The sequence below is a fragment of the Simochromis diagramma genome, unplaced genomic scaffold (assembly GCF_900408965.1).
Source record: "Simochromis diagramma unplaced genomic scaffold, fSimDia1.1 OVJJ01000344.1, whole genome shotgun sequence".
Taxonomy (NCBI): domain Eukaryota; kingdom Metazoa; phylum Chordata; class Actinopteri; order Cichliformes; family Cichlidae; genus Simochromis; species Simochromis diagramma.
This window is the reverse complement of record NW_024387375.1, coordinates 14,039,910-14,111,998: the sequence shown is the minus strand read 5'-3', so window position 1 is coordinate 14,111,998 and position 72,089 is coordinate 14,039,910. Positions and strand designations below refer to the sequence as shown.

The 72,089-nt window shown below is 40.4% G+C and overlaps 3 protein-coding genes across 3 annotated transcripts; 1 reads left to right on the top strand and 2 right to left on the bottom strand.

Moving 5' to 3' along the window:
- Nucleotides 1-34,080: 34,080 nt before the first annotated feature.
- On the bottom strand, nucleotides 34,081-35,510 carry LOC120719995 (apoptosis regulator BAX-like). Its single transcript, XM_040009566.1, has 3 exons — nucleotides 35,154-35,510; nucleotides 34,483-34,641; nucleotides 34,081-34,353 (listed from the first exon to the last, which is right to left on the bottom strand). The coding sequence occupies exons 1-3, from the start codon at nucleotides 35,276-35,278 to the stop codon at nucleotides 34,167-34,169; spliced, it is 471 nt and encodes a 156-aa protein (XP_039865500.1). The 5' UTR covers nucleotides 35,279-35,510; the 3' UTR covers nucleotides 34,081-34,166.
- A 1,804-nt stretch (nucleotides 35,511-37,314) lies between these two features.
- On the top strand, nucleotides 37,315-39,894 carry LOC120719994. Its single transcript, XM_040009565.1, has 3 exons — nucleotides 37,315-37,613; nucleotides 37,802-37,864; nucleotides 38,216-39,894. The coding sequence occupies exons 1-3, from the start codon at nucleotides 37,512-37,514 to the stop codon at nucleotides 39,326-39,328; spliced, it is 1,278 nt and encodes a 425-aa protein (XP_039865499.1). The 5' UTR covers nucleotides 37,315-37,511; the 3' UTR covers nucleotides 39,329-39,894.
- A 136-nt stretch (nucleotides 39,895-40,030) lies between these two features.
- Nucleotides 40,031-46,480, bottom strand: LOC120719976. The gene is made up of 11 exons (XM_040009534.1): nucleotides 46,235-46,480; nucleotides 45,984-46,046; nucleotides 43,713-44,138; nucleotides 43,446-43,506; nucleotides 42,731-42,866; nucleotides 42,409-42,504; nucleotides 41,889-42,181; nucleotides 41,385-41,608; nucleotides 40,895-41,095; nucleotides 40,591-40,780; nucleotides 40,031-40,338 (listed from the first exon to the last, which is right to left on the bottom strand). The coding sequence occupies exons 1-11, from the start codon at nucleotides 46,334-46,336 to the stop codon at nucleotides 40,031-40,033; spliced, it is 2,100 nt and encodes a 699-aa protein (XP_039865468.1). The 5' UTR covers nucleotides 46,337-46,480.
- Between the last annotated feature and the right edge of the window lie 25,609 nt (nucleotides 46,481-72,089).

Here is a 72,089-nt window from a genome sequence, read left to right as displayed (position 1 = left end):
GTTTACTTCACAAAAGAGTGTTCAGATACCTAAACATAATCTAAAATAATCTTAGACGTGACAAATGATTTTTTTTTTTAATGTCCTCCTTTGGAAAGGCAAACAACCCATTCTTATGTAGAAATAACACCACCTGTTGCAGCAAAATCATGCTCTGTGAAACTTTCTGTGAGAAAGTAAAGACTGACTCAGAATGACCCTAATTGAAGGTCAAATTCTCCAAGACATAGGTACACCTCCAATTCGCCCTTCACCTTCCCACACCGCCACCCTACTTTGTCCTCCTCCCACATCCAGTTCCAGGAACTTCCTTTTAATAAACTGCTGCTGTCATTTATCTTTTCAGTTATCCATCCATCTATCCACTAATTTATCCAGTCCTCTTCTCCATCCTTGCCTCGTCTTCTCCATCCTTGCTATCTGATTTCCAGATAGCCTACCTCTTAGTTTGCTCAGACTTGACTCATTCCAGCTACAAAGAGAAAAATCCAAATCACTATTGATTCCACTCTCATGAAAAATACATTTTGCGCATTAGGATTCAGTCTCAGCCCTCTTTCTGTATGCCCACTGCGTCTGGTCATATCCTAATCTCCACCCTCTATTCCTCCGCCCCTCCTATGCCCTCTTCACAGTAGGTGAGAGGTATATTTTCCTTCCATACATCTGCCGAGACTTCTGTCTTCTGATCGATCTCTAGCTTCAGCTCTCCAGGTCCATTAGGACGAGTGTTTATGCTGGAAATATCAATACTTTTACTCCTCTGTCTCCGTCTCTGTCTATCCCCCTATCCTTTTTATACTCAACTCTTTCCCTCCCACTTCTAAGTTCCCTACCCTCCCTGGTTATACCCATCACCATCATGATTTAATTTTCCCACTTTGACACTCAGAATTTTATTTCGTCAAAATAGCTTTGCCTCTATTTCCCTATTTTTTCTTAATATTACTGTCTGTTTGTTTTCTCTCCTCTCATTCAGCCTAAATTGTCTAAAACTGTTAGTACTGAAATTGCTTTTCCCCACAAGGGGCTGAAAAAATAGATAGTGTAGCTTTTGTCACAAACTTTAACTCTTTCTATTGTAATCGAAGACTGACCAAACATTCATAAAAACACAAGCACAATACATATGCAGTTTTCTGTATCCCAGCAGCTGTTTAGGATGTATTTAGCCTGTCATTTCCATTGGATAAGCTTGTTTCTGTTTGCTAGCCAATTTGTCCTGGCTTTTGGTAGCTACATCCTGTCTCTATATCTTTATGACACTTCAATTTGCAGTGTTTTTCCAATTCCTGCATGACTCCTTCCAGAATACAGTCATACTGACTATTGCCTTTATAAATTCCACCTGCAAGCTCACCTATGACAAAATAAAATCACATATTAAACATGAGAAGGAAGAGCAGTATAAGGAAAGAATACATATGAGTGGGGGATTGCTCATATTAGAAATCTGCACATCCACACACAAAATTGCTGTCCACCAGTTTTTCATTGTCAGCATGTTCTTCCTCTAACATTCAGCTACTATTGCTTTCTCCAGGGTATAAAAAAGCAGTTTGTTAAGATAAAGATAGCTCCAAAACAGACACAGAAAAAGAGCCAATTACAAGACTGTCAGATTTAAATATAACGTAACATGTGCATTGTTTTTACAACAATGATGTAAAGAACATGATTGAAACCAAGTTTTTGGATTGTTTCAGAAATAACTAAGAAAAAAGAAGAAAACTAAAATAATTGTTCGAATAACATTGTCTTTATGTACCGTTATGTGCAAAAGTCCTTTCATGGAGCTGGACTTTCTTATCATTTTAAAGTGGTCTTGGACAATAGTTCTCCAGGCTTTCTGAAGGTTTTTTTTTTTCAACAAGGTGATTCTGAAAAAAGTTATTAGCTGAAAACATATCTCGGCATTCTGTATAGTGAATCCTTAAAAAATGTGAGAGTGGAAAAATGGAGGAGAAAAGAACTACCAAAAAATTACAATAAATAAATAAAAATGGATGAATAGTACCTGAAAGTAATTTTGTAAAACTGTTCACTGAAGCCTCATCAGATATGGTCTCAATGGTAGGATGGCTGTCAAGAAGCCATTCTTAAGGAAGGATAACAGAAAAGGCTGAGATGTGCGTAAAAACTGGACTGTCTTCGTTCGGGCTGCATTTCAGCCAGTTATATTGGAGATCTTGTTATAATTGATGGAATTATAAACTCAGAAAACTACTGTCAGATTTTGATCCACCATGCAGTACCATCTAAAAAACATCTGACTGGCAACAGCTTCATTTTTCAGCATGACAATAATTAGAAACACACTCCCAGTGCAGTAAAAGCGTGCCATATACAAACACACTATGGACTAGACTCCCCAGACCTCAACATTACTGAAGCAGCGTGGCATCATCTTGTGAAATTGTTCCTTTATACGCTTTGTAGATTTATCCAAATTCTGTTTGCACATTTTCAATAAATCACTGCATCCATTTCCCATTTTCCAAGAAAAACATAAAGACATGGGGATGGCTCAAAACTTTTGCACAGTGCTATAAATTGCAGTATGAAAACAATGATTAGTACAGTTTGCTCTAAATGTGGTTTAGGTAATAAATGTGACTTTTATGAAGCGACTATAATATCGCGTAAGAGCCAAGACGGAAAACGTTAACAGAAACGTTCCTCAGTGTGTAAAGAGGTTCTTGTGGGATGTACTTGAAAGAAACTTTTGTTTGTTTGTTTGCTTGATTGTTTGTATATTTGTTTCTTTAGTTTGAGCCCTTGTAGCCTGCAATTTAAGGATAAGTGATAAGTGCCACAGATGGTTTAGACATGCACGTATTCTCCCAAACATACAATGGCCAACAGCATTTATCTCTGTCAGAGTTTCTAATTGCAGTATTTATCATCTAATCACAGCAGGACATCAGGAAGTGACAGGGCTAGAAGCACAACAAAAAGCCCTCTTCTTTTGGCTCTCTGTGTTTGCAGTCACACGTGATTTTGTTTGTACCGAGTGAGCAAATGCCGTAACAGCGCCTTCATTAAATATAATCGAAATGATCAGAGAACAGATTGAAAAAATTTACATGCAACCATAGGTGCCAAATATCATCTGAATGTAGATCATCTGGAGCTGTGGTGGTGGAAAGGTTAAGAAGCCTGCTGGAATATCTAATCCAGCCCTTCCATTTTCTACCTATAAGTTTATGTTTCCAGTGCTTATCATGACATACATAAGGCTCCCCAATCCATCTATCGCTGCTGATATCGGCACACCATTTTACTATACAGAGATAGGATCAAGTCTTTTCTTTATATGTGTCCACATGTGCACAGACATGTGTTTTTGTGTTTTCCTGCTTACAACACATTTGGCTCCTCCAGTGTCAGACCTGTTCTTATCACTGACTGGAAATACAACTCTACAATCCTTACAGTGTAATAGAGAGACAGACATCAGGCAATGCACAGGGAATAGTAAAGGGAAAAGACAAAGACTGAGAAGTAAAGAGACAAAATGAAGTTATTTCATTATGTCTCTGAAAGATTGCAGGGTATTTTTTTTTCTTGTTTCTTTTTTGTTTTGTTTGCCATTATCCTTTTCCTATCTAGCTCGCTGTGGATATTAAGGGCGGCTCTAAACCCCTGGACATGGATAAGGACATAATGTAACCCTGCTGTGGAAAATACATATTCTGTTGTAAATTAGCTATATATGAACATTTTCAAGGAAACATAGCTGCACAGGGAGCAAGTAAGAGAATGTGTGTTCTGCTGGCTGTGTGTGTGTGTGTGTGTGTGTGTGTGTGTGTGTGTGTGTGTGTGTGTGTGTGTGTGTGTGTGTAACTTCAGAAAAAGAGCGAGAGAGAAAAAGAGAGATATAGAGTAGCTTCGTGACAAGGACAAATGCATCTACGTGGACTGACTTTTTTCACCTTTTTCTCGTTCCATTTATGACAATACAATTTTATTTATATAGCACATTTAAAAAAACACAGGTATGCCAAAGTGCTTCACAGAACGCTGTACATTGCCTGATGTCTGTCAGGTTTATATTGTTGATTGTCATTTATGCTTAGAAATATCTACTCATATATGCTTAGAAGTATATAATCATTTGTAGATTGAAAGAATGTCTCATCCTAGGAGGTCTGTAACAACCCTGTGTAGCATGAAGAGGGGGGTGTGTTCACTCCTCTCCAGAGTGTTCTGGCATAGATCACACACCTCTTGGGATCATGAGCAAGGTTGTATCTTTTCTTGCTGATATATGGTAAAGCAAACACATCTATATCTGTTTTACGCTAAGTGCCTTTTGTTTAGATGAACTGCTGGACTTCCAGACCAGTAGGTTTAAGGAAGTCGTTTATGGGGTCACACTCTGACCCCCCCCCTCACACACACACACACACACACATACTTACACAACGCACAGGCAAGGTACTCTTTGTGTGTATGTATACGTCATGTATTAATGAACCTATGTATATTCATGTAACCTCAATAAAAGAGCAGTGTTACGGGGGAGCGGACGAGAGCAACTGGGGTCAAGCGAAGGAACGGCGTTTGTCCAGTTCTCTCCCGTGCACGAGAAACATAAAAAACTTTGCCTACTGGTGTCTTGCTTTGCTGTGTTGTTAAATTGTCTTGAACGTTCCAACAAATAGGTTTATGCTACAAACCTATCAATAATATTCAATATCTATAAATTTAATGGGAAACTTCTTTTTTTGTCTCTATTTCCTAAGATCTCACAATCCCCTGCCCCCCCCCACCCAGCTCCCTCCAAGGTTCTCTATCAAAATTCATCACCGACTGCCGTCTACCTTTTCTACCTTCTCCCTGTAGATCTCCTTCTCCCTCCCCACAATCTGTTCTTGTGCTCTGTATCCACTCCCCCTCCCCTTCTGTTCTCCCAGTCTATAAGGCATAACCAGCCTCTTGTGTCAGGGTTGGCTTGGCTTTGGTGTTCTGCTACTTGTTTCTCCTCTTCCTTCTCCCACCGCCTGGGTTTTGTTCCCTCAGCCTCTAATCGGCTTTTCTGGGTTTGGGTTTGTCTCTTCCTAACTTTACCCTCTCTCGTTGCCACAGGATTATCCCTGTCAAAGTGGCTGGAGTTCCTGGCTTGACGAGTGAGTCTATCTGCGTGTGAGGGATATTCCTGCATGTGTATGTCCACACGCATATGCATCTTTGTTCTTCTTTTTTGTTGTTGTTGTTCTTGTTTGTGGGGGGATTTTTTCCCCCCTTTTGCAACCCTGATCCTCTGTAATCACTGTGAGACAATCCTGTAATACCCCATAGGTTCAAAGGCTCATCTGTAAGTGTGTGAGAAATAGACTATGTGTGACAGAGATGTTTACTCTTTTAACTCTTTTGACTTTGAAGCACCCTTCAAACATATATTCCATTAAAAAGAAAGTATGCAGCCATGCTAGTGGCATCATGTCATAACCATCCTCATGTGGCGATGCTTTGAGATAAACACTAATGTAAACACCACTAAACTCTGGCAAACTCAGTTTACTAAGTTGGCTTACTATTTCCAAATTAGCACTGAACATAAAGTAAAGCTGGAGAGATAGAATGTCTACAGCCTTGCCGTCATTTAGGCATAAAACACAGCTTTGTCTAAATTAAAACACTGACTTAGTGATGGCTGTAGATGAGAAGCTGGAGGATCATCAAATTTATTCCAATTAATCATCCAGGGAACAAGGCAACCATGACGCCCCTGCACTGTTGACACCATAATCAAAAGGTAATGCTTAAACTGAACAGACAAAGGGGTGGTCAAATAATCGTAGCAGTTTGATCTATGCAGCTGATCAACCACATGGCACTACAACTCTGAGCAAGAAGAAAACAGAAGGGTTGGCAGCCATTTGGGGACTGGCATTTAGTCTCCGCGTCTCCCTTCTTCTTTTGTTCCTCTCTTTCAGCTCATTTCCATCCCTCCATCCCCTCTTTATTTAACTGGCTGTCTGTAAAGGTCCTGCTGTCAGCCTCCACCTGTCCCTGTCACCATAAACAAAGACAACCAAGAGACACAGCACTCTCCCTGTTCTCTCTGGTGTCTGCTACCTTTTCTTCCCTGTCTTCTTCTCTAACTTTTATTTTCTCCTCTCTTGATTTCTCTCTTCCCCTTCTCCCCTTCTTTGCCTTGCACCGCCCCTTACTCTTTATCACTGTCCCCTTGTTTCTCACTCATAAAAATATCATTTTTGGTTTTTCCTTCATCTTGGCCTTATGACAAATATATATATATATATATATATATATATATATATATATATATATATACACATATATATATATATACACACACACACACACACACACACACACACACACACACACACACACACCCTGTCAACTGGCTGCTTTCAATATATAGGAAAAGCCGTTTCTGTTCACCTCCTTCTGTCCTGTTTATCTGTCTCTATTTGCAGTTACCAGACCCCCTGAATAATTCAACAAGTCCTTTTCTGTCCTTATAAGTTGTGAAACTGACCAAAAATATAATGAGCTTATATGTGCATAAAAGAAGACAACAGTGCATTCATCTCAGTCGTGCCCTTTTTCTACTGTTAAGTCCAGATTTTTATATTCCGGCCTCCTTTACCACGTACAGAGCCTCAGCAGACTGCAAATGTCTGCATTATGCAAATCACTTCCTGCCCGCACAAACAAGCCGGGACCAATCAATGTCAATCCCCATTCCCTCGGCCAATCAATGTCATTCCCTCTCCTACAAAACTGGGTCTAATCGAAAGGCATTGTTCCTCAGGTCCTGCATGCTAAATTAGGAGGGCCAGCGTGTCTAAAATTCTCACATTCCACACTGTACCACATAACTTCAAGAGCCATCAGTGTATAACAGGAGCAGATGAGGGAGAACATGATGCCTTAAGACTCTGAGACAAGAGAGAGCAATCCAGTTTTGGAACCTTTTTCAAATACTGGCAAGTAGGAAATTATACAAGGGCATCCAGGGGACAACCTTTTTCCCTAGGGTGTTAATGACACCAGCACTGGTGTCAATCAAATCTATACTCCCAGCTCTGTTGCATATATCACACAACTTTTGTAGTCAGGTGTTGATTTTGTGTATCAAAGTGCATTATGATTCATTACAGGCGATTCGTGTCTTACTCATCATTGCATCTTCTGTTTAAAGGTTTATCCTTCCGATTGAATCAAAGAGAGAAGACATATATGGTGTCTATTTACAAAACTCTACCACAAAGATTGCTTACTAACTTACAGTGTCAGGTCACAGGACATATTAACATTAGCTGTACCTCGTTATTCACACCCGACTTGAAAAAAACTGTATATAAGTACACTGCTGCCAATGAAAGAGAATGAAAGAGAGATCTCAATGTCAGTGAGATTACCTGTTTAGATTATGGATGTAATGTGATAATAAAAACTAATCATAATAACAAAAACAACCAAACATAATTTCTCCTTAAGCACAGATCCAGAAAATGCTGCTCAGACCCAAAGACACTATCAAAGAAGTAGGTAGAAATTATTAAATATATTATTTTATGTATTATTGTTTCCCCTTGAATGTCCCATTTTTTTGTTTGTTTGCTTGCTTTGTTGTTAATGTCAGAAGGAAAATACGCAAAGGTTGTGACAAACAAGGTCCCCTTTGCTAAAAGTCCAGCAAGGACATCCAAATAATGTTCATAATGAATATCCAGACGTTAAGAAAGTTGGAAATACTTTAATCTTTACTTTTATTTATCATCTTCTTTTCTGCTTTTAATCAAAAAACATAGAACTGGATAAGATGAGTTTTCTTTAGACACTTAACTCTGAGGGTAAGACAGTGTATTAGACCACCCAAAGAGCAGCTACGTATATTAATTTAGAACATCTCTACTGGATTTTTTGACGGGCACAACTTTACTGGGAACACAAGCCATTGCCATGTCACACACATATGTCTTACTAAGGCACTAATATTCCAACAACGGACAACATGGAAGTGACAAACACCGCAGTTCCTTAAATAGTTAGAAACAATCTTGAGAAATACCCACAGGCCCCTGTGCTAAATTGCCCAAATGTACAGCAGGAACATGTTTACAGCTTGGTACAAGAAACAGCTCTGGGCCCCATAGTTAGTTTCATTTGCAGTGCATTGCTTAAGTTACTGCCTATCTTGTAACAGCGTATAATGAAGTATATTGCACAAGAACACTATTATATCCTTTTCCTTTCAATCAACCCAAGCATGGCTTTGCTCTAATTGGCTTCACGTTACGCAGTGTGCGCAGACAATACATTTTTTTGCAAGAAACATACCACCAAGCATGTACTGTACTCACCCTCAAAGCTCTCTCCCTTCTAAAACCTCATCTCACTTTCCATATTTTCTTTAATAGTCTTGGGGTCCTTTTATCTTGTAAAGTGGTGGAGCTCATGCAGTCTATGTGGTGTCATTAAAGTCAGTGAAGCTGGTCTTAATTGTTGGCGAATTGGTCTTTTATGACTAATGAAACCTCTAGTATAGGCTGCTTGTACTATTTAATCAGTCATCATGTACTCTGTACCACCTACACACTCTGCACTGAGATAATGGGAGTGAGGGAGAAAGTGTGAACTGAAGTATGGGAAGGGGGATGGAGAGAGAGAAGCAGACAGAAGATAGATAGACAGACGTCCTTTGGTACCTCTGACACACAGAGCTGCAGATTCACTCTGTTTCAGTGCAACTTACATTTTTAGCTTCAGAGGCTTATAAAAAGCTACTGAGACTCTCTGGCACCATGTTGTACCAGGTGTTGTGAATAAATAAGTTCCTAATACAGAAGAAAATAACAGTGTATATTCTTTTAACTGCATTGCATAGATGATCATTAATGACATAAAAATGTGTCGATCTCCTGGCCCACTGGCATAGTTCTTGTCCGAAAGGGGACTTTTTCCACTAAGGCATTTGTTTGTTTGTGTTTTAACTTATAATAATAATTCAAATTATTTCCTACCAAAGCTGTACATAAAATAACTGTTTGTTTTTTTTAAATTTTATTATTAGGTGATGCAAAACTCACATACTGATTTCTTTTAGCGTAAACTCTCCAGCAAAACAACTAGTAACAATTCACTTTTTGCTTACAGTGTGTGTTGCTTTTTTGTCTTTATTTTCCATATTTTCCATCTCCATCTTCTGCATAATATACAGGAAAATGGAAATGTCATAAAAATGATTTTACAGTTTCAAATGAATAAAATTCAAATCTCTTGGGGGAGATGGTCACCTATACGGCAGTTCAGCATTTGCAGATCACTTCAGTGCACTTTATTGTTCCTATGGGAAGATACGATTACAGCAGTAATATAACTTCTGATTTTATAATTGCCTAACAAAAGTCAGGTCTTATTTGTTGAAAGTATATCTCACATATTTTATAGTGGATAAAAAATAGTCTGTTTTCACTCCTTGTGCACCCTAATTTGGTTTTGTTAAAGTCAATGGTGTCCTTTAGGCTGAGTTCAGTAATGGCCTGTATGCCACAGTAAGTCACTCCCAGCTCATCATATAAAAGACCTTTTTCAGCCGGCTGCTTTGCCAGCCGTGGACAGCTGGCAAGCTTCTACTGCAGTTTGCCTACAAACAGTTGTGTACACACTACATTTTAATGTATTTGAACACTCGACAATAAATGAGGCATAAAAAATTGATATGTGGCTGCTTATTTCGCAGTATTTTACCTTCTTATCTCTGAGTCACCTCATCTATCCTAAGTGTAAACTGTCAGTCTGCTGTTTACCTCACCTGTCAAAGTGCCAGATGTGAAGCATCCATGTGTATTTATTCTTGAAGAGGCTTGTGAAAGGGGTCTCATAGAGGTTGTTGAGTCAATGAAACTCACTTCTGCCTGCTGACGGTGATCGTAATGTGACTTGTTGAGGATATCCTGAACTTTTCTGTCAATAGGCAGTGTTGTTTTTACAACACTGCTTACTGACAGAAATAAACTATTTCCAGTATTCAAAGTTCTAAGTGTCCCAGGAACCTTACAGAGGGCCCAAAGTCAATCATGACTTTCAATAGCACTACATTTCTCACAAAAATTGCATCACTTCCGTTTTTTGCAGACAATGGCGCACATTAAACCATGTGATAGTTCATGCTGACAAAGTGATGACGATTATTCCGACATAGGAAGTGCTGATTAGGTTGACGAAGCATGTGTCTGGATTATAACGTTTTTGTAGTTGCATGTGCTTTGTACATGACTTCTGCAAACCCTTTACTGAAAGGAAACTGCGGACTGGGACCTGTTCAATACATTATATGCAAGTGGATCTCCTTCTTTGCAAAAAGAATTATTGATATAAGTTATTAGGTTGCAATCCTACAGGGATTTAAAAACACAAACTGCACAGGGACTGCATTCAGGCCCAGTTGGATGAATATGGACTATTTTGGATTTGGATTTAGAGTCATACAGCACTACCTGTACATCCATCCATTAATCCAGACCTTCCCAAAGTGTGGCAGAGCCATTGCAGGGGGGGCGCGGTATGAAAAGGGGGGAAACAAAACGCTTGGACACTGCTAGCACGGGGCGCCCACAGAAATGCAAAGCAGGAGATGAAGCATAGCTGAATATGTTTCCAAACCAACTTCATTCTAAGCCAAAGACTAGAAAATATGGTGAAGCATATCTTCTCTTTGGCTTCACCTGCACAAGTGCCAAGGTAGGTCTCCCCTGCAGAATTGGTTTTCGCTGGGCTCTTCAAATCACGGACAAACAGTATCCCACATTCTTGATTTTTAGTTCAAACACTTGTTGTAATGACTAACTACTCCTGACATTTTGGAGATGTTAGCTCTTTATACAGTAAAGTTACAGTGGGATACAAATAACATCAGGCTGATCCTGCCATGATTTGTTCCCCCTGTCTAAATCACGGACTAACAGTATCTCACAGTTGTTTATGTTTTTAAACCCATTTTGCACTGAGAGGCATTTTTTGAAAATGAATTGATAGCAATGTTGAATATTATTACACAGGAAAAAAAAAACAACTACACGTAAAATAACCGCACCGTGACGCCTCAGCCTTTCTAAATAGAGGGACAGTGTGTGTATGTAAGCCTGTAAAAACCGTAGATAGTCAGATTAACAGTATTTTGTCTCTATCTGCCATTCTGCAATTCATCTCATGTAAACAATAATGTGGCGCACAGCGTGACATGGAAAAAGGCTCATACCTTTGACGTTGCATGACGAACTCTGTATTCCTCGTCCACACGTAAACGTAAAAAAGGAGTTTTAAAAAATCTCTGTTTTTGGTGATTCGAAACGCCGTTTACGTGTGGACGAAACAGCTGCGTTGTCAAAAATACTCGTGTAGATGTGGATGTAGCATAAAAGAGTTAGTAGTTTATTTTATTACTAAATGTAATTTATTGCAGATTACTTGTATTTGCTTAATTGTTCACTAAATGTTTGAGTTGTGAAATAAACAGCAATGGAGCAAAATAAGGGTGTGTGTGGTTGGAGGATGTGTTTGTGCGTGTGCATGTGTGCGTGCACGTGCAGGAGGGGGGGGGGCATTTTTCTTGTAAAACAAAGGGGGCCTAGCAAATAAAGTTTGGGAACCACTGCATTAATCCATCTTCTATTGCTTATCCAGGGCCGAGTTGCTGGAGCAGTGGCCTAAACAGAGAGGCCCAGCCCTCCCTCTCCCTAACCAATTACTTCAGCTCATACAGGAGAATACAGAGGTATTCCCAGTCAGCTGAGAGACATAATCTCTCTAGCGTGTACAGGGTTTACCCTAGGGCCTCCTCCTAGTAGGATATGCTCAGAACACCTTGCCCAGGAGGCTCCCTAATCAGATTCCTGAACCCTGTCAACTGGCTGCTTTCAATGCAGGAGAGTAGCAGCTCTACTCTGAGTCCCTCTGAATGACTGAACTTCTCATTGTGTATTGAGGCTGTCCTTCTCCCTGGAGTGGGCACTCCACCCTTTTCCTACTAAGAACCATTATCTCAGATTTGGAGGTGCTTATTCTCATTCCTGCTGCTTCACACTCATATATGAACCACTTCAGTTCAAGCTGGTGACCACCACCATGTGTAAAAAGCAGAGACAAGATCCTGAGGACACCTACTTACACCACCTGCCTCTAGTTAGAAATTCTGTCCATAAATATTATAAACAGAATTAATGACAGGGAAACTCTTGCGAAATTCAACACAATAGGCCAGATACCCCATGACATTGTAGAGGTGTGTCAACCAAGACAGCCCTACAACTTCTAAAGCAAATCATCCACCCAAGGGGGTCTGTCACTGAGAAGTTTTAAGTACCTGACCTCATTCCCAGTGATGGCCGAGTTATCCCCTTCATCACCAGACTCTGAAAGGCATATAAATGGGATTGAAGAGATTCCCAAAGGATGTGAGCTTCCCCTACAGTCCCACAAGCTAACCAAGCCCAATAGGACTCCTTCTTCAGCTACATGGCTCCCTTCATTTCCAGTGTCCATCATTCGGTTCGGTGCAACCACCTTGCAGTTCTGTGCAGCTGGTTCAACAATGACGGTGCATAACATGGTCCGTTCATCGTCAGCGTCCTCAGAATGCTGTCAAAGACCTACTGGAGGTGGAAATGGATGATCTCACAGACTGGGGCAGCCCACTATCACTATACGTTTGGATGTTCCAGGCCTGTCCAGCGTCTTTCCCACCACCCAATCTAACTACCAGGTAATGGTCAGCGGACTCTTCTTCACCCAAGTATCCAAAACATATGACCAAAGATTTGATGATACAACTACAAAATGGATCAGCTTGCTACATAGGTTGTCCTAGTGCCAGGAGCCCTAAAGAACACACTTATGCTTGAAGATGGTGTTCTTTATGGATAGACTGTGGTTGACACAAAAGTCCAAAAACAGAACACCACTCGGATTAAGATCAGGTAGGCCATTCCTCCTGATGACGCCACTCCAGGTCTCACTGCCGTTGCCCATGTTGAAGTCTCCTACCAGTGACAATGGAGTCACAAGGTGGGGCACCCTCCAGCACCATAAGTAGTGACTCCAAGAAAGCGTAGTACTCTGAACTTTCACCTGGCACAAAAGTGCAGACAACCCTCTTGCCCAGTGGAAGAAACCCCAACATATAGGCAGTGACTGTGGGAATACAACAATCCACAGAAGGGTGGACCCATGTCACTTCTGGTTTGACCCCAGGCTGGCTCCCTCAAGCTAGAGCTCAGCAAACTGACACTCTCCCTCAAGCAGGGCATAAGCAACTGTCCTGGGCAGAGTAAAAATGGTCTCTAGATGTTTTTCATTTTCCCATACGTGTAATGTGAATTGCCCTTTGTCTGGCTTATCACCACTTTGCCTTGTGAAACCCTACCTGAGGCATAAGCCCCCAGCAACATAACCCCAGGGATTATTGGGACACACACAAAAAAAACATGACAAGGTGGTGATTAACAGAAGGAAGCTCACAGACAGAAGGTGCCAGTTATTAGTTGCCACTTAAAACATCACAGCAAATAATGATGAACATGAGGTGTATCGAGGGCCATTAATGTCAGTAATGTCAAGGGTACATAGAATGGAATAGTATGTCTGGGGATTATGAGATTAAACCAAACCAAAGTGCAGAAATATTGATCCCAGGAGGGAGAGAAGGACTTGTTTGACCAGCTTTGCTTAAATTTATAGTAAAGTCATATGTAGGTGTGCACAAATCAAACTAGAAATTCATCTGGACTTATCATCACACAAAACAGCATGCTGTAAGAAGTTAAACCCATTCTTATTTTAACCAATTAAAACAACAATTAAAATATTTCCTTGGAACATTTTATAAATGTCACATGTACAGAACTGCTTAGTGAAAGCAAGACTTATAGGCAAGCCCTTTATACAACATTTTATAATTGTATAATGAATACCCTGTATAAATGGCATTTACTTTGAGCTGGTAAGTTAAAGAAAAAAGAAAAAGTTACCATGTTAGTTATAGAGTTTTTTGGCCACTTGGGGCTCAGCACATTACCCCATTACAACAACATATGACACGTGTGTCATCATCAGTTGTCATCATGAAATTACAGTAATATTCAGGGTAACAAATACAGGTGTTTAATTTGCACTGACCTTTTGTGTATGTGCATACACCATCATCGCCTACCTGTGTTCATACTGCTTCAAAGTACACATTGATGGATTCACCTCTTCTCATAAAAAAATCAATCAGTTACTGAGTGGAACCTAAACAAATAGAGCTGTTATGACTGAGTTTCCCATTACGGTCCTGTCTACAAATTCTAGCCTTGCTACACCTTGTTACACCTACACACAAAGACACACAGTAAACCATGACTGGTGAACCAACTAGGAAGTGGTTTCTACATTTGATAGAATGGGATAAAAAAGCAGAGCAAGGTCAAAGGGGAAGCTGAACACTAAAGCTGGTTACAGACCAATATAATTTCAGGTTAATTAACAGTAAGGTGTCACACACACACAGACACGCACACACGCATACTCGAACACTATGATGCTGAACATTAAAGGGAAAAAAAGCCTTAAAAAAGCATAAGTTAATTTTGCTCAGATAGTTAATCTCTTTCTTTCTCCTTCTCTCTCTGAGACACACACACACACAGTAGGCTCTCATACAGAAACCGTAAGACACTCTATCACAAGTCTCTCATCTTAGTAGGTACCGCTGTGTCTTTTTTCCATCTTGGTGTCCCTGCCTGTCTCTGTATTGCTCTCTTTGCCTCCCTTTCTGTTTCTCAGCAATCTCTGCTGTATCCTCTTTCACACCTTCATCCTCTCCCACTCACTCTGCACCTCTTTTTTTTTGCCTCTCATTCCCTCTAAGCAGTCTTTCCTAAAAACCCCTTTCATGCTTTCACCGCTCTCTCTCTCTGCACATTTTCCTCACTCTCTAAAGCCCGTTTTGATCCCCTCTCTCTCTCCCACCCCCCACCACCCCCTATCTCTGTCATATTCTTTTCTCTACACCTGGCCATGACTCTTCCCCCATCACTGTGGTTTCCCCTCTCCACCTCTCTGACAGCTTCACATTAATCATTCCTATATCCCCAGGAAGACTCGCCTTCTTCAACTCTAGCTCTTTCTCTCCTTTTCCTTCTGCATGTATCTTTGTCTCACTCGCTCTCCCGCTGTCACGTTTTCCCTACAAACTGCTTCTTTCATTCTTTTTTATCACTTCTCATCAAATCCCTATTTATGTACGTGCAACAAAAACGCTAGCACCCATCTCCCAGTTGTATTAACTTATCACATGTGGAATACGCTTCCCAAGTTTTGCATTTGCTGAAGCAGCAGCGGAATGGCAGTGTGTGTGTGGCAGAATGATTTATTCGAAGTAAGAGAATATTATGGGAAAGTCTTCAGACCAAAAATAGCACTGAGTTTAAAAAAAACAAAAAGAGAACACAAGTGGCTGCTTTGGTGTGGGTGTTTTTGCCTCAAGTATTGGTGAGACAATGAAATATTATCCTTTTTAACTGGTGTGAATGAAACATCCACAAGTTTTATGGCTCTTTGAGATGGCAGGACACTACACAGCTCTTTTTAAGACTCTGAAGACATAACAAGAGAACTTGTTACTGCGTTTCAAGATGGCACCTCATTAATTTCCAGTAAAAGTTGCTCAGCCAGCACATGCTGGCTTTCAGGCATTTTAACCCACTTAGCATGTGCAGTGTTGTTCCTCTCCACCTGAGACAGTTGAGAGTTGGTGTTTGGCATTCATGTGTTTTTAAGAAAAGTGTATCATTTGACTTTGCCAGTACCAAGTTGGGCTACTGTGCAAAAAACATTTGAAACATTTAGTCATGAATGCATTTTAAAGACTATACTCAAACATTCTTGTTGCAAAGTAATTCACTGGAAATTTTCATTTGCTTGTAGCTGATTGACCGTTGCAGTTGGTTGCTTTACTACAATTTCATGTACACTTTAAACTGTGCTCTCATAAAAATGGATACAGCAGCCATACTGATAAAACAGCAGATAGCATTCTCTGAAGCCAGTTCTCAATGCTGTGAACCCATTTATTGAATTAGTCGCTCCCTTTGGCAAACCTTGACAGCTTTCATCTAGTTAGATGCAATTTGCAGATCTAATTTACTCTTTCTGCAAAACTTTAAACAAAGTCTCACTCGCTAAAACACATTTTCACTGTGCCACACTTGTGATGCACATTGGTAACCACAGGTGGCATAAGTTAAACACAATTACAGCACAGCTGTCACTGCTTACACAAAATGATGCAAAAGTGTTCACACCTGTTGGCAATGATGCAATTAAACCAATATATACTAGTTCAGAGTGCACAGGCAGCACCAGAAAGTTGAAGTTTAGTACAAAAATGGATGGAAACCATCTGGGGGACAGGAGGATGATGAGATTAATATAAGCATGTAGGAGTGCATGTGAATTTTGATGAGGAGAAAGAGGGCAACAAGAAGAGCAAGACCAATAATAGTAATTGCAGATAAAATTCAAGCAACTGTGATAGATAACGATCTCATCCATGGAATGGCAATGAGGTAAGAAGGACAAAGAGTACAACCCAGTCACAGCACACTCTCTGTGGCTACCATAATCAGAAGATTGAGAGAAAAAAAAAAACCTTTCTGTGTTTTTCTAACAGCAAATCAGTTGATGAAATAGAGTTACTGAGGACAATGTTAGTTTTGGAGGACTCGACAGTTCACTACGCAACAACACTGACTACCCTTGAGGAAGAGTCAAATAAAAGTTTACGTTATCCATTTAAATCAGTTGAGGTAAATGCTTTTCATTTGCATTATATCTGTGCAATGCGTTATTTCTTACAATAATTAAAGTGTGCATTGTCTAATTGCCACTGTCAGTTTTTCAAGCAGTCTCTAATAAATGGCAGTATTGTTTTTCTTTAAGTTTCTTTGATCTGATGACATTGTTTGATGTTCATAAACATGTAGTTTAAAAAAAGGTGAGAGTTATCAAAAAGAAAATTCTTTGCTTTACTATTTTCTTTTTCGTGTGTTTCAAAACACTTATGCAACGTTTCTGATGGTCACCGGCTGAAACGAATAGTCAAAATGGAAATGAAACTCGTAATAACTGAGAAATTGCAGGAAATCAAACACTGGCACTATCAAATGCCTAAGACAAAACATCAGACAGCCATTCATTTCCTTTCCTCATAGGCGTTTTCAACAGTCTCTTTCACACACTCATTTGTTTTATGGTTCTCTCTTATGCTCTTTAACACTGTCTAATCCCTGATTAGTAGAGGAAGAGGGCGTTTAATGCTCGTCTCCACTTGTCTGCTGCTGAACTGTGACACATAAAAATGCTTACAACTGCACAGGCATACACTCGACACACAGACTTGCTCTTGCACAAAAGGAAAACCAGGTTCACACGCACACAAACCTACTCTGCTCCTCACTAATGTTTCACGTCTCTTTCTCTCTTTTTACCAAAACAGGTACTTGAAAAGAATTTAACAGTATCCAGTGAGTGCAACCCAACATTCAAGCAATGCGTTTACCCAAGAGAGAAAACGCACGTTAAAAGAGAAGTCATCCCAACATAATTGTACTAATTCTTCCAGGGATGCTTTTGTCAAAGTTAAAATACGCTATAAACAAGCAGTGTAATTATGTTTAGTAGAATTACTGTGATGTGGAAATTCCCTCACCATGGGAGAAAATGGGATGAAGAAAGGCAGGGAGCAAGGCTATTGCCCAGAGCCTGAATTTGGCAAGGGATCATGCTTATAGAGTAGTGGCGCTTACGTTTTTTTTTTTTGCCCAACCTCACATTCTTGCTTCACTTCCTAAAAATGTTTAAAAATTTGCAGCTGATCTTTCCTGAGAGGAGCGATAGAGTTCTTCCCAACTTGCTGGGGAAGAGCCAAGTCTAAAACAATCTGCTGGTAAATGGTCTACCATCAGGGAAGACAGAACAGAGACAGTGCCAGTTGGACTCACTTAAGGGTTGTTTTCACTGAGGAGGCCAACTATTTAGAGGAAAAGTGGGGGATTAACCCATGAAAAATCACTTCTCTCAGCATTTAGTCTGTTCTGAAACTGCATGACAGGCAGGCAGAACACATTAGCAATAAACATGGTACATATACAGCAAAAACAGAAAAACGGATTGTTGAGAAGTACAAAACTGACATACAAAAAAAAGTTACACGTATTGAGCAAAGTAAAAACAGCGCTTGAAATGTCACTTGATGAGCAGTGATATTTTTCATTTCCCATATTGAATAAAGTAATTACAGTGGCGTCCAATCAGCAGAAGTGGTGGAGCACTGGAGAGCTGACAGATTGCTATCTGTTTGACAGAGGCAAGTCAACAACACCTCTATCTTCACTCACATTTCCCCTGATGCCACAACACTTTATCTCTTCATTAACAACTGATAGGAGATGGGCCATGACAGTTAATTGCATCACTGGGATATGTGAGTGTGCACGCGTATGTGTGTGAGTGTGTGTGCTTTAACAGGTCATCACCATCAACTGCTGTGGCGTGCAATTTTGTGCTACTGTATACATTTGGGATTTAGGATCAGATGTGCACGTTGCATGTGCAGGGCTTACCTGTGAGGATGAAATGTTTCTACCGGACTGTCTCCTCTCTTTTTCCTTTTATCAGTCCTCTTCCTCCCCTCATTATATCATTTCCACACCTCTCTCCTCCCCTCCAGTCCCTTTCGTCACTGCTATCGTAACCTGAGGGTGTCTACGTCCCACGATGCATTGCAATCCGTCGGCTCGCCTGGTGGGTGATGGAACTGCAGTGACATCTACTGAGAGGAGAGAAGAGGAGAGGAGAAAAGAGGAAAGGAGAGGAGAGGTAAAAATGGACAGATGAGCCACTGTATTATTGAAAATCCAAGAGAAGTCACAACTAAGCAACTCCCCCTTGAACCTTTACTGCCAAGTATTCAACTCGGTTATTTAATATCAGCACCTTTTTAAAAAAGGGGGGGAAACCAATTGAAATTTCCCCTCCTTTTTCCAGATTTTTGTTCCTCAGCCTACTTTTGTGTGCAGATAATTGCTTCTCTTTAGTAACAGCAGCTCAGAGATGATTTCTATTCTAGTCAGCACGCTTTGATACAGGCTGTCTGTGTGTTGTGTAATTATTGTCTTAGCCACTGGCTGTCAAACCCCATTACGTGAGGTCAAGCTCAAATGACTATCCTGAGCTGATGACAATAATTTGATGACAGACACACACACATTAGTGAGCGACGTACTTACCAAAGCACGCACAGATATGTTTATGCACAAAAACACACACTGACCAAATTCACGCTGAGCAACACAGACAAATGAACATGTACTCGTGTGTGCTTGTTAATACAAATGAATGCACAGTGGGAAATTTACCTTTTGACAGGAACCTATACCATGAATAATTCAAGATGTAGTTTAAATAAACTATTTTATTGTCTACTGAGTCATACGTGAATTTGAAATACATTTGTATGTGCAGGCAGCCATCATGTAATTATAAGGGCAGAGTGCTATCCATACAAAGATACAGTTTGGTTGAAGTCTGTTTTAATTCTCATCCCCTTTTTGCAGATTAAATTCCAAAGGTTTTATGCAGTTTAAAACACGAAACACTTTCTTGTCACTGTCTTGTCCTTTTGTGTGGCATGTGAGACTCTTAACTCTGTATTCAAGAGCAATCAGAAACATAAATGGTGAGAAGAAAAATGAAACAAAAATGTGTACTAATAGGTTAAAGATAAAAAAAAAACAAAAAAAACCAAGCAAATTGTCAAAGACATCAGCGGGAAGTACTGAATCTTGTGCATTCAACTATTTAAACTAACAGGTTTAGCGTAGTGAGACATATTAAATAAATACAAATCACAGTCAGTATAAAATGATCTGGCAATGAGCACTTAACATCAGAAAACACACACAAACACACACATCCTGAAAGAGACTGAAGTCGCCAGAATAGTCAACAGGTTTTGAAATTTTGATTTTTTTCTCCCCCCAAAACTGCTTTGTTAAAAATTTCATATGCAAAGCAAAAATTCCATATGAGTCTCACAAATAATTTCTTTGCTGATTAACTGAATGTATAAAGAAGTGTAACATACATCCAGGTCCATTTCTGGACAATGACCATTTTCATATATTGCCTTAGTGGATCCACATGAGTGGATTTTAAATTACCCAAGATGTGATGTCAAGCACAGACTTTAAGATTTAATTCAAGGAGGTTAACAAAAATACTGCATTAAGATTTTAGGAATTAAAGCCATTCTTATTCATAGTCCCACATTTCCAGAGGCTTAATTTTTATTGAAAAATTGACTGAGCAAAAGGTGCAAGGCCAGGTAAGGTCTGTTCAATCACTATTCGACTTGGGAATAAGCAGAGAAAAGATCTGTAGATGTGTTAAACTGGCATTTGGTAGCTGTTTACTGGAACTCTCAATATGAGGTCTAAAGAGAAGTCAGTGCAAGCGAAGGAGGCCATCATTAGGCTGACAAACCAAAATAAACCTATCAGAGGGAGAAAGCGAAAATACTTTCGGAGGGGCCAAATCAACAATCTGGTAAATTCTTAAAAAAGAGGAATGCACTGGCCAACTCAGCAACACTAAAAGGTCTAAAAGACCACAGAAAACAACCGAAGTGGATCATTACAAATTCATAACAAGAACACTTGAGGAGGTTGTCAGAATGTACAATCAAGAGCCACCTTCATGAAAAAGAGTAAGTAGGCCAGATTACACTTTAGCAGTAAACAATGAATCTGCAGTATTCTTTAAAACATATATTTTGACAAATTTAACCACGATTAATTTGCACTAGATTGATGGGAAGAGAAAAGTATTGAAAGGAGAGAAACAGCTTATGACCTGTATCACAGCACCACATCATCTGTCAAACATAGTGCAGGCAATGTGCAGGCAATGGGGATGCATGGTTGTCAGTAGAATCGGGTCAACATATTTATTGATGATGTGACAGCTGATAGAAGCAGCAGGATGGATTTTGGCGTTTACAAGGCTGTTCTCTCTGTTTAGTGAAATACTGCAAAATTGATTAGACAGCAATTCACTGTGCAAATTGATAATTACCCAAAGCCAACTGCGAAAAGCACTCAAGAGTTTCTCAAGGCAAATAAATGTGTATTCTTTAATGGGCAACCAATTTACCTGACCTAAACCCGACAGACCATGCTTTTCAGATACTGCAAAAAAAAAAACTGAATGCAGAGAGACCCATAAACAAGCAGCAATAGAAGGAAGCTCCAGTAAAGGGCTTGCAGAGTATCTCAAGGGAGAAAACACAGCATTTGGTGATGGCATTGGTTCTTGACTTCAGGCAGGCATTGACTGCAATCCCTAAACAGTTAATGCAATATTTAAAAAACAAAACAAAAAACTAAATAACAGCCAAAGAAAAAGGGAAAATTCAAAAGCTTTACTAGGAGGTGAATCTCCAAAATGCTATACTAATCCTCATTAACAATATTAATATGTAAACATTGAAGCAAAAAGAACGCAGTTTTGCCATGATTTTCACGCAGACTAAGTTATAGCTAGCATGCCTATTCAATCTCGCATTTGCCACCAGGTTAAGATCCATAGAAACCTTAGCTGTGGTGAGTAACATTTCCATAGTACAAATGCTATTCTGAGTGCATCCACACCTATAGTACTCTGTGCATTAGGAGTTTATAGCATGCAATATAACAACAGTCTGATCTATATGTTAATATCTATTTCCGTCCTGAGGGGCCTGTTCATTTTACAAAGTGTCTGTAGCAGGTGTAGCCCTGTCTATCTGTGACCAATGACACCAGGACACATGTCAAATAAAACTGTATTACCTTTGATATATTGGCAGGATTATAAGACACGGAGCAGAGATGGACAGCCATGTCAGAGGTGGAATAAAAGGTAGGAAAGAGAGAGTCAGAGAGGAACATGTTGGTGTTGCACTGAGAAGGGAACAAAAAGGCATGACAGGAGAGGGGCAAACACAACAGTGGCAGTTGTAAAAGGGGAATGTCTTAATTTAAAAAGAATTCTGATGGATAACAGAGGACAATGTTGAGGTAGAATGAGAAGCAAAAAATTACATAGGAGATGTGAGAGAAAAACAACTTAGAAAGGGAAGAGTGTTTTTCATATAACAGAGAAGAGTGGACAGTAGCTGTTGGACCAGAATAGTCCATCATGTTGCCTTTTTATTCAGATAAACACACACACACACACACACACACGAAAACACCCTGAGTACTTAAGGTCAAAGACTAAGTTAGACTTCTTGCATATACAATTATTTATGATTATGTCTTTAAAAAAAAAGAAAAAAAAAGAAAAGAAAAAAAAGGTATTGTCCAGCAATATATTAATTCCAATTTCAGAAAGTGGGAAGGAAAAACTCCTTTTTAACAGGAAGAAACCTACAGCAGAACCAGGCTCAGGGAGGGGCACCCATTTGCATATTATATTCATTATATTCAGCAAAATGAGTGTCAGAAAAAGTAAATCTATTCTCTCAGTGGTCTTCAGTCTTTTTTTTCAAGTAACGAGTAAAGTAAGGGATTGCAAAAACGGTAATTAGATTACCGTTACTTTCCCGTAAGCACACTGCGCTACCGTGTTACTAAAACCGTGATTTTTTGCGAGAATGTCTCACGACAGTGACGTAAGCGAGTGCGATTTTAGTGACAACAGCTGTGTGCAGATCAACAATGGATCAACAATATTGAGTGCGGGAGAGAGTATGAGCCTGCAGCGTTTAAAGCGTGGAAGTACTGACCTTACTTTGAGTTTGATTCCATAAAAAGTGACAAAAACATTAGTGTCCGTTGTGCGTGGGAAGAAAACTTCTTTTTACAGCGAAAAAAACCCTAAACTTCCAAGCAAGCACCGAGTGCGCTATGACCTAATGGAAAATTCACCTAGAAACTCCCGGATTCTTCCACTGACCACTGCGGCACACCTGCACCAGGGCAAACCTCCTATGGCGTTATTTTTGTGCCACTATTCTGAGCGCACGTAAAGAAAAATTGAGCGCACGTAAAAATAATTTGCAGTTGCAAGTGTTGCATTTTGAGGAGAAATTTATTTTGAGCAAAGAAAAGCTAAATTTGAGTGAACAAACTTCATTGCTGCGTGCAAAAAATGTATTTCAGTGTTTGCTATTATCCATACACACGCACAATAGCAGCCCCACTCGCTCAGTTTTTGCATTTGCGCTTGCTGGCAATGTGTTGCTTGCGCTCTCAACATTTCTGCCCGTGCGCGCTCAACTCTTTCTCTACACCGTTATATTTGTGCCACAAAACCAGCCAATCACAGACTTGGATTCAAAAAAATCTGATTGGCTGTTTTGGTCTCCAATCAGCTCGAAGTGACGAAATGCAATATCGCAGAATCTATTTCGTCCAAAACTCAAATGAGGCAGTGGTAGAGGAACACAGAGTGGCGGAGTTTGAAATATTACTCTTTCTGGGTCACAAAATAAACTTTTAAGATATTTTCATGCGTGAATGTTGCTTTGTAGTGATGGCCAAATGAAGCTTTCTGAAGCATTGAAGCTTGTATTGAAAAACGGTTCATTACTTGAAGCTTTTCTACACAGTCTGCTCTGGTGACAACTGGTGGCCAAAAATATGAAGAGCAGCTTGAATCCACAATTAAAACCAACTGCTTCGTAATGATTGCCCACTCTACAGGATGGAATTCTGTCTGATATTGGGCCACCGTTGTGTTGCTTTAAACGTGTATTTTTTGGGGTGACAAAAATGTTGTTTATTTCTTTAATAAATAATTTTGACCAGTAAACTTTCCTTGTTTAAACATGCACCATGGCGTGGTCTTTCTTTGCTTGTGACGTCTTGATGTTGGTAAATACAATAAATGAAAAATACCACGTTACATATAATATACATATAATAATGTACAACACATTGGTCGTGTCCAAATTCATGGGCTGCATCCTCCTGAGGCCGCATTTGTAGACCGATTACGTCACAGCGACGCGCCGAAGGCTGTCCAAGTTCGTAGACTCCTCTGAATGCAGCCGACAAATGCGTCCTCCTTTTCCCCGAATTTGAAGGATGGGTTGGGTGTGTCCTTCGTGGCCTACCATATCCCAGAATTCATAGCGCGGCCCAGCCAAACTCCAGTTTCCAATGCGGCGCTACTAAGTTTTAAAATTACTCATACTAATTTTTCTGGGTCACAAAATAAACTTTTAACATATTTTCAGGCGAGAAAGTAGTTGTGTAAACATCAAATATCTGCTCGGTTTATCAAGATATCGCATATTTGCAAAAGTGCTTCGACGTTTTCGGAGACGTCTGCTACCCACCAGCTCCATAGCTAGCCGGGAGCTCGAGGATTACTGATGCGGCCGAGAACGGCACAACTCCCGGCACATCATTTTCAGATCACCGCGGACTTTCGCTGCTCGGGTTAAACGTAATATATAATTCACTTAGACAACCTAAAAATGTTATTGTTGGGCTTTTTTCAGTGTTTTGTTTGTTCGTGAGTAAATCGGTTTGGCTGAGATTAAAGTTATTAGATTAGATTAGATTAGATAAAATAAAACTTTATTAATCCCCCGGGTGGGTTCCTCCTTAGTTTTTACACAGCTGACTAAACGTCAAACAGAAAACTGATTAAACAGAAATATGAGACAGTCGAGAATTTACGCCAGTGTCCTGTTATATTTTAGATAGCAAGGAGCAGACGGCCGAGTTTATTAAACTCCACCGAGACAGCGGTGACGCTAATCAGAAGGCTAGACCGTCCAATTTCACGGCCGTTTACTTCCGGCCTACCCGACCTTCTGAGGACCCGGCGAAGACCGCGAAGGCCGGGTCCTCAGGAGGATGCAGCCCATGAATTTGGACACAACCATTATGGAGTATGCTTCTGCTGTGAGGTCCCGCCTCCATGTAGTTATGCAGTTAATCGCTAGATGGGTATTTTTATAAATAATATTACATTAGGGAAATTTTCCTATACATATTTTTGACCTGGGGGTAGAATTGATTGTGAACTGGAAAGGGAAAATGTTTATGAACTTGCAAATTAAAAACATGCATTTAAGGTAACCCTTTTCCATTTGTATTTAACAAGAAAATTTGTTCCACTGTGCGATGGCCAAACCTGTTCCTTTTATATTTAGATAATTTCTCCTGCCTTAAGGAAAATCCCTTCACATGGAACAGAAGAGGCTGGAGTGCAGAGAAACTGGTAGAGATGCAGTTATACAGTTTAACTGGGCCCCACAAACTATCAGCTAAAAAGAATAAATAAATTAAATTGCTGCACATTTTGCAGACTAACAGTTTAAGATTATTTAAAACATAAAATGTATCTTTTTATAACATTAAATGTAAAGAGTCAAATAGAAGTCTTTCTAAAGTTATTTAATGATATTTATATTATGAAAAGCAGATTTTTGACATTTTCCCGTTGTCAGATAAAATAAACACGCACAAAACAAAAGCAAACAACAAGAACACAAAGCTGGAAAACCCACCCGATTGACCAAAATCAACTCAAAATACTTCCACACAGCAGAAACTCCTCTATTCCTCGCTTGCTCCAAATCTCTCAGTAAAAATATCAGTAGTTTGCTATCTGTCACCATCAAACACTCCACAAATCCCACGAATGATTCGCTTCCTTATAAACCATTGAATCAGATACCAAAGCAGTTAGGTTCTAAATGAAGCTTCGGACGTCACTGATCACCTGACTCTGGCCAAACGAATCATGCTTCGACACAGTGCTTCTGAAGCAGTGTGTTGATTTTTTTGACACACGCACCAGAGCGTCAGCTTCAAGCAGGCCATCACTATTGCTGTGTAAACTTCAAATATCTGCTTGATTCATCAAGACATCACATGTTTGCACAAGTGCTCTAAACATTTTCAGAGATGCCTGTTACCCACCAGCTGACCGGGTGGTCACTCGGGTTAAACATAATATATAAGGCTGAACTGACAAAAGATCACCGACTACACCACCAGGTATTATAGGAAAAACCATAAAGCCTTTGAACTAAAACAAATGCTGTTGTGACAGTGACGTACACTGGCTTTATGGTATATATGTATGATTTGTATCACCTTCATGTTTCCCTCTCACCTCATATCCAAACCGATATCATGAGCAGCAGCTTTTACAGCTGTGGCTCCAGCAAACATCAGCTGATACTAGAAATTAATTTTAAATAAATTATAACAACAGCTTATCAAGCTTAAACGTGCTGCTGTTGTTTAGCGCAACATCCACTGGTTTCCTCTTTCTGGCACAAAGTGGACGATAAACAAACAAGAGAGATGATCAGCTGATCATTGATCAGTTTCATGATTGAAGTAGCAACAGGAGAGAGAGGGAGAGAAAGAGAAGAAGAGGCAGCTGTGCAGCAAAGACAGAATAACTCCAGTTTTGTGTCTTTTTCATTGTAGCTGAAGTACAGGACTAATCGCGTTCCTTTCCCCCTCAATACGGATGTATTGTAATTGGTCCAGCCCAGAGTTGATCATGACCAATTGGCTAATCCACCACCTTTCATTGTTTATACCGTTGCAAAATACAAAACACATACAAAATACAAAACACATGCAAAATACAAAACACATGCAAAATACAAAACACATGCAAAATACAAAACATGTACAAATTCAAAACACGTACAAAATTCAAAACCCATTCAAACTCCAAAACACGTACGAACTCCAAAACACGTACGAACTCCAAAACACGTACAAAATCCAAAACACATGCAAACTCCAAAACACGTGCAAATTCCAAAACACATGCAAAATCCAAACACGTACAAAATCCAAAACACATGCAAACTCCAAAACACATGCAAACTCCAAAACACATACAAAATCCAAAACACGTACAAAATCCAAAACACATGCAAACTCCAAAACACATGCAAAATCCAAAAAACGTACAAAATCCAAAACACATGCAAACTCCAAAACACATGCAAAATCCAAAACACATGCAAAATCCAAATCACAACGGAAGTGCTCCAGGACGCTAGGGGCAGTGTTGAGCTCGATTTGCAAAATAAACGGCAAGTTTGTTGCAAACACATGGGCTGTATGGGACAGTCTAGTCTCCATCGCGCTTCCCAGGTTGCCTAGCAACCATGATACTAACCGCTGGAAACGTGTCATACAACTTTGTTTGACAGAAATGAAGGAGAACATATTTTGTTCATTTGTTTGTTTGTTTCTACAAGAGCTTTGTGAGATTTAATAAGTATCTGAGGCTGAGACCACAGGACAGTAAAACATGATTGTTGGGCTTCATTTCTGTACTGAACAGTCATTTAAGATTAGCTAGTAAATAACAATTAGCTAATGTTTTTCATGAGACTAAAGTCATATCACTTTGGTAATGTAAATATAATATGGCCAATATTATAGTTAATACATGAACATGAACTCTGTGTCAAATACTGAGCCTCAGTACAGATTCAAGTTGCAGTTATTTACATGTCTTCTCACCTAATTAAGTGTTAGTTAACTTTTGGCCCCCTAGAAACAGATTTCAAACTTCATTTGTGGTGTGTTGGCTCTCTCTAGTGGTATGTTGGGAGTGGTATGGCCTGTTAACCCGTATTTGGATTACCGTAATGACGAGAATATCAACGGCGCGCACAGCGTCGCTGCTTTAAGGAACCATTGGAATTTTTAAGGTTGCGCGAACCGTTGAATAGTTACGGTAACCGCAAGGGTGTATGCTTGGTGGAACACTCCATATCCCACAAGTCATGGCACGCCTCTACCGACTCAAACAATGGCGGCCACCATTTCGTTTTATATGTATTTTATTAGTGTTTCTAGGTCGCAAAATAAACTTTTAAGATATTTTCAGGCGAGGATGTAGGTGTGTAAACTTCAAATATCTGCTCGTTTTATCAAGAGATCCCATATTAGCAACAGTTCTCAATCGTGGATCAGGGAAACCGAAGGCAGGAGAAGCAGGTGGCTGCCGGTCGGAGCGTGAGGTGAACTGAATTTCAGGTAAGAAGTTATGAACTGCACTCTATTTGTGTCAGATATAAACCGAGTTTAGGTGTAGTTTATTTTTCGTTGTGTTGACTTTTTACAATAACTCGTACTGCGTGCTAGCTAGCACGACGGAGTTTCTATACAGCTGTGTGCGCGCTAAGTTACTGATGTTGAACTTTATGACAGGCTCCCATGTCATTCTCTCGCCTGTTGAAACTTCAATCATGAAACTGATCAATGATCGGCTTTTCTCTCGTTTGTTTATTGCGCTAAACAACAGCAGCACATTTAAGCTTGATCAGCTGTTGTTAGAATTCATTTGATTTTAATTTCTAGTATCAGCTGATGTTTGCTGGAGCCACAGTTGTAAAAAAGGGCTGGTCGAAACCAGGAGATGTCCTTACTGAATCATCAGAGCTGAACTGGTGATGGAGAAACAGGTTTACCTTTTAGGTGACATGAATGAGTTGAAGGGAAGTTATGAACTGTTTCTGAGAGACAAATAACACCAAGCTCCTTTTTTTGTGTAGCTGACAGCTGGTAACTGTGCAGGGGCGGATCTAGCAAAGCTTTTGCCAGGGGGCCAGGTAGGGCATTAACAGGGAAAGGGGGACACAAAGATATACTTTTCTTTCTTGCTCTCATACAAGGCTGTGTGATGAGCCCTTTCCTCTACTCCCTCTTCACCCACGACTGCAGACCTGCTGATGGTTCCAACACCATCATTAAGTTTGCAGATGACACCACGGTGATTGGCCTCATCAGTGACAACGATGAGGCCGCCTACAGGGAGGAGGTGGATCGTCTGGCTGAGTGGTGCGACAGAAACAACCTGCTGCTTAACACCGAGAAGACCAAGGAGCTCATCGTGGACTACAAGAGGAATGCTGACCCACATCCACCCATCCACATTAAGGGGACGGCTGTGGAGCGTGTGAGCAGCTTCAAGTTCCTGGGAGTCCACATCTCCGAGGATCTCACCTGGACGACCAACTGCTCCAAGCTGGTCAAGAAGGCTCACCAGCGCCTCTTCTTCTTGAGGACTCTGAGGAAGAACCACCTGTCCTCAGACATCCTGGTGAACTTCTATCGCTGCACCATCGAGAGCATCCTGACCAACTGTATAACAGTCTGGTACGGGAACTGCTCTGCCTCGGACCGGAAGGCGTTGCAGAGGGTCGTGAAAACTGCCCAGCGCATCGCCGGAGCACCACTTCCTGCCATAAAAGACATCTACAGGAAGCGGTGTCTGAAAAGGGCTGGGAAAATCATCAAAGACCCCAGTCACCCATCGCATGGACTCTTCACCCTCCTGCCCTCTGGGAGGCGCTACAGGAGCCTCCGGACTAAGACCACCAGGTACCAGAACAGCTTCTTCCCCACAGCTGTCAGACTCCTGAACTCTGCCTCCTGACATCTGACCCACGTTAAACTCATGGACTGAACATACACACACCCACAATGGACAACTGTACCCTCAAACACACAATAATAACATGGACTGAACCACCACTCACAACCACTAGCACTTTATATAGCCTCTGTAGAAACTATCTACACCCTCACCTATCTTAACTGCACTACTGTATAGCTCTGTGTAAATAATCATTCTGTACATTCGATAATCTTTAATCCTACAACTGTTTACAACTTGCATAGTTCCCATTTCTGTATAGCTGTATATCTCAGATTCTGTAAAGTTATTTATTTCATATTCTGTATAGTTTTTCATATTTATATCCTGTTCATATCCTGTACATAGCTTGTACTCACTACAGCCTGTACATACTTATAGTTATAGAATATTCACAACATACTTCATACCGTGTACATTATAACATACCATAATAGACCCATTTCTGTAATATACTCACATATCTATATTATTGCTAATATATATTGTAATATATCTATATCACTAAAGCACTTCTGGATGGATGCAAACTGCATTTCGTTGCCCTGTACCTGTGCATGTGCAATGACAATAAAGTTGAATTCTATTCTATTCTATATAAAATATTTAGCTTTTATTAAATAGTTATCGGAATCTTACAACCAAAGTTTGTATAATAATACACAAGATTGGCTGTAGACCATTGTTAATCATTCAGAACACTGTGTAAAAATAACAAAAAACAAAAAGTGAATGCAAAAGTGCATAAATATTTATTTTACCTGTTTGATGTGTGTGGCAGGGCGTGGTCTGCAGTGCTGGTGCAGGGGAGGTGGAAACACGGGCGTAAAGTCTGTGCTCTCTCGGCTGTTTTTTTGGTGTGTGTTGGGCTGTGAGTTGAAAAGCTACAGCCAGCTGTGTAGGTACACCAACCATGTGTGAAAAGTGGTCCATAACGTAATGCTTCAAAGCGTGTTCATGCAAACATTGTCGGGTCTGCCGTGGTACAATGCGACTTCTGCTCATGAACCTCTGTGCACAGCGTCTGCAAATCGGGGCTGTACGAAGTCCCCTCATCGTTACACAAAACTGTAAGCTGTCATCTGTGAGGCGCGAGCGGTGTTTGTTTTTACCATAGTTCATGGTGGAGAATGGCTGCTCTGCTGAGTTTTGCTCTCTGTAGCCGTATGAAAGGCAAACTACACTGATTAGCAGCGGCATAGGCACACTTAAAATTTCTTCTGAAATTTTCGCTTTCTAGTATATATATATATATATACACACAATTTAACACATATTATACATGATTGTTTAAGAAAGGAAATAAAGGCCGTGTGCCCTGTGCTTCTGTCAGGGCTCTGTGTGCGGGCAGGCGGAGAGGAGGATCCAAACGCAGGACTCAGACACTAACGTGAAACTCAAAAATCTCAGCTTTATTGCTGGTACGAAAACAAAACATGAAGTGACCACTGAAACCGGAGAACAGGAACACAGGCATAATCTGAGGGTACGACGCGACACCGAGCATGGGAAAACACAGGGCTTATATACACAGGGTAGTAACGGGGGATTCGGTAACAGGAGGGAGACACAGCTGGGAGAGATCAGGGCTAACGAGACATGGGGAACAAAGCTGCACACACTAACATAAGACAAAGACTTTCACAATAAAACAGGAAACATGAATCACAACTCAGAGACACGGACTCAACACAGAGAGACAGAAAATGACACCTGGAACTGAACTATACATGAAACCACAATTCCTAGAGACCAAACAAAAAACAAGGAGCACCACAGTCCAAAAATGCAGGAAAGCACTGCAAAAACAAAACGAAACCAGAGCTCAAGAGTCCACGGAAAGTTCAGGGGACTGACCGTGCACACGGCAACGACGGGCAATCAGTTCTGGGGACCGACCGTGCACACAGCAACGGCGCAGGCAAAACCAATCAGGAGGCCGACCACTTGGAAGGCAGTGGCAGCCACTGAGCAGGTCCGGAGGTCGGCCGCGATGCCAGCGGCGGTGACGAACTCTTTCCGGAGGCCGTCCCCGAAGGCCATGATGCCAACTTAGCAGCCTGGAAAACGGCTGGCAGAGGTGAGGCGGAACAGGTCGAGCTGGCTCTGACGGCGGTGTGGCAACCGCAGGACCAGACGAGGCAGGACCAGACCAAGACGAAGGCGGAGACGAGGCAGGACCAGGCGTGGATGAAGACATGAGGCAGGACCGGGCGTGGAAGAAGCCGGAGCTGGGCCAGACGAGGAGGAGGCAGCTGAAGTGGAGGCTGGACCAGGCGACGCTGATGATGCAGAAGCCGGACCAGGCGACGCTGATGATGCAGAAGCCGGACCAGGCGACGGCGTGGGTGAAGCCGAAGCTGGACCAGGCGAGGATGAAGCCGGAGCCGGACCAGGCGAGAATGAACCATATTTAGATGAAACGGGTGCACGTGCTCCTCGGGCCCCCAGCTGCCGGGGGATGCACAGAAAAAACTGTGTTGCTGGACGGGGCTCATCTGGGTACACCCCAGCTGACGGGCTCCTCGGGCCCCCCAGCTGATGAGGAAAGTTGCTTGGACGGGCTCCTCGGGTCCCCCAGCTGACGAGGAAAGTTGCTGGACGGGCTCCTCGGGCCCCCCAGCTGGCGAAGCAGGAGGCTGGACGGGCTCCTCGGGCCCCCCAGCTGATGAGGAAAGTTGCTGGACGGGCTCCTCGGGTCCCCCAGCTGACGAGGAAAGTTGCTGGACGGGCTCCTCGGGCCCCCCAGCTGGCGAAGCAGGAGGCTGGATGGGCTCCTCGAGCCCTCCAGCGAAAACAGTCTCAGGACCAGTGGGCACCAGAACCAGCAGGTGCAGAGACCTCTGGCAGGGACAGAACAGAACCAGCAGGTGCAGAGACCCCTGGCAGGGACAGAACAGAACCAGCAGGTGCGGGGACCTCTGGCAGGGACAGAACAGAACCAGCAGGCGCGGGGACCTCTGGCAGAGACAGAACAGAACCAGCAGGCGCGGGGACCTCTGGCAGGGACAGAGCAGGACCAGCAGGCGCACGGGCCTCTGGCAGGAACAAAACAGGTTGCGCTGGCTTCTTTATGTCCAGGGGTCCAGAGTTAACTGAATGCTGATATTTAACCTCTAGGGAGGCCCCGGAGAGAGTAGAAGTCCCAAATTGAGCTAGGTCTTGAGGAGCAATGAAAGTCTGTGTGGGGCTATTCTCCCCCTGAAAATGAGTGGGTGGAGATGGTGGCTGAGGCGCAGGCCGTGTTAATGACTGAGGTGCTGGCAATACCCGAGAGTGCACTAAGGTCGACTGAGATGCAGGAGACGGAACTGACTGGAGAACAGGAGGAGACGGAACTGATGATAAAGCTAATGATTCTTCTACCAACTGAGCTACTGACTGGGCCATAGACTGTAACAAAGTTTGTAATAAGTCTGGCTGTGGTAGCGACTGAGCTATGGATAGCGGGGGTGAAGACTGAGCTATGGGTGACTGAACTTGAGGTGAAAGTGGTGGTGGAGTTGGTGACTGGGCTACAGGCGGCTGCTGAGCAGGAAACACAGGACACTGAGCTACAGGTGGCGGCTGCTGAGCAGGAAACACTGGATACTGAGCTACAGGTGGCTGCCGAGCAGGGGACACTGGAAACTTAGCTACAGGTGGCTGCTGAGCAGAAAACTGAGCTGACACGGGCTTAAGAGTCTCTGGGGTGACACACACATTGTTCGCTCTCACAGAAGTGTCGAGTTGAGGACGAACAGCAGTCACTATATGCTTGACGGGTTCAGGAGCATGATAATCACCCGGAACCTTTTGAGGCATAAAGTCATAGATCTCCTTGGTTTCATCAACAGGTTTAGAAAGGTGAGGTATGGGACAGTCTAAATAGTGCAATGAACCGGGAGAATTGTCCTTCAAATAATCACTCCTTTCATTTACAGTTCTTATTTCAGCAGGGGGCGAAAGAGTAGCCCCACCACTCACCCTAGCCGGCTGTTCAGAAAAAATCCTAGGCTCCCACTGGAGCTCTGAATGCTGGCGGCGGGTCCGCCGCTTTCCCGTCGAAGAGGGATCAGGACTGGCTGAGGGTGACGTGGCAAAACTCTGCAGCAAAACTCTGCAGCGGCTGCTCCTCCTGCGGTGTGGAATCGCTGGGTGAGTCGAGGGGCACAATAATGATTGCTAACATTTTGTAGAACGCCTGTGCAGGTGTAAGCTGGTTGCTTGCAGGCTCGTAGTAATCCTCCCAGGACCGGCTGGAGCGTTTTCTGCGAGACCGGGACGTCCGCGGGGAGGAAGAAGACGAGTGGGCCGAAGGGTAGGCTGCCAGTGAGGAACGGCAGCACAGAGGCCCTCCAAGCGCTAGCCGGGTCCCGTCAAAACGGGAGCTGCGCTTCCACCGTGAGTCCGCTGGAACACACAATTTAACACATATTATACATGATTGTTTAAGAAAGGAAATAAAGGCCGTGTGCCCTGTGCTTCTGTCAGGGCTCTGTGTGCGGGCAGGCGGAGAGGAGGATCCAAACGCAGGACTCAGACACTAACGTGAAACTCAAAAACCTCAGCTTTATTGCTGGTACGAAAACAAAACATGAAGTGACCACTGAAACCGGAGAACAGGAACACACAGGCATAATCTGAGGGTACGACGCGACACCGAGCATGGGAAAACACAGGGCTTATATACACAGGGTAGTAACGGGGGAATCGGCAATAGCAGTTTCACGTACTTTGATAACGAGTCGGCATGCAAAGTAGAACAGTGCAACCACCCTGCCCCAGTTAAATATTCCATCTGAAAAGGTCTCAGAGGCCACTCTCATAAAAACCTTTCTTGTGGGACAAAGCGAAGAGTTATTTATCATTCTAGGGAAAAAGATTGAATAATGGTAAGCAAATAATTTAGTTATTACAGTTATAGTTGAACAAACATGCATATCATAATACTCCACGCCTTTAAAGTTGCCTGAAGAGGCACACAGACAAGTTACCAACCTTTGGAGCTCTACATTTCCATCCAGCTCGTCTCCAATCTGCTGCAGGCACTGAGCAAGCTTCTTATGTTTTGGGTCAGTCAGCTGGCTTCCATCAAGCTGTTCTCTCGTCACTGCCCTATTGCCATCTCTTTGCCTCTGAACTCGCTCATAGATGAAACTATACAGCACAAATACACAACAGTAAGCCATCTTACACTTTCTCTAGTTCAACAGCAAGAAACCAAAGTGAAGGGGTTAAGATGACCTGGTTACCTAAGCTGGTTGTCATCATTGAACCTTGGCACATTAGCACTTTCAAAATGGACTGTTACTTATATATAGCACTTTACTACTCTCTTTGAGTGTTGAATGTGTTTTCTTACAACAAGCCTCGTTCACATATGATACATATTTTCTCTGTGCCAAAGCACTTTTAACCCAGCGTTAGGACACTAGCACTCTGACGGATGTGTCAAGGTCAACATGAGATTCACTATTTATGTTGACATGCAACCTAGAAGATCAAACAAACAGCTTTGCAATTGGTAGGTGATCAGCTCTTCCTTCTGAAACAAGTCAACAAAGGCACTCAAACTCCTTACACCTAACCCCTTATATCAAGTTGATTTCCTTCACAAAAATGATATATTCCACATATAACTGCTACCCAAGAGTGTAGTGTGTACTCACTCCTGTAACAAAATAGTTCCGACTTCCAGTATCTGATCTCCGGAATTCCATGAAAGACAAAGGTAGACACTCATTAGATGACTCAAATGCTGATAATAATAATAATAATAATAATAATTTGGCATTGCGCCAAATTATTATGAGATCACTTTAGATGACAGAAAAATTATACGTCAATTCTCAGTTTCATCGTACGTTTTTTTTTCCGTAACAATTAGTTTAAACACGTTTTTAAAACTATTGTTTTTGTAAATTATTTATATCTCCTGTTCAACTCAACTCTAGACACCTGTTTGTCCGTAACATATACAAAGGCAATACATCAAATCTGGTGTTAGTTATTCAGTTGATAGTATTAATTTAAGTTAATTCACGTTAAAAACTGAGGAAATTTGCCATTTTTTAATGTCAAACGGATGCCGTTTCCAAATGTGTACGTTTCGCTTTTGGTCAAACGCGTTTGCTTACTCTTTGTAACGTGAACATCTACACAACGCAGTGCTAACGCAAAGCTAACGTTTAGCTACTTTTGCTAAGCTAAGCCCTATCCATGTTAACGATACACTTAGCAAGCAATAAAGCGGCAAACTAAATGTTAACTGTTAAAGCGCCACATTATCTGTGTCTATCGGACTCCCACCGACTCTGTCAGAGTCGAAATATATGTATTTTATTTGTTGACGATAGCTGCTACTACCTTGATCGCATCCTCCTGGGTGTGATGCCATCTTGTTTTCTGTTTGGGTCGTTTCTGGTTCCTGTGCAATCACGTGATAACAGTTATTTGTTCGTACCAGTGGGCGGCACTTGCCACCCTCACTTTTTCACCCTCTAGTTTAATTTACAAATATACAAATAGAACTATAGGCAACAGAAATAGGGAAAAACTATAATGTCCCCTACCGCACGTAAAGTGGTACGATAACTCTGTAATTTTAGTCCAAAAAAAGTCTGTTATATCTTTTTTTAGCCTCGCCTAAATGAACGTCATTTCCCGTACCTCGGTGTCTTCCGTCCGTCGCGCGCATACACAGGCCTCTTTACGACTCGGCTGGCAAAGATGGCGGATGCACAAGTATGTTCGGCAAAATGGCGTGGTGACTTTAAATCGACATATTTACACTTTAATAAACCTTTTACTCATCTAGAATTAAGTATATGCCATTATAGTGTTCTTATATTTGTTCCTGAGTCACTTCAAACTACATTTACGCGCTTATAGTCAACATTTTTTGCTCCTCTGTACTCCCTCGTGCAGCGCTCAAGTAGCCGGAATGGTAGCTTGGTTAGCTTAGCGTGCTATTACTTACCATTCCCTGTTGATACGGCTTCCACTCTTTGCATGTTGTGCGTGTTAAGTCTCAGCGTTTAGGCACGTCTTCTGTAACTTGTTAGGCTGCATGTCATATTAACCGCATATATTTATATATAAACATATATAAATAAAACCACTTTTTTTTTACGTTAGTAATTCCTTTTGTGCATAATTTTATATTATTGTTAATAATAAATAAATTAAAGCAACAAAACAACCTGAAGAGCCGGTTCGGAGCAGAAAGAGCCGGCTCTTTTTAGTGAGCCGAACCGAAAGAGCCGGATCTCTAAAAAGAGCCGGAAATCCCATCACTAGTCCTAAGCATCCCAGAAACGTATGGGGCGCCGTTTGTAAACTGAAACATGCCGAAATTAACAGCAACATTTTTCCACATTTAGCTCTAAATCTTACAAAAACATGTTTTTTCGAGTCATTTTTTACAACATTTAGTAAAATATTTGTAACTTTTCATATTTAAAACAGGATTTTAAATGTTAAATCTAAATGCTAAATGTTAAATCTAAATGTTAAATGTAAATGCTAAATGTTAAATGTAAATATTATATTTAAATGTAAATGTTAAATGTTAAATGTAAATATTATATTTAAATGTAAATGTTAAATGTTAAATGTAAATATTATATATAAATCTAAATGTTAAATGTTAAATCTAAATGTTATATATAAATCTAAATGTTAAATGTTAAATCTAAATGTTATATATAAATCTAAATGTTAAATGTTAAATCTAAATGTTATATATAAATCTAAATGTTAAATCTAAATGTTATATATAAATCTAAATGTTAAATCTAAATGTTATATATAAATCTAAATGTTAAATGTTAAATCTAAATGTTACGGGAAACTAAATATTTAGCTAATATGCAAATTTATTGTACGGGTCAACGGAAATACCAAAATAAAAGCTTCAAGAAAACCTCCCGCGCTAAAGTGTGCCGGTCGCGGTCAGGTTCTGTGTTTGCGCTCCTCTTACGGTCACTTTTGACTGCCATGAGCTGCTTCGACTATTCCCTACCAGCATGTCCAGCGATTTAGCTGAAAACATTGGAAGAGCCGTTTTGTCGGCCATCCAACGATTCAGCGGTAATGCACCCTCGACCTCACAAACGCCGCAGCACTTGGTAAGTTTATTGTATAGCATTTTGAACGGGTTGATAGCAGTGTTAGCAAAACTAGCAAAGCTAAATTACTTAGCTAGTCCTCAATTATTTCATTTGGTAGGCAGCAGACAGAGATCGAACATCATACAACTCTATTTATTTATTTGGTAGGTAGGTAACAGTCGTTCTTGATGTAAATGTTTCCTTAGGAATCCAGCAATGCACCTGGACCAAGTAGACCTGCCGTCTCCACTGGGATACCATACTGCTCGGTAGGCCTTCTTACACATATCATTTAGCTGACTAATTTTTGTTTTTTCTTTGGTGTAATATGTCACCTTAAATTAAATCCTGTCAAAGTAATGATTCTGGTTCTACATACATTTCATCTTCTTAGGGGTCCATCACTAGCTGTGTTACATCACCACCAACAACATTCACAAGTTTTACGTCATATTTTATTACTGTTTTTGCTGTGAAGTGTCTTTTGATTGCTCACTTTCATATTTTAAAACTATTGATAAGATATTACTCTAGCTAATCTGTCACAGTACAATTGCCTCAAATTACCCATCTTTTGTTATAGAATTGTGCTCATTGAGATTTTCTGTGCCGTGTTCTAGGATGGTTACCAAGGAAGGCTTCAGATTTCCAAAGAGGAATTGGAAAATGTTCTTTCCCTGAAAACATCTTTTACTGAAGCTGCATCTATCCTTTCCATCTCCAGGCCCACTCTGTATAAGTTACTGCAAGACTATAATATCTCAGAGTCAAAATTCAATGTAATCAGTGACCATGAGTTAGATCAGATAGTGTCCCAGATAAAAACTGAACATCCAAATGTTGGAGAAGTGATGCTGATGGGTCATCTGCGTTCCAAAAACATAGTGGTTCAAAGATGGCGCGTAAGAAAGTCACTGCGGAGGGTGGACTCGGCTGGTGTTCTATCCAGGAGAAGAACTGCAGTTGCTCGGCGAGTATATTCTGTGCCTCATCCAAATTTCATATGGCACATAGATGGAAATCACAAACTGATTCGTTGGAAGTTTGTTGTTCATGGTGCAATAGATGGATACAGCAGGATGTTGATGTTTCTTCAGTGCTCCAGCAATAATCGAGCTGAGACTGTGAAAGCCCTCTTTACTGCAGCTGTTGGACAATTTGGCAGACCCCTGCATATCAGGACTGATCACGGAGGAGAGAATGCTCAGATTTGGGAGGACATGCGAGCAAGCAGGGGTGAAAGCTCTGTCTTAATGGGAAGTTCTGTGCACAACCAGAGGATTGAGCGTTTCAACCGAGACTTAAACAACAACTGTAGCCGCATTTATGCACCTATATTTTATGAATTGGAATCACTTGGTATCCTAGACTTAGAAAATGCAACAGACCTATTTTGCCTTCATTATGTGTTTCTACCACGAATCAACCGCACTTTGAAGGAATTCAAAGCTGGATATAACAATCACTCTGTTTCCACTGAAGGTAATAGAACTCCCATCCAGCTTTTTGCCTGCGGAACTCATGTGTCTCATCGTCACAACCCAGAACTTTCTACAGCAGAGGTCTCCATACCCTCCTTCTCAAACTCTGAAAGTAGGTTTGTCCCATTAAATGACAGCGATTTACAAGAGCTATATACAAGCATTCACCCTTTTGAAGAAGACAACAATAATGGTAAAACATTGTTTCAACGAACACAGCAGTATATTTTTAACAAACTTGTAAATGTGTGACCTCAACCACAGGATACCAGTGATGTTCTAAAGAGTGATGACACTTAGCATTCTTAAATGCTGTACAGCAAATGCAGTTTTTGTACTACTGCAGAAGCCCCTCCCCTCTAGCAGTGATGCCTCCTGACACATAAGGACTCAGAGTTAATGACTGACAGTGACTCATAGGCTATTCAGAAGGCTACAACCACTTTTAGTTTATGGGTAAAACCAGTTATTCAGATTGAAGTAAAGATCAAATTCACACTGTAATACAGTATAACAGTGAAAATTATCAACACGGAACAGTCAGTCTTTAAATCAATTCACAAGATTATCTACAGTATTGTTTTAATCATTGTAAAGTTGCAATAGTCTTAATAAATGTTGCTGTTAGATGTCTAAGTAATCCTGGCTTGTTCTACAAAGCATGTTTAATATACTCTGTGCATAAACTGTTTTGAAGTGTCCTTGTTTAAAAAAGAAAAGCTTAATAAAATTATTGTATTACACCAGTGACTTTATTGATTTGTCGTTGAAAATACAGAATTAGCATTTTTATAAATCTATTGAAGCTTTGAAAATTATTACATTTCAACATTAAATGCAGTCAGAATTAATTTCAACTATCTTGTAGGAAGCAAAGTTACTTGAAACTACAATTAATGAACAGGATTAGGGTTAACAAACCCACCATTTTAATTTCACTTTTTTGGAACATGCTTAGATGGTGCTGAATAAAGCCCCATTCATGAGTGCTACTAAGAAGCAGTAATGAAAAGCATCATCATCAGCCATTGTTGTTTCATTCACAAAAAGCTGAAGCTCATTTGCACATGTGTGTGCAATCGGGAGATGTTTGCTTTCATCGTGAATGAATGTTATTTTAGGAGCTGGTTGAAAACCTATGGCTGGAACCTTGCTGCTCCCGGTGGCAAAAGCCAAGATGTGACCAGGCCTCAAAGCCTTCACAAATGCCTCTTCATCCTTGGTAAGAGTCCTTTCTCCAAGTGAGTCTCTCAGCTCTTCATCTAAAAACAAAGAAAAACCACCGTTAACCTGGGGACACTAAAATAGTTAAAGCTTGAGCTAACAACTAAATGATGGCTAATGTTTTTATAAAAAATACAGAGGTTCTGTCTTTGCCTTGCTTGTCAGTTGTAAGCTATCATACATCTTTATTCCTGTTTTGTGTGTGCGCATGTGACATAAAAAGACAAAGTTTTACTTTAGTGTCCCGAATTGTTTCATGGCCAGACTACATTATGTGAATTTCTGCTTACTTTCGACACACTGGAGAAATTCCCGAAATTTGACCACCATCAGCTCCTCTCTAACTCTTCTGTTGCTCCCAAGGACAGAATAGCTTGGCCTGAGAACCCCAGCAATTAAACTGGCTGTCAGATCTTTGTCCTCCCCCGATAGGTCAAGCAGAACACGCAAACTGGGGTTCTCTCTCAGGAGTGATAAAATCTAGACAGAAAAGTTTAAATATTGGTTAAATTCCAGTTTTAAATATAAAAAGTAGCTCACTCTAAATGATTATAAAATAATGACCAATTGATACAGAAAAAATATAAATCTCACTCCATAGTAGGACAAGCCATCAGTTAGTTGATCGAAACAGCTTTGCCGTTGCAGAACTGCAAGGTATAGAGCTGCATTTTTCACGAACAGATCTTTATTGGCCATGGTGACTGTGAGTGGAAGACCTTCAACTTGATATCGCCATGAGTCGCAGCAGCTGACTGCTTCCTCCAAATCATGTTGAGTTGTTGCATTTACAACCTAAATATTTAAGAAAAACACTTTAAATGTTTGTTTTTTACCAGTGTACACAAATACTGCAGATGGTTCATTTTAATTGGACTCTAAACGTTTTTGTTTTGGTTTATTTGGCTGTATTTCACCAATATTTTTTTTTTTTTTTTAACAAAAAGGAAACAAATTGAAAATATAATACATGGAATTGCCTCTAATAACCAAAAGTGTATTTATTATATATTATAAAAGAAGACCAGAAGACTTGTGAATATAGGAAATATTACAATATTCTTGTTATAATATTGCAATTCACCTTTTTCAGATTCTCTCTTAACTCAGGGTCACCTATATCATCCGGTGTTAGGTGTACTTGAAGAATGTCTCCTGACACAATGTAGTCTACTACATGTGGAGAGAGAAAGGCAGGTGCTTCTCCACCTTGCACTATTATCGTGGACAACATCCTGCCAATGGTTCGATATACTCCATTTTGCAAGTGTAGGATGTTAAATTTCAGTGTGCATCCATTTGGTGTAGCTGAAAAATAACACACAAAAAAGTATATTCTGTACAGACCCCAAACTGATATCTTGAGATTGACAGACAAAAATGTATTACTATTTTTTTTACTGTTTCAGACACACAGAACATAACAGATTTATTATCTGTAGTCATTTATTAACTTGTTAATGTTCTGTCAAACAATGTTCAGATCAGGTGGTTGTTGCGTTTGTAACATTATAAAAACGAGTGTCGTCAACAAGCCTTTAGGCCTTGAGTAAGTAAGTTAGTTAGTTTGACTGTGAAATCCTATTACCTTCAAAAGCACCACTGTCCTGAAAGATGGCCTTCACCAGTAAACGGAAAAACTCCCGCCTTGGCCCCCCAAGGTCAGCAGCATCTTCCTCTGTATCATGTTCATCGCTTGCAAATGTGACATAAAGCATCTCACAGCTTTCTGCAAACTTGGGTCTCTTGAACTGACGCAAAGCAGTCGACCACACATTGGCTCGACTGATATGGAGTTGTCTTGTTCCTGGTGTAATGACTTTCTCACTATGAGCTCTAAGGAGACCTTCAATTTCTTCTTTGCTGAGCTTCTTAAAAGACCTATATAAAAAAGGGACAATGACAAACAGATCTTGGGGAAAAATGGAAATTTGCTGTACATTTGACTCAAGTGCACAGAGTTACAACAGATAATTATGTTGTGATAGTCCATATTAAATTAGTCAGAAATGAGCAATTACCTTTGTAATTGTGTAACTGCAAAAAAATGATGCAAGTAAAGATGCAAATAAAATATTCAATTATCAAAGGTTACTTTCAAATCTTACCTTGAAATATGAACTTCACTCTGTCTATCAGACTCTTCTAGGAGGCTACGCTGAATTGCCTCTTCAAGAGCTTCATCTTCCTCCAGAAAAATAGGGCTAAGTAGATAAGAGATATTAGAAATCATAAAACATGTCAGCCTTGAAGAATTTCTCACACTACATCATTAAAAAAAAAATAAAAAAAAAAATTAAATGTAAATCCTAAAGTTGCAGTCATTCAGCAAAAAAACCCCAAACATGCAAATTGGAAACTTGCATCAAAACAATATCCTAAACAACATCTAAAATGAAGGATTTCTTTAACCCCTAGACAACAGCTTACACAAATTCTGCCACATTATATGGAAACATCTGCTGTCCCTCTGCCTGTCCCTCATTTTCACTCTCTTGAATGCAGCTCTCTGTTTCCTGATGCTTGGCCTCACTTTCACCTGGTGTTGTAGACAACGCATGATGCACTGAACAAAGGAAAGAAGGTCAGCATGACTTGCTTCATAATGTTAACAGCCTTTATATATCCTTATATTAGTTTAAGTGAAAGTTGGGCACATATTCCTCCTTGGCTGTAATCACCTGTGATAATTCGTAAACATTAAAATGGTAAATGGCCTGTATTTGTATAGCGCTTTTACTAGTCCCCCCTAAGGACCCCAAAGCACTTTACACACCCAGTCATCCACCCATTCACACACTGGTGAAGGCAAGCTACAGTTGTAGCCACAGCTGCCCTGGGGCAGACTGACAGAGGCGAGGCTGCCATATCGCGCCATCGGCCCTTCTGGCCAACACCAGTAGGCGGTAGGTGAAGTGTCTTGCCCAAGGACACAACGACCGAGACTGTCCGAGCCGGGGCTCGAACCGGCAACCTTCCGATTACAAGGCGAACTGCCAACTCTTGAACCACGATCGCCCCAATCGGACAAATTAACGATGCTCTCATCAAACAAACCCCCCAGGAATTATTACGCACTGCAGTAACAAAATCTAACTGGTCATCGAGCTTAGAACCTCACTAGGTTTTCATTCACGTCACATACCTCGTCTTCTCCGGCAGACTGGACTTTCAAAGTCACTATCAGACAGCTCTTCTGGTTCCTCCTGAGGGAAAAGAAAGCATGTTCTACATAAAATCAAATACAGTTGCACCAAATCACTGGTAACACAGAGGCACATGGCTGCACTAAAAACTGTTTACACCTGCTGAAACTGCAATATTAATTAATACAATTAATAAAATTATGTTAAGGGAACAGACTCACTTTTTAGACAATAAATATTTCTGCACTGCAATATAAAATGTTTACCTGTGCAGGTTTTTGTATCCCTGCCATTATATAGAGGCAGGTGGTGGAACAAATCGAGCCAACTTCTTGGCCACCCCAAAGAAAACTGCTAGAAACATTTGGTTTCATTAGTCGTTTACATCCTCTAATTGTACTCAAATACTCAAAAGGGAATGTCTGGCCAGTTGACAGTGCAAATGTTCTTCTGAAGATTGCTGCTATTTCTTCTCTAAGTTGTGCTTCAGACCAGTCAGATGTAAAGGAGATCTTCCCAATAAGGCCATCTTGTGCTAGTTTTGCTCGTGAATCTCCTCTCGGTATGAGAAACGTTGATGCTGAAGACAAGGGCAAGCACACAACATCTTTTGTATAGTGTTTGCAGGTCTTGTTTTTTCTCACAAAATGTGAGCACGTAGCATGAGCTTGAGGAACTGATGGAAGAGGAACCTGAAATGAATTCAAACACAGATACAGATAGACACCTATGCATTACAATACATCCGTAAGGTTTCTGTTATCTGTTCATTAAAAACAAACAAACAAACTGTAGACTCAGACCATCTTACTATTGTCTACCCATTACACAGAAAACTGAACCTTTTGTATCTTGTAGATTAGCATTTGGTGATTGTTGGTCAAGTTGGTGATTCAGTTCCCAGGTGCTCTAATCTAGAGCTCCCAATGAGTTTATCCGAGTATGACTGTGTGCGAATGTTGGACAGAAAAAGTGCTTGTATTAATCTGTGCATGTGAATGGGTAAATGAGATCTGTTGTATAAAGTGCTTTGCTACTCTAATTGAGTGCTCAAAGGCCTGCAATTAGGTCAGTGTGTATTTGGACCCTAACAAGTTTTATTTTGTTGCCCGTTTACTGAAACATATTCCAATCAAAATTATATCATGGACATGATGTGCAGACTCAGCTTTAATTTAGGGTATCCATATTAAAATGATGATGTCATTACCAATTAAGCAGATAAAAGGCCTGGAATTGATTTGAGACGTAGTGTTTGCATTTTGAAAATTTTACTGTGAACAGACAACATGCGGTCAAAGAGAACATAACAGAAAAAAGAAAATTAAGAAATTAATACAGCCACTACAGTGACCATCAAAACGATGAAAAATATTGACGTAAAATTTATTTTGCGACACCACAGAACAAATGATAGCGTATAATATGAAATGATAGATGTTTTCATATTGTCATATCGAACAGCCCTAATACAGAGGGTTCACTGCAAGGTGCAAGCCACTCATAAGCCTCAAGAATAGAAAGGCTAGAATGGACTTAACAAAAAAAAAAAAAAAAAAAAAAAACATCTAGTAAAAGCCAGCTAAATTTTGGAAAAACATTCTTTGGACAGATAAAACCAAGATCAACCTCTACCAGAATGATGGCAAGAAAAAAGTATGGAGAAGGGTGGAACGACTCATGATCCAAAGCATACCACATCATCTGTAAAACATGGCAGAGGCAGTGTGATGGTTTGGGCGTGCATGGCTGCCAGTGGCACTGGTAGTGTTTACTGAATAGGTGACACAGGACTGAAGCAGCTGAATGTGTTCAGAGACATACTTGTCTGCTTAAGTCCAGCTAAAAGTAGTCACATTGATTGGGCAGCATTTAATAATAAAGATGGAAGATGACCCAAAACATACAGTCCAAGCACCCCATGACTTTAATAAAATAAAGAAATAGAATATTCTTGAATGGCCAAGTCAGTCACTGGATTTTAACCCAATTGAGCATACATTTCAGTTGTTGAAGACTAAATTTAGGACAGAAAGGCCCACAAACAAACAGCAACTGAAAGCCAATGCAGTAAAGGCCTGGCAGAGCCTTAGTAAGGAGGAATGCCAGCATCTGGTGGTGTCCATGACTTCAAGACTTCAGGCTGTCATTGCCAACAAAGGGTTTTGAATAAAGTAATAGAAATTATCATTTTATTTTCAGTTATTTAATTTGTCTAATTACTTTAGAGCCTCTGAAATGATAGGATTGTGTTTACAAATTAATTTTTCCCTCTCACATTTTTATGCATTCATTTAGTCCAACCCACTGAATTAAAACTTAAAGTCTGCACTTCAACTGCATTGGAGTAGTTTCATTTTTAATTCATTCTGGTAATGTACAGAAGCAACATTAGAAAATGTGTCTGTATCCAACTACTTATGAACCTGACTGTATATCAAAACCAGTCAGCTAAGATAAGATAACATACCTTTATTAGTCCCACAAGGGGAAATTTCATGATAAATGAATTAAATGATATGTGTAAGAAGGCCTACCGAGCAGTATGGTATCCCAGTGGAGACGGCAGGTCTACTTGGTCCAGGTGCATTGCTGGATTCCTAAGGAAACATTTACATCAAGAACGACTGTTACCTACCTACCAAATAAATAAATAGAGTTGTATGATGTTCGATCTCTGTCTGCTGCCTACCAAATGAAATAATTGAGGACTAGCTAAGTAATTTAGCTTTGCTAGTTTTGCTAACACTGCTATCAACCCGTTCAAAATGCTATACAATAAACTTACCAAGTGCTGCGGCGTTTGTGAGGTCGAGGGTGCATTACCGCTGAATCGTTGGATGGCCGACAAAACGGCTCTTCCAATGTTTTCAGCTAAATCGCTGGACATGCTGGTAGGGAATAGTCGAAGCAGCTCATGGCAGTCAAAAGTGACCGTGCGACCGGCACACTTTAGCGCGGGAGGTTTTCTTGAAGCTTTTATTTTGGTATTTCCGTTGACCCGTACAATAAATTTGCATATTAGCTAAATATTTAGTTTCCCGTAACATTTAGATTTAACATTTAACATTTAGATTTATATATAACATTTAGATTTAACATTTAACATTTAGATTTAACATTTAACATTTAGATTTATATATCGTTAGCTTCATAGCATAAGTGCCTAAGTCATTTTTTTGTGTTTTCGGAAAACAAGAAAAAACTAATTTTCTAAATATCACATGCATATTTTTAATTGATATTTTCACAGAACATTTAAGTATATGTGAGGAAAAGTATGGAAAAAGAACAAAACCCAACATCATTTCTTTTGTCTAATAAAAGTGACTTAGGCAGATTATGCCTATGACTTAGGCAGTTTTTCTTCAAACTATAAAATGAACATGACATACTATAATGTAACCATAACACACTGTAACTTTTCAATTTTAATCACAAAATGGCAGCTAGAGTAAGGAGACTTACTCACTTCACCTCACCCACCCATTAATTTGCAGAGGAGGCCTGTAGGCTCATAAAAGAGGTGTGCGTGTGTCTATGTGTGTTTGTATCTGTCTGTGTGTGTTTGTCTCTCTCTTCTCTCTCTTTCTCTTCGTGTGCGGGTGTGTGTGTGCGTGTGTGTGTGTGTGTGTGTGTGCGTGCGTGTGTGTGTGTACTATTTGGTAGGCTATGTATACTACTGATGAGGAAGATCATCATAGTACTTGTGGGCCACTCTTGGTAGTACATTTTTCATTGACTGTAAGTCACTGTATTTCCTCAGGGTGATGGGCAACTGAGCAGGAAAGAGTGGGATCCACTTGAATGGCTTGTTGTCGGGTATGCTGATGCGCCGAGGCAGGTCTTCCCAGTCAGATTCAAAATCCAGCTTGTACCTGATCCGTCCATCAGTCAAGTACTGCAAAGCCCGGAGGTCATGGACTGTGGGGTCCCCAACTTTTTTGCCGGGTCGAATATTGGTGACATAGGTGCCAGATAACTTCATGAAGTCATTGTGGTATAGTTGAGTCACCCTGTATGGGGATGGATTAATGCATGCAGCCTCAAAGATGACAACGTAATCTCGTGGAGTGTAAACGTCTTGCACAATGCGCCGTTCAATTAGACTGTGCATGGAGTCACACTCCATCTGTGTGTGGCCTGCAACTAGAAATTTCTGCTCAATGCTGACACCATGCTTCATGGCCAGGTAAAGGTAGGCGTTGCTGATGGTAGCACACCGGTTCTGATACCCGCAGCCATCACTCCAGACAATGACTTTCTCAATGTTTCTGTTGGCCTGTAGGACAGACTCAAAGTGGTTGGACTGCAGATGTGCAAAAACCTCACTGCTGAAGGAGCCTTCATGTTCTTCCCAAGCATAACAGTACCCATCTCTGTTGTTCATGTTGAAGCAGGTAAAGTTGTGCATCTGTAATTTAGTTTTGTAGTACATTGTACTTGCTTTTGTCTGGGGGCAAAGAAGAACGCGTTGAAGGTCCATTGTCCACACTGAAAGTGTGTCACTGGATTCATTTTTGTCTGCAGCCTTTTCAGCTTGAGCCTGACTCTTCAATCTCAAGTGTGTAGCAAGAGCATCCTCATCTGTATTTCCTACCTTGGCGCTTACACAGATGTCACATTGGTCTTTTTTTGGAATGAACACAGAGTAATCCTGCTCTCCAAAAACCTTCCGAAAGTATGTCTCACTCACAGCACGCTTTCCATTCTCATTGGCAGCATTCTGGTATTCCTTGTGAAGCTCTCTCAAAACTGTTCCTGGCTCCAGGAACTTCTTGTTCTGATAAGAGGGAACCTGGCGGCAGTAATGGGATGGGACTGTAGGTATTCCAGAGAGCCACTCTTTCAGGAAGGCCTGGTCTCCATCTGATATTGGCATATGAGGACCAGTCTTGTTGATCTTGGGGTTGGGCTGGGTATGAGTGTTGGGTTTCATGCCTGCAGTTAACCATGATCCAATGGTTCTCAGGGCAATACCAAGTGTGGAACAGAAAAGATTTTTGCACACAGGTATTTTGCATCTATCTGAGAGTTGCAGGTGGTATAGCAGAGATGTTGTTCTCCTTGAATCAACACCACCTTTCTTCTGTTTTATGGGCACATTTTCAACAACAGTCTGGATATACACCTTGCGTGTCTCCCAGGAAGGCATGGACCAGAAATTGTTGAAGATTCCTCTTCTCTCAACTTCAGTCAGTAGCTCACAACTTCTTTTCGTTGACTTGAAGCAGTGCTGTGATGTGCATGGTGGGCCCATGGCCTTTGGTGGTCTCTCCTGTCCCATTGTATTCTTGTAATTCTCTCCCTTCAGACGCTTTTCTTTGATGACATTTTTCTTCCACGTATGGGGCAGTGGACGCTTGTGACGAACAGCAGAAGTGCTGGGGGTTGGACTGGCTTCCTCTTCCTCTGCTTCCACCTCCCCTCCTTCCTCTTCCTCCCCTTCATCTTCGTCTCCTTCCCCTTTCTTTTCCTCTCCTTCATCTTCCTCTCCTTCTCCTTCCTTTTCCTCTCCTTCCCCTTCCTTTTCTTCTCCTTCATCTTCCTCTCCTTCCCCTTTCTTTTCCTCTCCTTCATCTTCCTCTCCTTCCTCTGGCTGCTCATCAGTCTGTTGCCCCATATCAACATAATTTCCTCCTTCTCCCTCATCTATATCCACCAACTCCTCTAAGTTCACATCAACTTCCTTTCCTGATGATACAACAGAAAATAAAATGCTGTTGGAGTATCTTAAAATGGTAAATCAAGCTGACATCTAAATCTACTTGTGTAGTCAAAATGTCTGCTATGTAAAAAAAAAAAAAAAAAATCAATTTGTACTATTAATATCAAATCAAATGAATTTATTTTTGTATAGCCCAAAATCACAACAACAGTCGCCTCAAAGGGCTACATGAATATTACTGGCAATAGAGTTCAACCAGTATCAGTCATTTGAACACAGTCAATATAAAGTCCAATTTAACAATTAACAATGAACCCAGGGCGTCCCCCGTCCTTAGACTCTCCTCCTAATAAAAAGCAAATGTTTGAAACATAATATAATTTGCAAACTTGCTGAAAATGCTCAAATTGCCTTTGAAATTGCCAAAGATTTACTCTGGTAGCATGCTGCTGTTAGCTAGCTGCTAGCTTGTACTACATTACTATGCTAATGCTACACTACTAACGCTAATGTTAGCTAGCCATCATACTTTGTTTGCAACAAAAAAGTAATCTTTTAACATGGTCATAACCTCTTTGATTGAATGAAAATACATTTAGTGACCAAAAAACTAAAAAAATATGAACTTTTACCAGATGTAAATGAATCAAAAAGAAGAGCAAGGGCTTCACTTGCGGTCAACCTCTTCTTCTTATCAGCCATTTTGCATACATCAAAACTGCCTAAGTCAAATTGATTGTAGCAAAACTGCCTAAGTCCAATGGTAAAACTGCCTAAGTCAAATGAATGACTTAGGCAAGTATGTTTTTTGACTCTTATGAGTGTTGTGATTGGCCAATGACATAGGCAGACGGACAGGATGATGCAGCAGTGGTAGGGGAGTAAAGTTAGGCAAAAATCTCAATTTGACCAAAAAATGACTTAGGCACTTATGCTATGAAGCATAAATCTAATATTTAGATTTAACATTTAACATTTAGATTTATATATAATATTTACATTTAACATTTACATTTAAATATAATATTTACATTTAACATTTACATTTAAATATAATATTTACATTTAACATTTAACATTTACATTTAAATATAATATTTACATTTAACATTTAACATTTAGATTTATATATAATATTTACATTTAACATTTAGCATTTAGATTTAACATTTAACATTTAGATTTAACATTTAGCATTTAGATTTAACATTTAAAATCCTGTTTTAAATATGAAAAGTTACAAATATTTTACTAAATGTTGTAAAAAATGACTCGAAAAAACATGTTTTTGTAAGATTTAGAGCTAAATGTGGAAAAATGTTGCTGTTAATTTCGGCATGTTTCAGTTTACAAACGGCGCCCCATAGAAACGACACAGAAAGTCATAAACTCAAACATAACTTTTAAAAACACCAGTATAGACTCATAAGGCCCTGATGGTAAAAAACTATATTTCCGCAAAATGACGTCACTTCCGGTTTCGGGCAGGACATGGAGGACATGCGAGAGTTCGCGCTGATGGACGTAGGAAGTGTTACAAACAGCTGATCGGATCGGCAAAGCGCGTTTCTGGAATATTATGTTTTTGTTGCTGCAAGTGCTTTTTATGCAGTTTTTGCAAAGCTATATGTGGAAGGAAACTGTGACTTAGGACAAGCTGATGGCATAAGATGTAAGTACAACTCCTCCGGTTTCATATGCAAAAAAAATTATTGCGCTAGCTTACGTGGTTGCAGTGCTACCGGGATTTAAAAATAGTTGCGCAAAACAGAGCATGCCTGCTCCCACCGGCTTTAAAGGGTTAAAGTGCGTTTGGCTCGACACCACCGAACAGAGGCAGCAATATAACATAGCTAACATTAACAGTGCAGTGAATCCTGCTTGTGCCGTGATATTCAGGACTGCAAACCGAGCAGCATCACTGACTTTCAGCTTGTTGTGTTTGTGGATATATGACTGACTTTAATTATTCACAAAATCATCACATTCTCTGTAAGATCAAAGTCAACTATTGAACGGCGTATATTTTGAAGTAAAGGCTTTAAAACCAAGTTAGTACAAACATCACTAATGTCACATAACTTTCCCGACATGTGGCCAACAGTAATGTTTTAATATTCTTCATTATTAAAACATTTGCGCATAAATAAGTGACATAATATTCAGTACTTACTTCTGAAAGTTTACTCTTCGTCCGCTCCGCTTCCGCCGTTTTTTTTTTTCGACAAAATTATCCACACCACTGCCGCGCTATGAAGTCTGGGATATGTCGGGCCATGAAGGCTACACCGACCCATCCTTAAAATTCAGGGAAATTAAGGACGCATTTGAGGGACGCATTTCGAGCAGCCTTTGAATTGGGACAGCCTTTGTTGTATCGCTGTGACGTAATCGGCTTAAAATGAAGACCCCAAATCCGGTCATTGGTACTTCCTGGCTTGTGTAGTTACTGGGTAACAAAAGCTCAACACTGCCCCTAGCGTCCTGGAGCACTTCCGTTGTGTTTTGGAATTTGCATGTGTTTTGGGGTTTGCGCGTGTTTTGGATTTTGCATGTGTTTTGGAGTTTGCACGTGTTTTGGATTTTGCATGTGTTTTGGAGTTTGCACGTGTTTTCGGGGTTTGCACGTGTTTTGGATTTTGCACGTATTTTGGAGTTTGCACGTGTTTTGGATTTTGTACGTGTTTCGGATTTTGCACGTGTTTTGGAATTTGCACGTGTTTTGGGGTTTGTACGTGTTTTGGAGTTTGCACATGTTTTGGATTTTGTACGTGTTTTGGAGTTTGCATGTGTTTTGGAGTTTGTACGTGCTTTGTCTCTAGGGGCCACCGTAAATATGTGACGTCTTGATGAATCGAGCAGATATTTGAAGTTTACACAGCACCATTCACGCATGAAAATATCTTAAAAGTTTATTTTGTGACCCAGAAAGAGTAATATTTCAAACTCCGCCACTCTGTGTTCCTCCACCACTGCCTCCTTTAGTGATGCGCGAATCATGAACGAATCGTTCAATACTCGAGAATCACTTTACTGAGTCATGAATCATGATTCACGAGCCCAACTGACTCATCCCTGTTGCTAATATATCTAGCTAATAATTAAAATTGTGGAGAAAAACACAACATCCAGTATCTTAACAAAAACATTTCTGCTCTGAACTGGAAGAAAAAACCCTGAGTAGAAGCTCACATCAAGGCAATAGCTCCTCAGTTCACAGTAGCATCGATCTGCTAACATGCTAACAGCACATTTCAGACCGCTAGTCTTTGATTTTATTTATTTTCTGCTGTGTTTTACTTGCATCTATTTGAAGGAGTGAGTGTAAACACAAAAAAATATTTTATTTTATGTGCTGGAATGTGCAGAAAATAGGTTTAAATGTTAAACAAATTTCTTCCAGTCAGAGAATGTTGCATATAATTAAATTTTTTAAAAGATTAAAACTAATAAAACAAGTTTTATCACCTATTCAGGTTGTAATTCGTGTTTTTAAAAAGTAACTAAGTAATTAATTACTTTTGAAAATAAGTAATCAGTAAAGTAACTGGATTACTTTTTGGGGGAAGTAATTAGTTACTGATTACTTTTTTCAAGTAACTTGACCAACACTGGTGGTCTTAATGCATCATACACAAGTATAGATGAAAGTGTACTTTGGAACTGACAGAAGAACAGACGTTGATCTTATAAGCACAAGAACATTTGTGGCTGGAACCTTGTACATGTCTGATGTTAGTTTACAGACATTAAAGCAAATCGTATTTTCACATATTTATCCAAGTGGCTTGATAAGTAAGCATGAAGGAAATAATACATTGAATCCATTTGCTTTGTTTTCAGTTGTGAAAAAATGTAGCCTGAAGTGCAGCTGCTGAGACACTCCTTCATATCAAAGCCTTGCCAAGTTCACATTTGGCTATTTTGACCCCATTTAGCCTACACATTGATTATTTTCTTCCCAAGGATAGATAATCCCAGAATCAATTCACTGCACCTTCAATAAGAAGAATACTGTATACCTTAAGAGGTCACATGCATTAAAAAATAAACTAAGAATGCATTATCCTTCTAGCATGTAAATGTTATTAATTCCCATAGCCTTGCCCCTTGGAGTGATTGAGGTGTTTACTCCGGTGCATATGTTTTATAAATCAGCAGTGGGTGAGCACCTGCTTAGTGTCCCATTCTTCCTTATTATGCCTGGCAGGGTGATAGAGCACATAGCAATAGATCAATATTCACCCTCACACACGCACACACACACCAAACAGGACACTCAGGCTCAAACAATGTGGATGCCACACCTTCCCACAGCTACGCACGGGGGGATGCACGTGAACATTAATAAACATGCACAAATAAATGCACAAGCACATTTGCATAAGGGGTTGTGCCTGTTTGCCCATTTTCCAGGTTATGAGATGATTAGCATCCGATTAACAACAGTTTTCCTGCCCTGCACAAACCCTCTTTATGCCATAGTGCTATGGGGATGATGAAGCATTGTTATCAGGGGCCATGAATCATCCTCTTCCACAAATTAAACATGCAACGTCATAAACACATTATGGCAAACCTGCAGTTCAGGATAGATGTGTAGACAGGATTATGTGTGAAGGTGTCTGGGTGTATGTGTGAGTGTGGGTGTGTGTGTTTGACTGAGTGCCTAGTGTCCCAGTTAAGTGTAATAAAGCACAGGGCTAAAATAATGTGATGAGTTAAATGAGCAGACCATCCATGCATTCAAATCCCTCAATTCCCCACCCGCCATCCACCGTCTCCCTCTGTCTCTGGCTCACGGACCCTCTCTCTCGCTCTCTCTTTCTCTCACACATGTATGTGTGTGTTGGGTGGGGAGTTTGGAGTTGGGCTTGGAGGTAATGTGATTCGACTGGAACGATTAATCTTGCTCAGGTGAGAGTGCGTTGGGAGAAACAGGGAGGGCAATAGGGAAAAGAGAGATGGGCAGCGATGGTAGTTTAAATATAAGTGGGGAAAGAAAAGAGAAGAGAGGGAAGCAGATGACGTATGGCTGGTGATTTCTTGTCTCCCACTCCCTTTCTGCCTCTATCTTTCTTCATAAGTTTACTACTCCTTTTTTACTCAGATCTAATCATTTCCTCCATCCTTTGATTCCATGTTACCTTCTTTCATATGCTTTTGTACAAAGGCCTACAGTAATCAGTAGACCAACCAAATGGCAGCAACAAAATCATTTCACCTGGTAGACCTGCATACAATGCGCTGGCTTGTGCAAATACTGTAAAAGCACATTCAGGTGCACTTTATTCAAACTTTGAAGAATTTATGTGTTCAAATGCACAAAGACGCGCCATACATAGGTTTGTAAAGGCCACACTAATGTAGGGAAAGTAGAGATGTTTCAATAGGTTTAACAATGAAATCAAAAAGAAGCATTTTTATTGCTTTTCTGATTTTATTCAAGGGCAGTTTCAGTCTGTGTGATTTTAATTCATTTTCAGTCAAATAAGAACTTTAATTATGGCTGCTGCAAGCATTGCAAGTCCATCACTATGCATTCACCCTTTATTATTAAAGCAGGACTTCCAAAACAATTAGTATTTGAGGTTGAATAGAGAGGGGGGGAAATTAGAACACAAAAGGGAAGAGGCACTGACACACTGACCAGTTTAACAAGATTCTTTAGGTACAAATTCTTTTCTTTTTTTTTAATTTAATCAAAACTTAAGAGTTTACTTACATTTGGCAAAGTTAAGGTAATCCATAAGTATTAGAATCCCTGAGCTTAGTGGATGGAATGAAGATGAAATCTAAACTAAGAGCTAATAGTATTACTGGCTAGGGTACAGTGTTGGATCTGTGCTAATTTCTTAATTTGATTTCCCTCCTCAAATAGAGCGAGTAATTTGTTTAGGCGACCAGAATTTGCCTAATTTAGCTGGTAAGCTCCTTGGCAGCAGTAATGGGGATAAACAGCTAGAAGAAACTGCAGCCTAATCATAGTGCGTCTGTCTAAATCTTTCATTTGCACACACACATACACACACCGACACACACATATAAACTCATGTATATTTTTTTAGTTCCTCCCCTGTCTCTAAATTCCACCATAATTATCTAGTTTAAAAATTACAGCTTCATAAGGCTCAATAGCTTGCCAACTAACCTGTTAGCCAAGTCAATTTGTACAGACAAACTCACACTATGGAATTATTGGCTTTTCAAGTTTTGCAACCCATACCGATACGATATTAGTTTGATATAATGAAATCATGTAGTAGTGCTCAATCAGCCAGATAGAGTTCTTCTAGAAAAGTACAGAAAAAAAATGTCTTTCCTCACATAAGACAATGGCCGTTATCCAACAGCTATAATAACTTTGGTGTGTCAAGAGATAATCTCTATTAATACTGTAGCCGATGCTTTCTAAGAGGGCAAGTGCACGGCATCCAATTTCGGAGCAAAGCCAGGCGATTTGAAATTGAAAGAGAAGCGGTATGTACTTTATAATGGAATACAAATGAAGGCGAATGGAAACAAGCTGCACAAACACACACACACACCTATACGCTGACATCACTTACTGGTATGTGGATTGATTATACACTTACAATGGGTGAAAACATATGTAGCTATATGATGAGGCAGTTTAATGTGAGTGCAGAAACATTTAATGCATCCCAGCCTCATAAACACACAAGGGTTTCTAACTGGTTGCTTGGACTCTACACACACACACAGGCACACAAACTCTCTCCTGTACTGCACCAGAATGTTTCTGAGCATGTTTCCCAAGATAGAGATGTGTTATATAGATACAGGCATGCTGCTAAAATCAACATTCAATAGCGCACACACGCATGCACACACTCCAACCTGCTCTCCATATTTGTGTACACATTTGCACAAACAATCAATCCCTGTATCCAGGGAGAGGAAATGTGTGTATTAAATTTAGAGATCTGCATCAAGGCAGTATATGGTTAATAAGCTAGTTCCCCATTACAATGTGTATGTAAAGCACTTTGAGGCATCTCTTGTTGTAATTTGGTACTGTATAAAATAAAACTTGATTGAATTGCATTGAACTGATTGTCTAAATGTGTGTTTATACTCGCTCTGCTCTGTGCTCAGGTGCTTATGTTTTCTTAGGGGAAGGCCGAGCTTTCTCTCAATTACCATCCTCTATCTTTCTCATCCCTCTGCTCTTCTCTGCTTCCTACCCCAATGGATTCTCCCTTTTCCTGAAGCTCCTCCATCCTTCTCTCTAGCTCCTAATACTTTTCAATAAGTGCGCTATTTTAGCTGTTAGCACGCTGATTCACCTTCATCTATACAAGCAACATGCCCAGCAGGATGTTCACACACGTATGTGGCACTTCGTGTTTCGCATCTCACAGACAAAAAGTGTGGGCGGGATGACTGACATCTAAGTTTGATTGACATATACTGTAGCCCCAAGACAGAGCAAGCCAAAGAATCCTTTCATCCTTGGTAGACCATTCTCAGAGTTTCTGCTTTTTATCTCCATGTTCACTCTGTGCTTTCATCAAATAATGAACTCTTTCACGTTCCCTTCACTTCTCTCTCAACTGCCTGTTATTCATAGCCTTTTGTTATCTGACTTGGTGCTCTCATTTACTCTCACATATGATTTTGCTCTACACAAACTTTTCCGTCACTCTTTTAGCCTCAACAACCCCCCCCCCCCCCACACACACACACACACACACATACACACACTCACACACACTTTCCCTCCTACGCCAGGTTCACGACCATACTGTTCCTCTCGAACGTTCCCTCTGTCATCTATTCATCATTATCACAAGTGATGGGTAAGCTGCAGCGGTACAATTCATAGTTGCAGAGCTGAGTGACAGCGTGTTGGCACTATTTGTGACATTCACGCGTGCAAGCGGTTGATAACACGTTGCCTACCCCTTTATTTAACTGGCCACGGTTGAATGACAAGTGGGGTTTCATTTTCACAGCGGTAACACTAAGTGGAGTTGTGGAGGAGGGAGGGCGTGTACACAAACACACACACATTACACACACGTGCGCAAACATAAATGCATGCATGAGCGAAAACTCACACATTCAATTAAACTTACATGTGCACATTTCTGGGGAGCTGTGGCGCACCTGTCTTCTAGTGAGTGTATTAGTGCACACTACCTCAAAGTTAAAGAAGGAGAGATTGCTGCTGAAAAGAATGAAACTGAACAAAGCTGGGATTTTAACAGCATTGTTCTTGTCTGAACCCCCCTAAAGAAACGTCTGGCTCTTCCTGACATGGATTTTGCTTAAAGCAAAAAGTCAAATGTTTTTGAACTCCGGTTGAACTTTGGAACTGAGTTTCCCTTAGCTTCCGTAACCCCAAAGGTAAGGAAAATAGCTCTGTGTTGCTTTAATGTCATAAATATTCAATGAGTCTTTTTTTTCCTTCATCTGCAGATCTCTGACTTTCATGTGACTTTTTCCTTTGTGTATTTCACAGGGGAGAGTTTTCAATTCTCAGCCAAAACCCGTTTGCTAAGGACATTTCTAGTGTAGAGGCAGATAGTTCCACACTCGCAAACAACTACAAGTACTCGATTTGCTTCATGGTTTGCGACTCGTTTCTGGCACCTGACATATTGGGAATGAAAGAATTTTGCATCACATGGATTTCATTTTTTAGACCTCTTACAGGTGATTATTTGAAGTGAGTTTGTCTGCATACTTTGTTTTAGTGGTCATATATTTTCTCCTGCTGTCTTTTGTTTTCGTGCCCCTTTTTCAAACCTCTCCTGCCTATTAATTTACCTTCCAGCATTTGAGCTCAATGTTGCCCCTGTGTTTCATCACTGATTTGATTAAAGTTTTTAGGCAGGTATAAAGAAGAGCTTATGCTTCAGTCACACTGAGTAAAAACAGGACGGCACCTCTTTGCAGCTAGGAAAAACCAGCGGTTGCTCTGTGATTACACTGATTTTTTTCATGCTTGATGACAAATCGCAAGTAGCTGCGACATCCAGTTGGTCACCCAGAGGTTGAGCATGCAAACACTATCTACCTCTGGGTGAACATTTTCAGTCGCAAGGGAACTGCACAGGTTGCCTGGTGGGAGGCAACGTGTCTCCAACAATCTCCTACTGACTGAAGTCACTCTCAGACAGAACCTGCCCACGGTGTGTCCCTTTGCAGCTCAGCTGTTTGGTATCTGGCTGTGTTCTGGTTATATTCCTGCATAAAAGCAGAGCTGGCGAGCGCCTATGTTATGTTAAACTGTCATCCTACAGCAATTACGTGACTGTTTATGGGGGTCAGAATTTCTAATTCAAACCTATGAGGTTCTGGCTGGAGTCTGGTCCCCATCTTCGAAGCAATAAAGGGCATGAGATCGCAAATTCAGTGCACACGGTTGCTGTCTCCAACCACTGTTTTCCCTAGTGAGACTGTAGCTTTATACAAACCTTTGTGCATGTGCATGACTAGCACAGCTGTGTGTGTTCGTGTGTAAATGTGACACCAGAAGAGTTTTTATGGCTTCAAATGATTCATTTGAAAAGCCCCCACCCACCCCCACCCTCCATCAATTCAGAGCCCATGTCACAAGTGAAAATGATACAAATTAACGGATGAAAAGGACCTTGACAAAAGCGCTACAGTTGGTGGCCATATTTTTCTATGCGTGATGTAGACTGATTGAGGTGAAAAAGAGCAACAGCGATTGATGAGGGATGACAAGAAATGACAGATGTTGAGCTACTTGTTTATTTTTGTCATTTTATTTTGGGGCTTAATTTAAAGGGGCCCGTTCTTCGTACCTCGCTAAGTAAGTTAGCTGGATTTGATTGTTGACGATTTCGCGTGATCCTGGATCGTTCGGTTCCCCGAAGCTCATCCGGGACTTGCTGCCATAGCAACAGAGCCATAAGCGTAAACCTGCTCGGGAGCAGGTTTACTTTATGTAAACAGGATTAGATCGCGGCCACGCAGGTATGTCCGCTTCATGTATACGAAAGCAACAGCGATATTCCACCACTGTTTCACCATAAATAAATATTATCAATGTAACTAAAGATAATGCAGCACTTGATCCATTTATTGATTTCATACAGATACATACAGGTCATTTCCTAAAAAAGGGAAATGTACTATTAACATTCTATTACATGTATGTGATTATTACAGATGTAATTCATATTTCAGAGCAGTAATTGCAAATTACTTTGTGTAATCAAGATGAGAGACCACGGCTATAAAAGCGAAGGTGGATTTGGGAAGTCTGTCGCAGTCATATCCTGTCCGTTTACGCGAGCAACCCATTGCGGAAGGTGCAAGATTGATAAGGAGAGTTTTCAGAATTCAGCGTATATTGCGGGATAGACAGGATCCTTTAGCTCAGCGCGACAGTGTGCTCATAGAGAGATATCGATTTTCCCATGAGGGTATTATTCACTTAACCAACTTGTTGACGAGGGGGTGCAGGACCACCACCTGTCTTTTTTCTGCTCTGCCCTTTTCTTGGTTGCTGTTATGAACAAACAAACAGATTATTTCAGGGTCTCTTTCCAAGAGACTAAAAGCAATATAAGTGATAAATATTACCATTCTGTAGAATATTCTTATATTTCACTTTTACTTGTTCCCATGTTCTAGTGGGTCCTGTTGTGGCTCTAATGTGAAAGAGGATATAATGTAATATAATATAATAAATTTACCCTACCGCCTACTGGTGTTGGCCAGAGGGGCCGATGGCGCGATATGGCAGCCTGGCTTCTGTCAGTCTGCCCCAGGGCAGCTGTGGCTACAACCGTAGCTGCCTCCACCAGTGTGTGAATGTGAGAGTGACTGAATAGTGGCATTGTAAAGCGCTTTGGGTGCCTTGAAAAGGGCTATATCAATCCACTCCATTATTATTGTTATTATTAAATTACTTACGAGTTTAATTTGTCAGCAACTTTCTGCCAGCCCTCTCTCCTTGCTTTTGCAGCCTTTGCAGTGTTCCCTTGCGTTCTGATTAAACTCTGAAACTCCTGAAATCCCTCACTCAAGAGTTCTTGCTCTGCTGCCGAAAAATACCGAGCGCGCTCCTTCGACATTTTCGCCGACCAATCAGAGGGTTGCCGATCAATGTTTCTACTATCGATGCGTAGCCCCTTTTACGACACCCAGTGATCTCACATTACTTCATCCAGCTATACTAATCGTCAACAGCAGGTGTGTTCGGAGAACCGGATTAGCGAGCTCACGGTTAGCGCGATGATTTGGTCTTGGATGTGTCATTTGATCTTGGATGTAGTAAGCGACGTACGAAGAACGGGCCCAAGGTCTGTGCCAATGCAGCATTATAATATTTGGGGTTTTTTTCTTTTCAAAAGACGAAGTTTTACCCAACTCCTAAAACATCACACGATGTGTTTTAGGGCTAATGTTACTTGGGTGCACAAACTCGCTGCCACCTGATTCACTGAGCACCCGACGGATATGTTTTAATGTGTGTAAGAGTAAGAAGCTAAGCAGTTTCAGTATGATTTATGATAAGGCAGGGACTTGAGTTTCCCCTGATTTGTTTACTTTCTAACATGCCCGATCTGCCAAAACACACACACACGGTCGGACACATATGCAAATTAACACTGTCACTTTCAAAAATGAGATTGATGCGCAAGTAAACTTATTCTGAGCTGCCAACTAAATACTCTCACTGAGGATTTCAGTTAGTCTGTGGAGAAACGGAATTTATGGCTTCTTGTTAAATGCTACATGTATGAACACATGCACACTATGACTAGGCACCCTCTAACTGTAATCTTTCACCCTTCAACCTTTGAACTCAGCCACAGTTCTCATTAGACTCAGGCAATGTTACTTTTATTAGCTCCTCTTTTCCACATATCCTCGTGAGTCATGGTGAATGCACATGAATTCTAAGAGTGAAAAAAGATCAGCGGCAAGGAAACACACACACACACAGCGAGACATCATGTTTAAAGCCATCTGGTTGCGCCAGCAGGACACAGAAGCCGCTCCTGTGTTTTCTCTCAAAGACAGACTATCTGTTTACAAGATAATATCTCTGTGTGTCCCCGTGCTATACATGCAATTCATGTACAATGGTTTAGTCTGTTTTTAAACCAGGCAATTGCCGGTCATTATTGACAACTGCGTTCTATCTTTCTAGTGTGTCTCAAATTCTCAGTAGGCATCCTTGTCTTCAATGACTTGCGTTAACCCTTTAAAACATATATGTAAAAAATATAAAAAAATACAGAAAAGACTAACAGCAGGAACTAGTAGAATGAGATTTCACTGATTTTTATTCACACTTTTCAAGGTATTTCCTGCTTTATTCGTTTCTATAGCTTGAAAGATAGTAAAAACCAGAGGAGAGATGATGAATTGCACAATATTAATTATCGACTGCAACAATAATAGGAGTAATAAACATAAAATGTGGCTACTAAAGTCACAGGTCTTCCTGTAAAATGAAAGATATTGACATAATTTTTATTGCTTTTCATGCGTGTGCACTATTTTGTTACTAAGCACCACATATTCGACAGGTTTTAGTTATTCAGCTGCATCTGTATTGGGCCCTAACACTCCTCCTTTACCACCTGCTCGCCTTAATCCAAACTGCTGCTACTCTGCTGCTGAACTGCTCCACATATTGTAAATCATTCTGGATATGAGCACCTGCTAAATTTCCCCTGTGTTATTGTTAAACAGGTTGTGAAAGAGAATGCCAAGTCTTATTTTTGTGCATCTCATATACTTGAAGTTGTGCAGTCAGTGAAAAACTTTGGAGAGTCACTCTGACAGATCTTCTAAAGAAATGATTACATTCGACACCAGAGCCCTTGTGAGATTATTATCATGAATAAATCATTTGAAAATATAAAATATTACACTATGTTAATCATTTTTGGGGGGCTAGAAAAGAGAGAAAAGCCAGAGTACATGGAACACAAAGGATTTAATGTTACAATCCTTTGTGCAATCATCCAAACACTGCATTCACATACTGAATCCTAATTCAGATTTTCAGGGAATGATGTACTTACTCCCAGATGGTGACTATAGAGGACATCACACAGCCACTATAAATCCACAAGACCATCAGGAAGCACTATTCACCAGGCGTCTTATCTGAATGTTACAGCACTGAGTGTGTTAAGTCCCACACTTAAGCTCCTACACACCAGGGTTATAGGGCTGGCACTTCCCTTCACATGTTGTGTTAAATTAGACCCATGACACCTGCAGGAGGTTCTGCAGTGGCTTCTGGCATCCCAGACCGAAACTTACAGTTAAAGGGCAAAAACTGGTCAGGGTATTTCAGGAAGATTAAATTTTATTTTAAGCCTTAAAATGTTTTGTGCTTTATTTTAGGTCTGAATCTACAGTACTAATAATTATAATAAAGAGGTTTATGGATTATTTTGCGTGGGTGTGTAAAAATATGAAGATGATATTGTTTATGACAGGGTAATACCGCTTCAAAGTTAACCTCTTCTGTTAACTCTTTTATATTCCTGTCCCTGTAGATACATCTTGATTTAGATAGGATATATACCAGTGAATAAAAGGTGTCAGAAGATATATAGTGAAAGAGAATGATGAGAAGCAACAGCGGAGCTTTTTATTTCTGGCTTAAATGTTATGTTTATAGTTCTGTCAGGACCACTTTATTCAAAACAGGAGCGTGAGTTCATCTACAGTAATTTTATATTTGACTGTTTAGCTCTGATTTGGGATCTACCAACCCTTAGCATAAAAGGAATGCACTAAAAGGCAGGAAGACCCCTTGTACAGAGCAGAGCAGGCCTCAATACAAACTGTGGTAGAGGTAGTTTTGCAGAGGGGCTTGCAGAGTCAGCTGTAGCTGTTTTGAGGCTAGACTGTGCCCCATGCAGCATTTGTCAATAGGATGTGCACAAGGTTATCAGCTGATGTGGCACTGAGATGAGCTTGGATCGACTTTATGGCCTGCTTTAACAGTGTGCTCAATTCGTTTAGAGAAATCATGCAGTCATGGTCATTGTTTTATGATGTTATGTTAATTCCTTCTTCAAACTTTGCTCTTAAAAGCTAACTTTAAGGTCATGATATCGTCCAGTTGTCTAACAGTATTGGTTCCAAGAAATGCCCCTCTTACCTAAAGGATAATGACAGACAACATAAACATAAGGGAAGCACCCGTCACAATATAACCTTGGAGATATCACCTCTCATCTGGGCATGCTCCATCAGATCCAATTACAGAGACCAGGGATTAGACAGTCGGTGTGTCCTAGCTTAACATATGACGCCGAAAAGGACGCGTACAACCTGTGGCAAAGAAAAAAGGGGCAGAGGGTGAAATGTAAGGAAACGACTATTAGAAGAAGAAGAAGCAGTAGCTCAGCTGAGCAAAGAGCCTCTAAAAGTCGAGTGGGTCACAAAAATAAAGAATAATTTATTTCAAGGCATTTAGAGGACATTTGTGTTTAAAAAAAAAACAGTTTTACAAGTTGGATTCAGGTGGGAATGAGAAGCTGAGTGAGTTTTTCTTCAGGTAAGAAATCATAATTAATGGATCTACTCATTGTTGAATTATTCTTAAAATGCTTTATTAATTGTCCTCTCTGTTAAAGACAAAAATAATTTAAAATAAATCAACTATGGTTTTATTTAAGTTCCATTTTTTATGAATCATTCTTCGTCAGGAGTTAGCTTCTTTGATGTCCCCAGATGGCCCGACTGTATTAATATTACACTGGTCTCAACTAAAAATCTGAGGACAGGCTGTGCAGCTTGTTTCCACTCTCATTCCACTCCAGTCACAGTTACGTTCATACTCGAGTGTGATTGTGGCAACTGAGATTGTGACAAATAGCAGGCCCACACTCTCTGAACCAGTTTTCCTTTCTGTGTTTACTTCTCCTTCATGCCATCTTTTTCAACCTCTTTTCATTCACTAAACATCCCTATATTTCTTCAATCTGTCCTCATTCCCTTGCCTCCTTCTTTCCTGCTTTCACATTACCCCCCTTTCTACCATCTAGCCATCCATCTTCCCTCTGCCTTTGCACCTACCTCTATACTTTACACCCCACCCCCCAAAATGTCCTCGGTCTAGCTGTTTACCAAGCATCCACTCTGTCATCTGCACTGTGACTGATGCTGTTCCAATGCAATCTCTCTGCACAGTGTCACCACTCTGCCTTCAAAATTCAATCATTTAGTGAAACTGCAGTCGTGAACCATCTCTCATCTCCACCATTCTGGCTCTGACTGAGAGGCACCATTGGCAGTACCCACTGATGCCCTGCCTAGATATTAAACTCTTTGGACACTTCAAGCATTTTAACTCTGATGTGTTTTGATGGCTTCCACTGGTCTCTTGGGGATGATAGCAGTCACAGTCCTATTTTGGGATAGGGTGGGGGGAAGTTTTCCGTTGGGCCAAACTCAAGCAGATCTAGGCCAAGCTGTGACACCTGCGACTAGACATTTACTACTTCCTGAGCTGTTGAATGGATAATGGTATGAACAGATCGCAGTATATTTAAAGGGGATTTGGCCAGTGGCAGATACACATAAGACATAAACTCAAGGTCTAGAATTGACAGCAAAGACATGGTAAAGTCTTCACTGTCTAAAATGTACATGTTGGCATTTATGATTACTTTATGAATACTGGTCAATTATTTATCTAAGGTAAACTCATTTATAGTTAACAGATTTCTTTCTTTCCTGCTACATGAGGATTCACGCTCCAGATCCTGTATGCCTATTTTCCTACTAAACTTACCTGCTGGTGTTTCTTCCTCTCCTGGTGATCGGTCAGTCCTCACATTCCTTCCTAATTTTTATCATTTTCTCTCTGAATTTTTCAAACCCACCTGCCAAACCCAGTGCATTGGGTAACACTTCAGTTGTCTTCTTTTTCTTTTTTTAGGATGATTGTGTTTTATGCCAGAGCACATTAGCAAATCCCTGGACTCAAGCAAGCCAGCCACATGCGAGATGATCCACCCTGGCTAATACTGGGTTCAGATGTTCATTTGGGCGTAGTGCAGACAAACCGCTTGTTTCATCGGCAAAGCCCCACTCCAGAGTTTAATCCAGACTTTTTTGCATCAACAGTGTCAGATGCAGATTGCTTTTTTAAATGATAAGAGACACCATAAAAACATAGTTTTTATTTTCTGTAGTGGTTGACAAGCTTTTCTGAAACCTCTCTCTCCCTTTCTTTCTTTGCCTTATTCTAGACATCTTAGATCCAGATCACAAGAGACCAGACGGGAACAGTTCGTCTGTGTTTGTATAGTCTGGCCTCCTGCTATCTCTGTGCTTTATATTGACATTCTAATTTGAGACTTTCCTCTTTCGGGATGTGTGCTAACCTTTAGTTACGTTTTAAAGCTAAGGGACCTCAGCACCACAGTAAAGCAGTTTTTAAAGCGGCTTTCATGGGTAATTTTAGATGGTAGAAACAAACTTCCAATGTGATCATTTCCTTAGAGCACTTCTTGTTGTGACTCTTCCCTAATTTGGACAGCCTTCCTGAACTGTACATCAGACCTGCTTGGAGATGGATGAAGCTCAGGGGCACAGTTAGAAGGGTAAGGATTTTAGAAGTCATTTTACTCTCAATCCATCCAGTAGATTTCATGTAAACCTCTTACAGTCAGTTTAACAAAGAGAATGCATTATAGCCAAAAGTTCAAGCACAACTGAGTTAACTGAGCTGTATTTGTAAAAGCCGTCAGATATACCAGTTTATCAGTTTACAAGTTACTTAAAGTCAATCTCATTCTGTCTTTCGCACATCAGATTTTTTTATCATGCTCTGATTAAATCCATCCATCCTCATCTATCGTCTTTGCCCCTTTAGCCCTACCTCTCTGCATGCCTATGTCAAGTCTGCACAGTACAACAACCTGACATTGCTTATACACTGCTATCCAAGCAAAGCAAAGCAAATCATATTGCCTCCTCGAGCATTTGTCCCATAGCTCTCTCTAATGTAGATAGCAGCAAACACAGATAGCAGCAATCTGCAGAAAGCACTGGGTTCCCCCCCTCCACTTCTCTAATCCACAATCTGTCAATAATAGGCTGATGCCTGACAAGATGTGGCGGAAAGAAATAGGAAGCCCATTGAAATGTTACAAAGGTTTGATGTGTGATGTCAGGTAGTCCCCCCCCTTAAACATGACACCCTCTTCAAGCTCGGACTGCCGAGCGGGGAAATGCAATCTCTTATCTTGTCACTCTTATTGCGGGTGAGGTGGGGGCCGTGGGAGCCTAGTAAAACGAGAGAGAAGGGGAGCAGACACAGGAGGACAGAATGCATGAAGATGGAGTTTTATAAGATAAGTGTATTGTGGAAGCAGAAATAAAGGCAAGAAGGATGGCAAAACTAGGAGAGATGAAGTCAAGAAAGGTGGAAGGTGAAGGAAGTGAAGAGCGATTTTTTTAGTAAATCTGACAGGAGCAAAAATCCTATTCTACACAGTTCAGTGTGAACATCTAGAGCACTGGAGCAGGACGAGAAGGAAGGCGGTCGAGATGATGCATAATATAGAAGGATGGGGAGGAGAAGGGGTGTAGGTTTAGGAGAGGGATGAAAGCAGTGAATAGGAGCCCATACGGACTGAGATGGAGGGGGGGAAGAAAACACAAGCGCTTGACATACACAAGTTTTGCTTCCTGGCCAGAAAGGCTTCTTGTCACAGACAAGAAAAAATGAGAGAGAAAGAGAGAGAGAGGGAGATAATATAGGGAATTTAATCCTAAACCCGCACCGTGCCGCATCTCATAACTCATAATGTGCTACACATTCAATGCTGGCCTGGCTGACGCTGCTCCAGGTCTAGATCCAAATTGGGAAACAGGCAAGAAAAGCAATATGTTTTAATGAGCTTGGGAAACTACAGGGAGAGACTACATTTCAGTCCCAAGCTGAAAATATTTACAAACCCCTGCTAACAGCCCTCGTCTGACACTTGTATTACATGGAGCCCTCAGAAATTAATGCGCTAAGCAAACAGACACCGTGTTACCTATTGCTCAGTATTTCCATGGTGGGAAGCTGCGGCGTGAACATAAAGCCTTTGGCAGGCAGCTCCGAATGATGCACTGCCTTGTAATGAATTTGATTTCATCCTGCCATTTCAGGCAATAAACATACAAGCTTAAGATGCACGGGGTTGTAAATTTTAGCTGGAACACTCTTTTTTCGTTTGGGGTGTGAAGATTGGTTAGCGAGCAGTCTGACAGGGTTGGACAAGAGGTTTGCTGTATATTAACATAAGGCAATGCATATTTGAAATTATAAAATGGGAGAGGATCTCTTAAAAACCTAAAGGCTAACTTACAGACTTGAGGTGAAGGGCTTATATTATGACGCTAAACTGAATTTCTTTAATGAACAGGCGTTTGGTATAGTAGAGATGTTAGCAAATTGAAAAGGAGGAAGGAAGATGACAAAATAGAGAAGAAGAAGAAGGTGTAGCGCGGAGAAAAGTGGATTAACGATGTCACTCACTGGAACAGATTCTGAAGAAAGGCAAATGTGCACGTGAGCGTGTGTGGAGGTTCGTTACGTAGGGCGCAGCAACAGAGGCTAACCTGTCCTGTCAATTCCGAAATTAGCAGCACTCTTCTTGGGTCTCAAAGAGTCGGCGGGAAGAGTTTCCAATCAAATTCAATAATTTCTACGTCAAATGATAAAATCCTTTTTCATGCAGCATTTTATAACTTTGGTGGATTTTCCAGCATCTATAAATTATTCACACACAGCAGTTGTACTAAGCCAGACTTTTACGACTCCAATTCAAAAGAAATCCATATTAGTCTCACTGCACTGCACACATTTTTTTCTATTTTAGTGAATAACCATAAAACAAAGGCGCAAACTAAATTGCTGCTGATCCCTGGTCTTGTTTCACTGTTTCAGAATTTAAAAATCACTTAGCAGACCTGTTACGGCAGATGATACATAAAAGCCCAAAAGCTGGCTGTAGATCTTCTACTGATGCAGATGAGAATGAACATGAACAAGAGACAACATCATAAATTAGCAGGATAGATTATAGATCAGTATAAATGTGATGCCTATTTGTGTTGTTTTATTTTTTTTAACATAGCTATATAGAGGAAACAACAACACAGCTTTAAGCGATGCCGTGTGCCAGTTGTCCACATATACTGCAGCTACAACACAGCTAGGGGTGTGTATGTATCTGTTCAACAGAAGACTAAATCTGCTCTCTTTTTGTACTTGCTTGCCAGCTGAAGGTGTTATGAGTTGATAAGATTAGGATTTCACTCAAGGATTCTTACTTTAACTCTCTAGCCAAGGTTAACATGTGCACCTGAACGTGTGTTTCCCACAGACAAGTGTATTAGTGTGTGTTTAGCTCCTTATAATTGCCAGTAAGTAGAAACGTGCATGTGAATTTTGAGCGTCTCTGCACAACTGTGTGTATTTTCTACAGTGTCTACTACAATTTTCTAGTAGATGTGTTTTAAATTTTCATAGCCTCGGGGTCCTTGCTCTCTGATTAAATGTCTGTCCTTCGTATCTGTTAATGCTTTGCTTTGTGTTCACTTAAACACATACTGTATTACAGGAGCAGCCATAATCAAATCTGCATGAAGGCACTAGAATATATACAAATGTGCTATCACACACCAGCATCTGAGCTCACTGATGCACATCCCTATGTGCAAATGCATCTCCACTCAGAGAGACACATACAAACACGTTCAAAATAAAAAAAACCAAACAAACAAAAAACTACCCATCCAGACCGAGTGAGCTAAATCCAAAAGGAACTTTACTATGTAATTTTGGTTGAATAGCAGCAAGCCTCTGTGGTATAATGGCCACAATTCGGCTGAAGGCTGCTTCATTTCAGTATCAAAGTGGCTGTAATGAAGGCTGAATGACACTGGGGAAGGGCACAATAGCTCAGATATTGCTTCCAATTAATGTAGCTGATGTTAGAAGAAACATGAATTAGATCTTTCTAAGCTGAGCAATAGATGTAATTAAGTCCAAACTGCTACAGACTGCTACATACTCTGTTTCTTTCCTTTTTAACCTGTCTTTCTTTGCATATTTCTGTTTTATGCCATCTGTTATTATATATCTCTGTGTCATCTACCCTCACCTTGCCATCTCCCCATACAGATAATACCACAGTATCTGTCTTGTTATGAGGATTTTAATATTCTGCTCATTTTCCTCTCCCTAGTTCAATCCGTGCCTTTGCCCATCACTTGGCATGCCTCTCTAACGATGAGCATAATGATCTACCTGTCTATCTTTGCTTCTTGTGAGGAAGTCTGTCCATCTGACTCGCTCCTTCTTGTCTCCTCTTGACTTCAGAAAATAAAAGCTTAGCCTGTTTGACACCAACAGGATTACCTAAGCAGACATGATCCTCTCACCTTTGTTCTCTGCAGCACCAACACTCCATATTAACATTCCAAAGGAAGTGGAGGAAGGCCTCTGATTTATGAACTAGGCTGTGTGTAAAAAAAGAAAGAAAGAAAAACAGTAGAACAGCAGGCACATATTAATTCTGCCTGCCAGAAGCAAAACCTACCACTATCCAAAGGTACCCGCAGCTTTGTTCTTAATATGCTCTTCTGCATGTGCCATTTGTTTAAAAATGAAAGAATCAAAAGTCTAAAATAAACACACATGTTATGGACGGCTACATGCCTGGGAGCAATGACTTCCTGTGGTCTCTTCTTGTTGCTTGGCAACCTCATGACGACAAAGGTCAAGAAGTTACAGTAAAACGACCTGTACTCCATTCTGGGTGAGAGAAATTCTAATATTTTCATTTCTGTGTTAACTCTAAGTATCTGTGTGTGAGTGTTACACTCAAGCAGTTTGTGGATGCACCTTGCTGACCTTGCTTACTATGATTAGCTGTGTTTATTTTATTTTAATGGTTAGCCACAGTTCTGTGTTCTCGAATAGTCCAGAACACAACACCTTTTTTGTATTTGCTTTTGTTGCAATTAGAAACAAGAAATACAATACGATACAATAAAATATAACTTTATTTATATAGCACATTTAAAAACCAACGGTATACCAAAGTGCTTCACAATAAAACAGCAGGTTAAAACATGAATAATATAAGACCATTAACAAACTACTGAATATGCTAACAGGTCAATGGCACTAATTACACAAAAATAAAAGTGAATATCAAATCAAACTTGCTAAAAACAAAGGTTTTAAGTAGAAGAAGATGTATAGAAAGATAAAATTGGAATTAAGTATAAAATACAGGCATTAACTAACCGGGAAAGAAAGATTAAATAAGTGAGTTTTTAATCGTGATTTAAATAATTGGATGGAGTCAGACACGCGAATAGCAATGGGAAGGTTGTTCCACAGGTTAGGTGCAACCAGGGCAAACGCACAGTCACCTCTGGTCTTAAGCCCAGATTTAGGCTGCACCAAGAGTAACTGGTCAGAAAAAACAGAGAATAATCCTTCGGACTTAAATACATAAAACAAATTCCTATTTCTCCCGAAGAAAGTCATTTTTATAGTGTAGCATCTATGTGCCAACACAGAGGGTTGTAGCTGAAGTGCAGACTTTAATTTAAGGGAGTTAGCTGCTGAAAATCGATTACCAGCAGGGGAGATAATATATTTAAAGCCACAAAGTCAGTAGTGAGCAAAAACCGCATTGAGTACATTCCAGGGTCCTTAATCGCCGGAAACGATTAAGTTGGTGGATAATATTTTTATACATGTAAATGTGTTAATAATGTCTGTTTAAACACTTTCCCGTGATTATTTTCATGTTAGCTTGAAATAAAATATCTGCTCCCTCTGTTGTTAATGCAGCTTACTGCAACTTCGGTGTACATTTTTTTTGGAGAAGCAAAGTGTGAAATGGACACGGTGCACCGGCGTGTTCATTACAAGCTTTGCCGTGATATTGGGTTGCTAGAAACTATAGGCATTCCTATATAGTGCATTTTCTTTGAGACTTTAAAGGGTTATTTATAGGAGGGCTAATCATGGTGTGGCTTTTGGACAAATCTTTCAGAAGAAGCTTCAAACTGATCAGGAGTCTGAGGGGCTATTGGGATATTGATTGGATATCTGTGAACTCAGTTACTCTGCCATCTATTTTTATCTTCGTTGCTTGTGGGCATGCTCCATGGTCATGGTCAAGAACATACAGGCTCATTTTTGTACTAAAAACTTGGCCTTCTCAAATGAACATAAACAGATGGTATTTGCTGTTGCAAATGTAATATATCTTTGATATGAATTGATGGCCATAATGTGTAGTTTGTATGCTCCTGTGAGAACCTCCCTGGAAAAATTGCCTTAAATATTTAAAATTTCGCCAAAGTAATGTTTTACTTTCAGAAGCAGTCTAAATTATTGAACATATATGGCACACAAACTAAAATGTGATGGAGTACCAGTTTATCAGTTCCTGGAACCAGGAGCTCAGAAAAATCACTTTTTATTGTTTTAACACATTCACATTATATTTATTTGAATGAAGTTTTGGATCAGTTTTTACCTAATATATGGTACTATATTAACAGTTTCAAAAAAATACACATCCAGTATTTGGTCAGACAATGTTAAACCTTTTCAGTTGACTTTGCTTTGCTTCAACGGTTTTATAAGCATCTTCTTTAATAAGTCAGTTAGCCTGCACTCCCTCCCCCCTTTAACTAACTAGGTGGTATATTGCCAGCACATACGCTGCAACAAATCTAGATAAATTGCTGTGTTCAGTAACATTATTTACATATTTGTTGGGTAATGAGAATTTCTATCATCGTGGACATCATGGTGTGTTCCAGTAAACAATATAGTGCAGAGAAACAAATGAAGGAAGCCATTTGGAGCTCTTGAATTTCATCATATCATCTGATAATTAGATTTCTTAATATAGTTTTTACCTTTAATTACTTGTTTACTGCCATGGGTGGTAGTTTCTAC

What these genes read in the sequence shown, in the direction of transcription:
- LOC120719994 (XM_040009565.1), top strand. Translation starts at nt 37,512, where the DNA reads ATGTCCAGCGATTTAGCTGAAAACATTGGAAGAGCCGTTTTGTCGGCC. An exon ending in CACAAACGCCGCAGCACTTG is followed by an intron (nt 37,614 to 37,801) that starts GTAAGTTTATTG and finishes ATGTTTCCTTAG; the next exon opens with GAATCCAGCAATGCACCTGG. An exon ending in CTGGGATACCATACTGCTCG is followed by an intron (nt 37,865 to 38,215) that starts GTAGGCCTTCTT and finishes GCCGTGTTCTAG; the next exon opens with GATGGTTACCAAGGAAGGCT.
- LOC120719976 (XM_040009534.1), bottom strand. Translation starts at nt 46,336, where the DNA reads ATGTCCAGCGATTTAGCTGAAAACATTGGAAGAGCCGTTTTGTCGGCC. An exon ending in CACAAACGCCGCAGCACTTG is followed by an intron (nt 46,047 to 46,234) that starts GTAAGTTTATTG and finishes ATGTTTCCTTAG; the next exon opens with GAATCCAGCAATGCACCTGG. An exon ending in ATGGCTTGTCCTACTATGGA is followed by an intron (nt 40,781 to 40,894) that starts GTGAGATTTATA and finishes TTTTCTGTCTAG; the next exon opens with ATTTTATCACTCCTGAGAGA.
- LOC120719995 (XM_040009566.1), bottom strand. Translation starts at nt 35,278, where the DNA reads ATGCCAAATTATTATTATTATTATTATTATTATCAGCATTTGAGTCAT. An exon ending in GGAACTATTTTGTTACAGGA is followed by an intron (nt 34,642 to 35,153) that starts GTGAGTACACAC and finishes TGTGCTGTATAG; the next exon opens with TTTCATCTATGAGCGAGTTC. An exon ending in GGAAATGTAGAGCTCCAAAG is followed by an intron (nt 34,354 to 34,482) that starts GTTGGTAACTTG and finishes CTTTTTCCCTAG; the next exon opens with AATGATAAATAACTCTTCGC.